The sequence below is a fragment of the Lepidochelys olivacea genome (genome assembly GCF_965140295.1).
Source record: "Lepidochelys olivacea isolate rLepOli2 genome assembly, chromosome: 5".
NCBI lineage: Eukaryota > Metazoa > Chordata > Testudines > Cheloniidae > Lepidochelys > Lepidochelys olivacea.
Window position 1 is genome coordinate 101,722,611 of NC_140415.1, and position 72,089 is coordinate 101,794,699.

Consider the following 72,089-nt stretch of genomic DNA (forward strand, 5'->3'; position numbering starts at 1 on the left):
ATGTGCAATGATGACATGTTGTATATTGTAGGTTCTGTCAGTGGATATGACTTTAAAAGTGGCTTGTTTTTTTTAATGATCACCGATAGCCTGTCTCTTTGAATCATGGTAGTTAGTCAGTTTTGCTAACAATCTGGTTTCATTCTTTAACATCTGAGGGCCTCACTCGGCTGGCACAAAAGAAACAAAAAGAAAGAAAGAAATTTCAAAGTAAAGGCTGACACTCTCTATAAAGTGTGGCTGTTGTCTGAATGTACCATATTGGGACTTCTTTGTCCCCAACAACCTGCACATCTGAGCCTTATTCAGATCAAAGGTAAAAGCGAGAATTTTCTAACTGCCAACCCTGTAAGCACAGTTTGGGGTGAAATATCAATATGGCATTTCTGCTTCATTCAGCATCACCAGCAACGTAGATTCTGCTTGACTTGATTGATGCATTGAGTAGAATAGAATACAGCTTCTTCCCCTGCAGCTATGTTGGCTCTGCCAAGCTGACAGCAGTAAAAACTTGGTTTTCTCTACAAATGATGCTAATATGACTCAGAAGATACATGTGGCCAAATTCTGCCCACAATTACACCTGTTTAACCCGAAATTGCTTCAATCAGATGATACAAGTGTAATTTAGGATAAAATTTGGCCCACAGAGTGCAAAGAACGTGTTAACAATCTGGAGTTGTTTTGACAGGTATTTTTTTTATCATAACCACTAATTTGAAGTCATATTTCTAAATTTTGTAACCTACTGTAGCAGAAGCTGAACTCAAGTTAATGTAGTTGTGTTGGTTTATAGAGAAGCCAGGTATTAATTATTATTAATAATAATAATATTTATTTTTCCCAGTGATTAATTTGGCGACATGAATTCAAACATATATCTAGGTGCCATAGCTTGATCTGAAAGCAAACGAAAGAATCAACAGCCAGGTGACAATATAGCCAATTCCTGGCTCTTGCAGGCCTGCTCCATTAGTTGTTTAACAATGTTACTTTGGATTTGAACAGTGCTAATACATGCAGGCAGTATTCTGTCAATGCACAGAATCAGTAGCATATATGAGGCTTTTTGAATTATCACTAATGGCTCCAGAGTTCTCAGTACATATTAAAAACTCTTCTGAAAACTAGGCCCAATGCCTATTACAGGGGCCACTTTCCGAATATGTTGGCTCTTTACCCTCGTACTATAAAGATGTCTTGCAAAATTTTACTCATTCATGGTGAGTAATGTAATTTGATGGGAAAGCGGAATGCCATCTCCCACCCCCTTGCCCTTTATCTTCATTATCATTGCAAAGGATAGATTTTGTGCCTGGGCTGACATCTTTTCATGCTAGTTTTTCCAGTCTGCCATAAAGACTACAGTAGCCACTAGTACCTGTAAAAGCATAGTTATTAAATACAGGGGGAATACTGTATAAGGAATGGAAGGGACAGAAAGGGGGTTTGGGCAAGGGGAAGGGAAAGGAGTAGGGGAGGGAGACAGTTGTATGGGGGGGGAGGGCAAGGCTCACAGATACAGAATGAGAATGACAGGTAAACTGAAGAAGGGAAAGGGATCTGGGATTGCCTGGCAGAGGTCTGATGTTTTGAGGAAGGGTCTCAATGGTGTGTGTATTGTCCGTTGGGCCTGGGGGAAGGGTGGCTTCAGTCAATACAGTTAGTGGGATAAGTGGAAGAGAGGAAGGGAAGAAAGACAAAACCTGAGAAGATTTTTATAAGGATTCACATTTCTATGACGTGGAGCTGACCTTTTCAAGGGATTTTGAACATGGGAGAATGCCTGGGCCCATGACCAGAGGGGGAAAAAGTGTATTTAACCTCTCTTGCTACTATTTGATCTCTGTGGCTTCTCCACATTTTTCATGGTGTTTCAGAAGTTTGGTTCCGGAATCTCATGCTTCAGCCAATTATGCTGATTGGCTGAAGTTCCCGTGCCACCCTTGGCAGCATTACCTTTCAAAATGAAGAGTTCTGGGGATAGTTCCTTGGCCTGGTGGCTGGCGTGATAGGAATGTTCTGGGGTCGTGGGGAGAGGGTACCTGTGGGTTGTAACAGAAAGCGAATAATTCAGTTCTAGACCCTTCACTTCCTCCCAGACTGAGATTCTGAAGAATTTCAGTTGGAGACATGCCCACACAAATGCTCTAGTCTGAACTCCTTGCTTCTATCCTCCTATGAAAGTGAGCACAGAAGTGATCTGAAAGGGCCCGCTTGTCTGCACTGGTGCTTCTTGGCCTAATCCCTCACTAGGGATCCACCAATGAGTGACTTAGGATGTAAGGTTCCAGTTCTGTGCCAGGCAGGGCTGAACGTATTCCATTCAATCCTGAATCCAGTTGCTCTCTGTCTGAGTGCTGCTCAGCACCAGTGACTGGTGTGTCCTTCTCTGTAGCCTGTATCAGGAATGAATCAGAATGTTTCATTCTTGTAAGTGATACTTTTTGAGTAAACATCCCCTGGGTTCCTGTGATGTGTAACTAATGGAGTGCTAAACTCTCAGGACTGGTTTAAGACTCAGAAAGTACACGTGTTGCCAATCCATCATGTTCCTAATACTAATTAACATAGCAGGGACACAATAAAGCCCCAGAACTTGCACACATTACCCAGCTCATATTTCCATTTTATAACAAACTCTCTATTGCCCTAACAAAAGCACATATTGGGAAAATGAGACGTGGTCTCTTGTACCATTCAGCAAAAGGAAAAGAGATGCTGAATATCATTTATTATTATTCGTTATTATTGTATATCATATAATGGAATTTTCAAGTCCTGTGCAGGCAGTTACATTTTTACAGACATCATATGTATTCCCCAATAGCATTCACGTATATCATTCCTTGCTGGGCTTGAGCCAGACCTAATGCACACACAAAACTCCCATTGACTTCACTTCCAGTAGGTTTGCCTGTTTTAAGACTCTGATTTTGCTCTCACTGAAATCAATGAGACTTTAGCTGTTGACTTCAATGGAGCACGATTAGGTCCTAAGAATGCAAGACTGGGCCTATTACATTATTCATGTATTATTACTAATATCATTGCCTCTGGCTACTCTTTAAGTTCTCTGTATAATCAGTTTTAAAATATCAGGCAGGTGGACAAACAAACAACACTATTTAGTGAATGGTTGAGTTTATGCTAGATTTAGCAGATCTAAGATGAATGGTCATTATTAGGTACTATAAAATATTCTGCTATTGGGCTTGACTCACTGCTGTGTCACTCCTGTTTTATGCCAGTGGAACTCCATTGATTTCAAGAGTTACACTGAAGTAAAGTGGTGGTGAATCAAGCCCATTCTACACATTTGCACATTTGTATTATGCCAATATATAAATATATTTGGTGAAATTCTGGCCCCATAGAAGTCAATATAAATGTTGCCATTGATTTCAATGAGGCTAGGAATTTACCTTTGAAATTCTACAGTAGCTCCTGCTGAAGTCAGTGGAATTCATAGACAAATATCTAAGTACAATTTATTCCCCAGTTATTGCTTATCGTTTTGTGTGTTGTACAAGATGCTACCTACTCCAGCCATTATTAAACAAGGTTTTCATCTGGGCAAATGGTGATGTATCCTAGAAGTTGTCATAATAGTCACCCAGTGGACCAGATCCTTGGGTCTTTACTCAGTCAGTCAGAACTTCTGCTGAAGTAAGGGGAGGTTTGCCTGAGAGAGAATCTCAGGATATGGTAGAGTGTTCTTAAACCTGTTTCAAAAATATTTTCGTACCATTGTTTAAAAACACAGGTACTTATATTTCACAGGAATATTGGCAGGTAACTTATATGGATACTTACCAATATAAATACCCAGCTAGTATACAGGTTTCAGGTATGGCCATCTAAATTATTTGGTATCACCTGGGCATTTTGCCTGAAGGACTGCAGCTGCATCTGCTTTGGCACGCCCTAATGGTGAAATGTGTACTGCACCCTCTGGGCACTGGATCAGCTGCCCTAATACAGAACCTTCAGGAAGAGAGCTCATTTATTAAACAAACAGCTAGGAATCAGACTGAAGAGACATTTACCCTATTAAGATTTGACTGATCTTGTAAATGTTCTAAACTGCACAGTACCTCAGGCAGCCCCTTGGAAGAAACACCACTCTAAACCTTTCCAGTGAAGTGAGCACTGGCTTAGGTATTTCAGAGGGTGTTAGGTGCCTAAATACCTTTGAATATCTGTGCCAACAGCAGCTGAAACTCTTTTTAGGTGACTCCTCTTTTAGGTGACTCCTGTGAACAATCCTGTTGGCAAATTGGGCGTCCTGGACATGGTGAAACTCTCTACAGGGCTTTGTCCTTTAAAAAGGAAAAAGCATTAAATATAGGCCTTATCCAATTCCAGCTGAAATCAATGGGAGTCTTTCCATTGATGTCAGCGGAGCTGGATTAAGCCCTGTAACCACAGAACGGGTAAACTTTATGCACTGTCTGAGTGACTGGACACGTTGCCTAGTTGATGGCCAAAGACTGCAATTTGCTGAAGTGTCAGATGTTAAATCACTGACAGTGTGCCCAGTATACCATATGATCTTAGAACAGTTTATGGACTATTCTTTTTGTATTATTACAAGTAAACCTAAGTGCTGAAAAACACTGCAAGTCAATAATGTTTTGGAGTACAGTGCCTCCAATGTTCTTAATATGTGTGCTCAATATATTGCAGATGTGTATAGAGTTACACCTATAATCTCAATAACCTCAATGAGGCTGTACAGGTGTAACCAAGGGCAGAGTTTGATCCCAGTGTATTCAGTGGCTGTACATTTCATGCAGGCCGTTTGCCCTAGATTTGTCTATTTACAAATGATTACATACTGCTGTAGTTTAAGTAAAGCATATCTAATAGATGAATGTATTTTTGGTTTCACGTATATTTTGCATTTTTTTTTAAATATCCTCACCACCAAAACAGGACAAAGGAAAACAAATGTGGCATGTGCTTAAGTGCTTGGCTGCGTTGGGATCAGACTGTTCAGCATCTTGCAAGATGGGGCCATAGGTTTAGAAATGACCAGGACACCCATTATGTGAGTCAAATTTTGGTTAGTCACTAAGCAGGTGCATGGGTGGAAGGGAGGGAGAAGATACAAAGAGCTTTCCTCCTGCTTTCTTCCCTGCACAGAGACCGGCAAGAATCACAGTGGGGAGCACAGCCCCTACTCCCTCTTAAGCACGAAAGGGGCAGAAGCAAACTGAGGGTGAGGCCATTGCTCTGCCCTACTTCCATTGGCGCATGAGGTGGGTAGTGTGCTGTGCATGCCTGGTGAGTGGTGCAGTGAACAGGCCAGTGTGCACTACCCCAAAGTCCCCAAGAGAAATCCTGACTGAGTCAGCCAGAATTCCCATTACAGCTTCTGCACCTCTGCTCCATGCTTTCTTTGATGCCTCTGATAGCTCTTTCAGCAGATGCTAGCCCTGTGTCTGTAAACAAGGCACACTGGAAGAGTCAGTGTGAAAGGCCCACAGGAGAGCTAATTATGGGTTAAAACATGACCAAATGTGGTCTGCAAAAGATGCAGCAGTAGAAATTCCCCCACAAACACTAGGTAAAATCTTCAGGCAAGAGGACCCATACAGGAAGGTACTTCAGAGCCAACTTTAAGCATGGGAGGCATCTCATTGACTTCAACAGGACTCTGTGTCCTCCCCCTCACCCCTGCCTCCCCATCTTCTGGCCTTCAAACAAGCCTCCAGCATCACCAAGCTCATCATCAGAAGCAAGTTCCCCACAGACCAACACACTCCAACTCAAAGCAGCACCGGGCCTTGACAGAACAACAGCTGCAAAACCTGCAGACATATCTCCAATGCTACAATGGTCAATACCAATCACCCAACAAAACTTTGAAGATCCAGGGGTCCCACACATGCCTATCACAACATGTGATGTACCTCATTCAGTGCATTATATGTCCCAACAACTGTGTGGGTGAAACCAGACAATCACTGTTTCTCAGATGAACTCACAGAGTAAAATGATAAAAGACACAAATAACCTATCATCTATGAGCAAACTCTTTTCAGAGTGATCGCTCCATATCTGACCTCTCAGTCCTCATCTTCAAAGGAAACCTGCACAACACCTTCAAAAGAAGAGTCTGGGAGCTTAAATTCATAACTTTGCTGGTCACTTAAAACCAGTTTCCCTGTTCAGATCATGGTTTTTATGGCACATTACAACAATTTCTAAACTACTAATCAGAAGTGCAAGTAGGGTGTTACACTCCAGTATGAAGTACCGGCAACAGATTTTTAGTGGGTATGGGGTACCAGAAAGACTTGGGGAAGCTAGCCCCTCCCCACCAGAGAGGGGTGGAGCTGCACTCTTATCCTTAAAGGAGCAGAATGTGGCTAAGGAGGGCATTCATTCTTTATATGGGTTTAATAGCATAATTCATATGCTAACAAACTTATACAAAGGCTTTGTTTAAGTTTGTTATCATATGTATTGTGCTGTTAAGTTGGTCAGGAGTCCTCAAGAGGGGATGGGTGGGTGGGACTGAAGGTGTATAAACAGTGTTTTTGATTCCTGCTCCAGCCTCTGGCTTATGAACATATGGCCAGAATGATGGGAGCATTCTAACCAAGGGACTGAGGACTTTAAGGTAATCTGGAGCCTTCATATTTCCTTGATCCTTTGTACCATATCCAACTCATAAATCCATCTGCAAAGACTGTTCTAGCCTCACTGATTGCTGATGTCCATTGCAAGAGAGAAAAAGATCAGATGGCTGCTGACTTTCTCACATGAGTCAGCAGCCTTTGATACCTGTGGTATAAGCAACATAGCCGTGCTTGAGTGGTTTTGTTCATTCTTCTCCAAATGTCAAAGCCTGTTCCCATTGAACTCAATAGCAAAACTCCTTTTGATTTCAGTGGGAACAGGATTTGGTCCCGAGAGATCAGAGAATGTGATTTTGATCAAGTGCTTATCTGTCCAGAGACAGTTCTCATGCACGTTCTGCCAGGCCGATTTTGATTGCCCCTCCTGTATGTCATGCTGAGGAAAATAATAAAACAATTTGGGCTGTAGTTCTATGACGCTGCACATGGCACACACCGTTCTGTGCCTCTTTTCCATCAAACCCTGATGGCGCAGCATCTTTGCTGTCCTAGTGCCTGGCAGAGAGCAATACTTAGGCCTTGTCTACACTGCCACTTTACAGCGCTGAAACTTTCTTGCTCGGGGTGTGAATCCCCCTCCCCCAAGCTATGCAAGTTTCAGCGCTGTAAAGTGGCAGTGTAGATGCTACTCCCCTCGTGGGGGGTGGGATTTTTTACAGCACTGGGAGAGCAGTAGTGAAGATGTACCCTTAGATAAAGGCAAGCTGGCAGAAGCTTAGTCTGGACATAAGGGAGGCACTGATAGGGTGTTAAGGGAAAGTGGGGTGAATGTCCTTCCTATCCTTCTTTCATTTAAGCAGTTTTCAATTTGGGGCGTTGCTGGATCCTCAATGACACCTGGAAGTACAGGTGGCACCAGGGGCCCAAAGCATCATTTTACAACTGCATCTGCTTAACAGAAGCAAAATGAGGGTGAGGCCATTCTAACAGATGCAGTTGTAAAATTTTAGACCGGTAAGGGGGTTGTCGGAGGGGACGGGGAGAGCATGGGGGCCCCGGGCTGGGGAGGAGTCACATGGAAGGTCATGTGGGCAGTACTGGCAAGAACCATTAGGTCCAGATTCTGATAACCCTATTCATGCTGAGTAGCACCTTGTCCATCAGTGGTTTCATTGACCTCAATAGGACTATTTGAAGAGTAAGGGTATAACAATGTGGCTTTTAGGGAGGGCTGAATTACTGTGGATAGATGTGGCCTGACTCTGCCTACCTTATTTTAACCATGTGCCAGACTGGGATGCCATTTTTCATGCTGACTAGTACCATACTCTCTAATAGTCCTGTTGATTTCACTTAACATATCAGAGTAGCAGAATCTGGCTAGCTATGTCTACGTGAATGGACTTAGTGAAGCGCACTGCTATACTAGTACTTACTTGATTTAGCAACCAGATTTCGTTTCCAGAATTGTAACCACCCCATCCCCAGCTCTTTCTGCATCTGTTTGACATTTGAATAAAGCTGCCAGACTGCAAACAAGTTTGGAGACAACTTCTCGAGCAAACTCTGCAGCGACACTAAAAATATTTTTGGCTGAGGTATTTTCTAATGCCATATATTAAAAAGTCACTAAAATTTATTGGAGTAGATACTTGCCAAGCTACTTAAGACAGTTGGGAAGATTGTAGTGAACTACATTAGTTGCTGACTTGACAATTTGCTACGCTCACCGCTTGTATATTGAATTCTTGATATTCACGCTGAGAACTGATCTTTCTAGTACCTTTTAACAAAAGACCTGCCAACGGTGCACTGACTTATTAAATGCTGGCAAATGAAAGCTCAGCCTTGTCTACGAGCCCCTGAAAAGCTGCCCACGGTGGCATTCGCCCCTCTAATTGTGACCTTTGTTTAAATTCAAAGTTCCAGCTCTTTTCATCTGACTCCTTCCCTGTGTACCGTGGCCATGAGTTTCAAGGCTTCAGAAGAGCAAGCACCATTTCAATGGAATCGGTTTGTTTCATTGACATTTCTAATTATTAACAGGTTTTGTATGATCGTGGTTGCTGATATTACTGCAGTACCAGTGAAGACGGGGCTAGAATGTACCCTTCCAGTACAGACCGGATTAGGAGTTCCGGGGGGAGTCAAACAACGGATCTTAGGAGCACCCTTACGGAAGGGAAGCTAGCCCTCTGTGCCATGGTGGGTCAGCTCTGTGGGGATCCATGGTCCGTCCTCCTCCAGGCTCCTTTTGGAAAGGCTTGCTCCGCAGGGATACTATCAGGAAGTAATTCCTGTAAATAGAAGAGGGTAGGGGGTGCACCCTGCCTAATTCAGGGCCACCCTGATCCAGAGCTCACAATCAGCTGCTCACTGATGTCGATGAGTCTTTCCATTGACTTCAGTGGGCTTCTGATCAAAGCACATCTTACAACATATACGGGGAATAAGGAGGCACTCCAATTTGCAGGTACACTGCTCCCCTTTTACAGCCAGTGACTTTAGTTCAGGTGAAGAGCAGAAACTAGCCCGCTATGTGAGTCCAAATGAGTATGAGGCTCAATTCTGGTCATTTTATTAATGCAAACAGTCCACTGGGACCACTCACGCAGCTAACAGAATTTGGCCATATAATGTGCAATGTGGGTGTGTCAAGTAACTATGAAAGTATCCGTGTTTGCATTTCCTGGGTGTGTATTGTGTCACTAGTCTGTGTTTAGTGTATACTCCTGCAAAGGAACAGTCGAGAACTGCTACTCTGACTCTGCCCCTACAAACGTGTGGCTTACAAATGAGACAAATCCATAGTTCAATTTTAAATTATTTAAAAAATGAAAAAGTCACAAATTCTCAGGAATGCATACAGGGCCCGGTTTAAAAGCCCCCCGACGTGAAATCAAAGACTTATTGCCCTCTAAACGGCGCTCATTGGGGGAAACTTCTGTTTGTTTACTGTTATTTTTAATCAAAGACAAAAAGTTGCCCACATTTTACTAGCTGGATAAGGCCACCGAATAGGACAATCAAATGTATTCTTACTGCTACTGAAGTCACTCGCAAAACTCATTGATTTTAATAAGCGACGGTTGGAACTGCTATATATATAGCAGGGAGAAATCCTTTGATATATATAATCCAGATCCTTAGCTCGTGTATAACAATTTAATACCTTTGGCGCCCCCACCCCCTAGGGTTCTGCTCTTTAATTGTAGAGAAATGGTATAAATGAATAAGGAAAGAATACAGGAGAACATAAAAGTAGAAAATCATCATCCTATTTATAAAAAGAAAAGGAGGACTTGTGGCACCTTAGCGACTAACCAATTTATTTGAGCATAAGCTTCCGTGAGCTACAGCTCACTTCATCGGATGCATTTCCACTGAATGAAGTGAGCTGTAGCTCACGAAAGCTCATGCTCAAATAAATTGGTTAGTCTCTAAGGTGCCACAAGTCCTCCTTTTCTTTTTGCGAATACAGACTAGCACGGCTGTTACTCTGCATCCTATTTATAGCAAACAAAACTGAAAGCAAGTCTCTAGTAGCGTTTCAATATCTGACGTTGTATGCCCCTTTTAGGGACTATATCCACACTGATCTTTCCATTCCTTTACTGCTACGATTCCTTAACGCTGGTAAAGGGCTCTGGAGATGTCTAAGTGACGTTTCTGATCCCACAACGATTTCACATTTTTCTCTCTCCTGTGCAAAATGCCCCCCCCCCCCCCGTTCCTAACGAGAGTAACTAACCGATGCGAGACACGGTTCTGCTTCGCATTCCCGATGGGCTGCGCTGATGCGTGGAGCGTGGTGAGCGCAGCCTGCCCGCCGGAAAGCATTCCGCGGTCCCGCTCGCCCTTTGGCAGCATGTACACAGACAGCAACGGGAAGCCCTGGCCAGAGTGCCAGCCCCAAAGGACTTCCCACAGAGAGAGAGAGAGAGATCATGGGGCCGCGAGATATGGACAATTTGTCTCAGATTCATTGGTAACGTCTCTGACAAAACAAGCTGCCGGGATCTCCAGCGTTTGGCAATGTAATCTGCTTCAGGCAGTGAGAAGAGAGGGCAGGATCAAAGCATTCTTCCAGTGGAAATTGCACCCGGGGTTGCCGTTTAGCTAGCCTGCCCTAACCTTGCTAATAAATTTTCCGGGAAAGAAAGGGGCGGGGGAGATGAAGGGGGCAGCAGCACCTGCAGCCCTGCCATCTCCCCCACATGTTAGATCAATGCAAAGAAACTCTGCCCTGCTCGCTACAACCCTGGGCAACAACGCGCCAGAGGCAAAGATTTCAAAGAAGCTTTCCCCCCTCGGAGTCCTTAACACTCTTGTAGCTCCCCCCTCCCCCCCTTGGAGGGCTCTAAACGCAGCCCTTTTACAGACAAGGACCACGGCTGTCAGTAGAAACGATATAAAGTCTAGTCACCTTCCACTGTCCCCCTAGCTAGTCTGCTGTAGCTTGGCTTCCTTTCCCCATCTACTATGCGGGCATTTAGGACTGCCCTGCTTCCCATTTGCTTCTCTCCGATAAAGGTTGCATTGCAGTGATTCTACTCCAGCAGGAAGAGTTGAAAACGCCCAACTCTCTGAGTTGGTTGCATTTTATTTGAAACCCCCCCCCGCCACACAGATCACATTCTACAAACTCCTGCAGACATATTAGGGATGCGACATGAATCGGTGCAAAACGCCACCGTTTACAAATGAAATAAAACATTGGAAGCCTCATGAGAATGTCTTTTATTTTAGAGGCATCCGTTAGATCACATTGTTTTAAACCCATTCAGATAAGGAGGGTTCTCGCCAGAGCAGGAAGGAAAGGTGTGGGAACTTGAGAACGTGTCGCATTAAAACTTATGATTTTATGAAAAGTCACCATCCTTTGTGAGCCTAAAATTCCACGCAGAATAGCGAAAACTGCACCAAAGGTGCCAAGCATCTTGTTTTCAACCTAGCCTTGTTTCTGAGAAACATACACCGTCCCAGCCACGTTGGCTCTGGCTCCAGCTGGGTTAGGAAAGGACTGGCCAGGTACGTTTCACTAGTTTTCCCATAGACAGGAGCAAAGAAGCACATGAAGATGAAAGGGTGGGGGAAGCGGTGAACAGCAGTGGTATCTCTCAGGAGCTCCCCCGCCAGCAGATGTCACCTTTCCTGCTCTGCCCACCCATCCCACCCTCCCTCCAACAAGAGGACTGTGTATTGTACAAAGCCACGACTTGCTGTTACAAGGAGCTCTCGTTGTAGAAAAGAAGTCCCCATCTATTCCCCAATAGGCTATTATCGATTACTGATGTTTTGGGGTTTAACCTCATCCGTGCCTTTAGCTGAGGGCATCATGGCCGTCCGGCCCGTGCAACAGAGAAGCAGAGGAGACTCTGGCTTGCCATTTCCCCCCTTTCACCAGAGAAAATGTGTGTGTGGTGGGGAGGGGGGTGTAAACGTGGAGAAGGAGGCAAAAGCTGACAGACCAGTACTCCAGGAAACTACTGATTTATAGGCTGCTGGCCTGCAGGTGTGTGTAGCTAGCCAGACTGATGACTTCTCTGGGGCTGTGACCGTGCTCGTGTTGAGAATCAGCTTAGGAGTCTCGGGTCGGGGTGCTGCATTAAAGACTTGTCCTCTGTATCCCCAGTGATTGAAGCCAGGCTTACTGAGAGAGTGGGATTTCTTCGGCTAGCTTTCTGGCTTTGGGAACGAGCCTAGGAATGACTCCGCGTTCAGCATCCTTTGTTGCTTCATCGCTTTCTTGCAACTTGTTTTTTGCCTAGAAAATTGCTCAGCGTGACCAACCTTCCTGTGTAAAACAATCTGATAAGCAGCCTGTCGTCTGCGTGTCTACCCGAAATAGGTATCAGATATGCTGTACAAATCCTAATAGGTGGCAACATAAATATTCGACTGATTAATTGACTCCGTTTGTCAGTGCAGACCAGGTAACCTATACAACTAGATATGCCTGGAAAATAATAATAAAAACAAAATATTTTTTCTTCTACATTTTTGTAATAGGACTTAATAGATTTTTTTTAAATTATATTCTTGCTGTTGCCTGTATGTTACACGTACGGGGTGTGCAATAGATGTGATTAAACATACTACAAATCCCAGGGAATCTATGGAAACCATTAAGCTAAAACATAATATACTGCTACATGACAGATTAACTGGGCAATTGGATGTTCCAGTGAATTAAATATTATCATATTTTAAGAAAACATTTGATTCTATTGCTTTGCTAAACGTCATGTAGAAAAGAATAAGGGACTGACCTTGCATTCCTTATTAGGCAAACTCTCACGGACATCAGTTGGAATAAAGCACATAGGGTCTGGGATACATTGTCACTGTGGACACTAATGTTAAATAGAGAAAGTGTTATACATAGGACCAAATGCGTCTGTGCTCTGTGGCGTTGTGGTGGGGATGCATTTAATCCAGCTGATGAAAAACGAGATGAAAGATCTATCATTCTGTTTTTGCTATTCAAGCTAGCACAAGAGTTCTTTGGCGGAGCTGAGGATGTTTCAATCTGCTTTACAATAAGCCACTTGAATGAAAGGCTGCATAGTTGTACCTCTGTTCACCAGAGTGATCTATGCTATGCTATTGCTGGGTCAGCCATCAGAGATCGGAAGTTGCTCCTTACTGGAGATCTTGTAGGATCATACTTGGGATGAGGAGGATACGCGTTTCAAAGTCTTCTTTTTAAAAGGACGGGGTAATGAGAGCGAGACACCCAGTTATTATGGTGATGAGGACCATATAAGGTCCATAAAATAGATTTGGAATGATGGTTCTGATCCACAAATAGCGTCAGAGAAGCCTGAACGGGTAGAAAGAAAGATAATATAGACAAAAAGGAAGAGATTCAGCAAAACTTGAGGTCATTTAGGCTCAGGCTGTGAATGTGTAAACAAGGGACTCTATTATTTACACTACTTCGTGTTTCCCATAGGTAAATCAAATTAGAAAGCAACAACTAAGGATCACGGTTACATTTGTAACGTATGGGGGCGGGCAAGGAGGGAAGCCCGTACATGTCCTGCAAAAACTGAACACAAACAAGAGTGAAGAAGAAGAAAGTTATACAAACATGCTTTAAAATCATGGCTGGGTTTCACAGTTCCCCGCGGATAAAGTAAACACTAGGCGAACTGTTTTGTAATTTACTATTGTGACAAAGAATTTTACTTCGTAATTTGGTATCGGTTTACAAGCAAAGGGGACTTCTGTTTCCTAACCTAACAGGTCCTTTGTCATGCCTGTCCCTTTTAAGAGGGACCCCAAGGGGGAAAGTGAAATTCCTTGGGTATTTGCCTTTTAGTCATGCTTATAAGTCAAACAGTAGCCCGCGTCTCTTTTGGGATGAATAATATCAGCCATCAGGAGATGCACTTTCCCCCCAGTCTCCCTCTTTACATAACACTCAAAGGTGCTGCGGGTCAAAGAGGACAAATGTTCTTGAAGCTCGGCGCGTTTGATGTTCTGGGGCGGTGGAAGAGCTCCTGACACCTCCTGCACTAGCCAAAGAGGTTGGGTGAGCTGGGAATGTTCCGCAAAGCTAATATTGACAGAACCGCCCAGGAGAGTTCATTGAATTGCACGGAAGGGAGCAGGGGTTCTGGCGACACAATCCGGGCCTAGGTTTTGGGAATCAGGCTCAGGGTGGCCCACAACATTTTGGCACCAGAGGTGGGGAGCTCAAATGACGTCCCCATGCCCCCTCGCTTGGGCCAAAACTTTGAAAGGTCTCAGTTCTGCCTTCTTCCTGTTCTACTCCTCTCCTGGTACTGCTCTGCTACCTACCCCAATAAAGGAGAACTAACAACTTAAAATGCCTTGTTCAAAAATTTTAAGTAACACTTAACTTCAAATGCCTGAACAGCAAATGTAACTTTTCTTGTCTGCATAGTAAACACTGGCATTTTTATCTGTTTGAATAATCAAAGTGGTGCTTTCCAAGTGCCTTCTTGGCTGCAAAGATTTGAACTGCTTCCTGAAGGTCCACAGTCTGGGCCACTACTGAGATGCTCTACTGAGATGGTTGCAAGGCTGACCAACCTCTCCTGTGTCATTGTTGAGCATAGATGTGTTTTTATTAAGGTGAGCTTGGAGAAGCTGCGTTCTCCACTGGCAACTGTTACAGGAAGTGTTAGAAGTATGTGAAGAGCAACAAAAGCATTCGGAAAGAGGGTGGTCATCTTATTTGTGCACATGTATTCCAGAACAGCCTTTGGAGTTGATCCTGCTGAAATGTATCTTGAAAGGGCTTTCAGTTCATCCCCTACATCACTCGCATCACTCAATATCGCTCAATATTGCACATGTGTCAGCACTGTCTCTAATGCCCGGCATTGCTGGTGTGGGTCTTCTTCAGGTATAGTGAGGAGTTTGGGAATATCACACAACATCCCAAATATACTGCTGCGTGAAACGTTCTTCAACTGACTGTGCTGCAGAGTCTAGCACCTGGTTAAAGAATCCGACTTTGAATTGTTGTTTGGGGTCTCTTATGGGATTATCCCATATCTCGTAATCAAAATGTCGTCTTCTTCAGTGACTCTTGTATTCTTGAATGGGTGGGAAAATAGCTTCAGTGTGAAGTTCCTCTGCTAACTTCTGTGCACTCTTCAGAACGTTTTGAAATCCCTCATCTGACTGGTAAGCCTGTAGGTATGACTTTGCTTTGTCCAGTTGTTCCATTGCTCCAGATATATCAAGGTCAACACCTTGGAGTCTCTTGCTTACAACATTTATTTCAAACAGTATGTCATGCCACAACACTAAGCCACACAGAAATGTGAAGTTATGTATGTTTCTGGTAATTCCATTTCCCTCTGCCACTGTTCTCCCATGAACAGTTCCTGTCATAGCATTATCCTCCATAATGGCAACTATGGCATCATCTATCTTCCCAATTTGATGTTTGATAGGCTTTATCACCTCCACTCGACTTTCCCATTGTGTGGCACTCAGTGGTTTGTTTCAGTGTCAGAGAGGATATTCTCAGATGTTGCTTCAAAATTTGCCATCGGTCAATTGATGCAGAGAAAAATACATAGATGCTTTGAGTTACATTAAAAAATCCAGCAGCCTCACTAGAAGTGGATGCTGCATCACTGACCACCAAGTTCAGTGAATGAGAACTGCATGGGACAAAAAAAGTTAGAGGGTTTAATTCTCGGATCCATGTCTGCACTCCTCTGTTCTTTCCTCTCATGTTGGCACCATTATCGTAGCCCTGACCTCTCATGTCAGCTATCGCAATTCCCTTATCTTCCAGCTTTTTAAGAAGCACCTTTGTCATACCAGCTCCTGTAGTATCATCAATGTCAATAAATTCTAGAAAATGCTCTCTGACAGTCACCATTGCAGGGACATTTTCACTAGGTTCTGTTGTTGTTACAAAACTCACCATTAAAGTAATTTGTTCCGTATGGCTGATGTCAGGTGTGCAGTCCAGAATAACAGAGTAATATCTTGCTGACTTCAGATCTGCCACTATCTTCTCTTTGACTTTTGTTGCCAGTAACCATATGATCTCATTTTGAATTGTTTTTCCAAGGTAGTGGTGCATGTACATTTCTTGGGTGATGACTCTTCTTAGACTCCTGGAGCACAGCATCAAACTCAGCCATCAGCTCCACAATTTTAAGGACATTTCCATTGTTTGGCACATACAGCTGATCTGAAGTGCCACGCAGTGCTAGGTTTTGGGTCAAGCATTCTCACAATGGCAATGAGCCTTTTCAGAACATTTTGCCAGTAAAGAGGCTCTGATGCAATCTTCTCTTGATGCTGATCATCTATGGTGGCCTTTAACCTTAGTCTCATCTCAAGCTCTTTCCACCTACGGAATGCTCTCTGGTGATTTGCTGCCTTCTCATGGCATGCCAGATTTCTAGCCAGATTTTTCCCGTCCTTTGTTCCTGTAGAACCCAATGTGGCTGGAACATTAGACTGGAAGAGTTTTCAACAAAAACAGTGTACAGCATTCTGGGTTTTTGAGTACATAAGCTATGGCCTCTCACCATTGGGGATTTCACATCAGTAATGTGTTGGATGGAAACTTCTGTTTTCATTGTCTATGGGGAACATGAAGTTTTTCACTTGCTGTGGCCCATGCAGTACAAGGAAGTCCCTCAGGCTACTGCTCAAGTGGGTCCGCAGTTCTGGATCATCTAGACTTAAGGAACTAAACTCTCCTGGAGATGCTAGAGAGGTACATAAGAGGATCCTCCTCCTCTCTCTCCCTGCAGCTCCTGCTGCTTTCTATTATTCCCTCTCACCTTTTCTCCTGCCTGCCTGTTACGTCTCTTGTGCCCTCCTTCCTCCAGCACAGCACTTCACCATCTCTGTGCATCTAGAGCAGAGAGAATACATATGCACCAGCAACAGACACAATTTTCTACACTCTGGGCCCTAGTGGTGCTCCCCCCCCCCCCCACTGTCTGGCACCTGAGGTGGCCACCTCAGTTCGCCTCATGGTAAGGTCAGCCCTGATTAGAGCAAGTCCAATTTAAAAGCCGGGCGATCAATCCTTCCAAACCTTGCAGTCCTTACTGAACAAAAATCACCACTGACACCAGCTTTGACACTAGGGGAATCCCGCCCCTGCATGTTTGCAAAGCTCTCAGAAGTGACTATCAATATAAATGAATTGACATACCAAACTCCAGTCGATAGCCAAGTAATTTCTCCAAACCTAAACACATGCAGGGAAGAAAATGTGTGTGTGTGTGTGTGTGTGTGTCTTATAAATAACTTGTGGGTTGGGAAAAGTGAGAGAGGCTCATTTCAGATGAATCACTTAAATCAACTACACAAACAAATCGCCCTCCCCCCCATCCATCCATAGCGTCAGAAGCTAACTGCCCAGGGGATTCATACGCTCTATTTAGGAAGGGTCTACATGGAACAAAGATCTTGGTGCCGAGAAATGCTGAGTTAGGGTGCTGGGTGGGAGAAGGATTTGGTTTGTATATAGAGAGAAATAGCAAAAGTCTGAAAGAACTTAGACCTCACGGGGGAAAGGGAAACCCTGGCCCCATCGAAATCAATGGGATTTTTGTTATTGACTTCAGTGGGGCCAGGCTTTCACTCATGGATTTTCCCTAAATGGAGGTAGAAACCTCAGGGGCTGGCTGATGAAAGTCAATGGCATTTATTTCCTTCCACCAGCAATCAGATGAGCAAAGGCAATGGTTCTTTCAATATAAGACACAGGAGAAAACTGCAGCATTCAGGCCAGTAACAGCTTGCCCCCTCTCACGACGTTCTGTTTCGCGGTCCAATAACCAGACACCGCAGCTACATCCCGGGAAACCAGAGCTACGCCCTGAGGAATAAGCTTTAGAAACGACTCCCCCATAGATACTGATGGGGCTTGTTCTGGAGACCGATCCATTCCCTCCGGGTTTGTTTTAACTCCAGATGAGAAAAGGGAGCAGCGGGCAGGGCCGACTCTAGGTTTTTTGTGACCCCAAGCAAAAAATTGCGCAACTGCGGGAGCAAAAAAAAAAAAAAAAAAAAGGGGGGGGGGTGGCCGGAAGGCCGCCCCTGGAATTGTGCCACCCCAAATACCTGCTTGCTTTGCCGGCGCCTGGAGCCGGTGCTGGCAGCGGGAATGTGAGGAAGAGGGTCTTTGCCTTTGATCTAAAAAGAAAAGGTGGGCCTGGTAGCCAAAGGGACTTTTGGTCACGGGGCAGGATCGGGTCCCTTGCGGGAAAACAGGCTTCCTGCCCAATGGTTTAAGGAGGCAGCAGTAGCCAGAGATGGCCCCGCTCAATTTGCGGCTCAGGTGTAACTGGAAAGGGGATTGACACGGCCATGCTGATTTCAGCAGCTGAGGCAGATTCCCTCGGGTGAGGAGTTTACAGTACACAGAGTCCTACCGCCGAGAACTGTTTTCACTGTAGATAACAATTATTTAAAGTCAATCCCATTCAGGGAACACTCACTTTTAATTTGTTTATTTTGCGTTTATAGAATAACCTCCTTCCCCCCTCCCTCCCCTCTCAAGTCCGCTGGCTTCTGCTGACAGATTTCTATGCTTTGCTCGCTGAAACGTATACAAAACTCACCGTGGGATCGCTTCTAAATATTTGAAAGGACCAACGATCGCCCTTTATAATCATCTGGTGCATGTGCCTCTAACCTGCACACAACTGTAACAAGACAATACAAACAGGTATTATTTTTTAAAAAAAGGCAACGTATAGAAAATGTAAGCGTTCAGACCCAAACAAAAGCCCTCATGAGATCACCCCGCGACATTTAAAGGGCCCCCCACTTGTTAAAATAAAAGCTTATTTAAAGCAATGCTTCATTGGTCCTGCTTTGAGCAGGGGGTTGGACTAGATGACCTCCTGAGGTCCCTTCCAACCCTGATATTCTATGACTCTATGACTTGTAGTTCGCGCCTCAGCTGTTGTTGATACTTCCCCCTTCAATATTTGTGTCCATCCCTTCCAAGATGGGAAGACATGAGCGTACGGAGAAGCAATGGTTTTTCTCCAGGCGCAGATGGACAGTTGCTCCCCTAAAGAGGGCTAAAGGTGATGAAGATGTTCTCTGTCCCTCCACGAGGCTAGAGCCCGGCGGACAGAGGAACCGCTACCCAGCTGAGTGTGAACGTTCCAGACACAGACTCTCCAAACACATTTCACAATCTAAACAATCACCCATACATCATAAGAAGAGATGCAAAAATCTAAGAAAAAACCGGATCGACATGACTCACTAAGGTTTGAAAGCCCGACTTAGTAAGGCCAAGTTTCTGATCTATCTAATGCAGATGTTGCCTATATACGCGCCGTTGGTACATATACTGATGACAGGATACGCCTGTATGTTTATATTAGATAAGAAAACATATTACCTACACACACCATGCAAAGGGGAATATTTATCAGAGTATTTATGTCACAAGCAGTTTCTCTGCGAATATTTTCATCTATATCATTCTTTTCGATCAGCGCATTGTTGGAGAGTTTGATTCCATACGATTGTTTTCCTGGTCACATGGTGGATAAAGTTAACTTCTGGATAAAATTGCTAGTTCTGAGGATAGCCTGACATCCAAGATAATCAATACTTCTATGTTTTTACCTTCCCTCAGCTCCAACTTTTATCTTGAGAAGCAAGGACACTTTAAAATATTTCTGGCACAACCGAAACTTTCAAATAATCATTTAATCATTAAGTTTTGAACGAAACAAAGCTGTCTGCCCTCTCCTCCTGAAAAGTAGCATCAGAAATGAAGCAACAATAGAAAATTACTCTGGACGATGATATTTGTCGGGGAATATTATTGTTGTGACAATTAAGTGAAGAAAACGTTCAAAATAAATGCACAGTATAACTACCCTTATTTCTAAATTGCACAGCATAATAAAACACGATTCTGTTTTATTTTCTGATTTTAAAGGCCATTACCAATCGTACTGAATGCAGCTAAAAAACCCTAACCCCATAAGGAAAATGTGATATTAGTTTGGATATTTTAAATTGGGTTTGATCTTGATGACCGCACTGCCTATAACGAGACAATCTCACTTCCCGGCGCCTTTTATTTATTATTTGTAATCATAATGCTGGCTATGATTTTCCTCTCTTTTGACCTCATGAAAAATTCCCCTTTACCCATGTGTTTACAATACAGGGGGTACGCCTAGTGTTTGCAGGTCTGAAGGATAAACAGCGGCTTTCACACACCTCCCGGCTTGCGGAGGCTGGACACGTTATAATCACACAGGCGGACAGACACAGCCAGGGGCGGAGATTGGAGAGAAGAGGGAGGGAATCGACGGCCCGTAGTGCCAATCAGAACTCTCTCCGCCCTACAACCCACCAATCAGCTGTCCGGGCGCCCCAGAGCTGGAGCGGATAATACAGTGGGGCGAGTCGGGCTGGGCACCGCACGGAGGGGAGCAGAGAGGCGGGTGCTGGCGCTGTGCTGTTAAGGCCTGGGGTGCTGAAGACAAATGCACCCCAAGCCTCCCTTGCATAGCTCTCTCCCTCGAGCCTGATAAACCACCACAGCATCTCAGCCCCGCCAGCCCCTGGCTTCGGCCCCCGCAGCTCGCCCATCGCTGGCAGGCGCTGCCGTGTCCCTCCCTGGCCCGTCCCAGCCTGCAGAAGTGACTGCCCCGCACAGAGCCGCGATGTGTCGGGGCTGCTGAGGAGCTGCGGTCCCCGCCACCCCCGGGCTCTGTGCTGCCCCGGGTCCGGTCTGCGCCCAGCCACTCCCGCGGGGCTGGATGCGGGCTGCGTCTGCGGCCGGCCTCGGGCTCTGAACTTCGGTAAGTGCAAAACCCGGGGGTTGGAGATGTGCGGGCTGGGCTGGGCAGAGGCGAAGGAACCTGCCTACAGTGCAATCTCTGCCGCGATGAAACTAACCCGCCCCCGCCCGCGGATGGCCCCTAGCACTCTGTGAAGGGGCTGGGGCGTCTGCGTTCCCTGGCGGAGCGTGTGCTTTCCACATTAAGAAGTCATTTAACCGCCAGGTTTCCCCATAGATTTGTTCTAACCCTCATACACCAGAGGGAGGAAACCAGGAAAACTCTTCCGACCTTGCAACCCGCTGGCTGCTGCCAGCCCGACCGCCCGTGCTGCGCTTGGCCCACCGGAATGAGGAGTCTTGGAAACGAGCCCCTAGACCCCTTCCTTCTGCCCTTCCACGCCGATCCTGCGTTCGTTGGGCGAGCAAAATTCCCAGGGAGGTTATCGGGAGTTTCGGGTGTTCAAGGAATGCAGGTTCGGGCTCTGAACCTACAGCTTCGCCAAACATAAGGGTACAGGCCCAAACCCATAGATAGCGAAAGGGGAAAGCCGGGAAGTAATGCGCGTCGCGCTGAGACTTCCAAACCTGCAGCTCGCAATAGACAATAATGCCGTGAGGCGGGCCTGTTTGCAGCGGGACTGAAGTGACATCCCTATGACCCCAGGCGGTGGTGTGTGTGGGTAACCCCGGCAAGGCAGCGCTGGGCGGTGTGCGTGACCCGGGAGAAATCTGACATAAGGACTTGGTGCCGAGTGTGTAGCGATGTGTGATCGATTAGACACGCGTGCAGAAAGGCCGTGCGTGTGGCTCTCGGGCAGCGATGTGACCTGCGTGCAGGAAGGCCTGCTGTCGGCACAGACCCTTGCACGACCCCGTCCCAGGGCCAGCCCCACACACGATGCGCGTGTCGGGTGGGTGTGCGGGGCCAGCCCTGGGACCGGGTGCAGGGCGGGACCCCCGGGCGTGGGGCAGGGCCTGTGCCGGACTCCGTGCGGGGGATGTAATCAGCGGGCCGTGCCCGCCGGGCCCTGCTTGCGGCGGACCCGGAGCCTGCTAAGGGCAGCGCGTGGCGGGGTTTGTGTTTTGCAGCGCGGAGCGGCAGATCCGGGCGGTGCCATGGCCGAGGGGCAGGCCGCCTCCGGGGCCGACTGGGAGATCGACGTGGAGAGCCTGGAGCTGGACGAGGGCGAGGAGCGGCTCAGGGCCTGCCTGCTGCAGGGCGGCGGCCCGGGGGAGCAGGAGGACGAGGACGAGGAGGAGGAGGAGGAGGAGGAGGACGGGGAAGAGGAAGGGGCGGCCCCGCCGGCCCCTAGCCAGCCCAAGCAGCAGCAGGCGGAGCGGGGCAGCGGAGGGGAGCAGAGGAAGCTGAGCCGGACCCCCAAGTGCGCCCGCTGCCGCAACCACGGCGTGGTGTCCTGCCTGAAGGGCCACAAGCGCTTCTGCCGCTGGCGGGACTGTCAGTGCGCGAACTGCCTGCTGGTGGTGGAGAGGCAGCGGGTCATGGCCGCCCAGGTGGCGCTCCGGAGGCAGCAGGCCACTGAGGTGAGGAGGGGGGCGAGGGGGCAGCGCCCACCACCCCTGCGCGAACAGGCGACCCCGCCTGCAGGGGCGCCGCGGTGTGGGGGCCGCCCCCCCCTTCCTAGCAGCGCTCCGGGGGAGCAGGCCATGTGGAGAGGTCTCCAAAAAATCGCAGCCGTTTCCAATGATTAATACAGATTTGCTCTGCCATCTGTGCAATTGACTAGTCAACACCAAAGAAGGTAGATGGTGGCATCTGTTTTATCCTGACTGGGACGCAGGCATCATCTTGACTCCGCTGAAAAGGAGCAGGGAGATTTTTTCCCCCCAGAGCCTACATGGGGAGGTAGTTGGTCATTTCCCCAGGCAGTTAAGTGCAGTGAGATTTACAGATGTGGTACTTAGTGAACCTGGGTAAAGAAGTGAATGGGATGAGAGATCCCAGGCGGTGGAGGCTGTCCGCCGCGGGAGAGGGGCTCACTCCTTTCAAAAGGAAGAAATTAATCACTTGTAGCAGAAAAAAACCCCTAGATTCGAGGCGGTACTCCAATAGGTATTCACGCAGGATGGCAGAGATCCTAGCAGAGTCTCCTCTCCTGGGAAGTGACAGCTATCCACAAACTATAGCAAAGGGCTCCCTAGTTTTGGAAAGAGACAGCGTGTTATTTGCCCCAGCCCTGTACTTCTGTAACGAAGCACGGAGAGTAACTCTGGGATTTGAATCATTCATGAAGATGTGACTAACCTTTGGATGTGACGAACCACCGCGCATCGAGATTTTCAGAAACTAGCTTGCAAGATGCTTTGCTAGAGGCTGAGTGCTTAGACGTGGCTGGGGGAAACTAGCAAAACTGTCAAGAAAAAAAAACAACCCTGTTCGGTAGTTCGCAGCGTCACTGAAGGAATGATTTGTATGTTATTATTAATAGTTATTTTAAGGGGTGGTGCCAGTGAGCAATTATTAAAATTTGATCTAGCACATTGTCACTACCATGTTTCAAGATGCAAATTCCAGGGACTCGTTTTGTAATATATGGCGTAGTTTTAAGGGGCAGTGTAATTCAGCATCTTCACCGCGTTGCCGAGGAGAAGCTGGAAGTAAATGTGCTCTCTCAATAAATTCGTTACATTTATGGGCTCGTTGCTAATCAAGACCTCCTATAAGAAAATCAATGTGCGCAAATATTCCAGAATTGCTATTCCCCATCTTTACCACGCTCTCTGATCTACACCTTCCTTTCCCTCCAGAGTATTTCCTCAGGGTTTTGGAACGGTTGGTTTTCAGTAATCATTTTTCATTTAAAACGAGGCGTTTTGTTTCTTAGTATTAAGCGATCGGCTGGTCTGACAGTGATGCAGAGCTGTGAGCCGTTCCGATTTTCACTCGGATCTAACCTTCTCTTTTGAGTGCCGGTGCTCTGTTATGTCTACTCAAACTCCCGGGCTCTGATCACAGAAATAGGTTTAGATGCTGCTTAAAAAATATCACCCTTGCTTCTCTTTCCTATTGACATTCGCTCACCCCGGCCGTTTTGCATCACTTTCTGTTTTGTTTATCCGCACTTAAGGCAGATTCTGTATAACAATAAAATCCGATCCCTCCTTTTGCAAGCCGGAGAGTGACATTTTGATTCTTTTGAATCCGTTCTTTTAAAACGAGCAGAGCGGAAAATAAAATTTCCTTAAGGAAGGAAACGCCCATTGTCCTGTTTATTGACCGTTTTCTTCTCTTTTCTCTTGCTAGGATAAGAAGGGGCTAACAGGGAAACAGGCTAATTTTGAGCGCAAAACAGTCTACCAGAGGCCTGTCAGGACGCCCAGCTTGCTGGCCAAAAGCATTTTGGAAGGTAAAAACTCCCATGCATTCTGACCTTTATGAGCAACAGACATCTGAACTGTAGGAGCTGCTGAAACACCTACTCAGATTTCCATGTGCTATTTTGGAAAACAAACAAACAAACAAACAAACAGAAAACAAAGTGTCTTGCATAATGCTAAAAAATCTAAAGTAAAACAAAAAAATACAAAAGTATTTGATGGCTCCCTACTACAGAAGATCTCAGGATTTACACTGTCTGTGCAAATTAAAAGCTTAAGGAATTCTCTCTGTTTTAGAAAAGTTTCTCATTACAGAATTAAGAAAAAAGGCTAAATATCATGCAACAGATTAGAAAAATAAACACTAATTCTACTAATTATTTACTAATATTATTTTAAGGGAACATGATTATATTGAAGACATTTTTCTTACTCTGCAGTACATGTGGAGTGCATATACACCAGTAAGCATGATGTACTGTTGCCTCAAATCTCTGCACATCAAGAATATATTTTAAAATTTTAGACTCTAGCAAATAATTGTTTTAGAACATAAAATAGTTCCCCTCCCTTTCAAATGAGATCTCCCAGTACATTTTCTTGTATGTTTGTTTATTTGTATTTTTGGTTAGGATGGAGATGCAGGAAATATGATCAGGCTGCTTGTTATGAAACAAAATTGCACCAAAGTATTCTAGAAACAACAAATTGAAATGTAGGATAATTTTTAGTGTAAAAATGAATGTACGTAAATAACTACCTGGCAATGATTGACAGTGCAGAAGATTTTATTGTTTCATTTTATTTGTAAATGAATGCAATGAACTTGACCTTTTGTAAATATAAAACGTAATGGATTTTTCAAACAAATTTGATATACATTATTTTGTGCTGCCAGAAAAATATTATTTATAGTACAATACCATTTTAAGGTAAATATTTATTAAATAAATAAATGTTTTAAAGGGCTAATTCTTGCTTTTTTCAGTATCCTATAACTTATACCCAAAATTGTTTATATGGCCATTTTGGTTACTTTTCAAGTGATTAGAAATTAGAAAAAAGACATGAAAATGATGAAGTCCAGTTCTTTTAAGCGATATCTTCTCTTTACCTGCATAAGTTAGAAAGAAAGTTTGGCCAGATACTTAAGTGATTTTGGCCAGATAAGAAAACTCTTTCCAGGTTACTTTCTTCTGCAATTCATTCTTTAAAAAAGAATCTCTTCCACATTCTTTTCCCTAAGCTATCTTAACTTTCTTTTTCTTTTCTCCTAGCTCTCCTTGGATTTTTCTACCATCTGTAACAATGTGTTACAGATAATGATTCATCTTTAGAAAATAGAAATGGCATCAGCTATAGGTATAGATATCTTCTTTGGCAATGGGGAAACCAGTGTGAGATGAATGGGAGTGAAAAGGGGCTAAATCTTGTTCTCCTTACTCATGTAAGTAGTTCCATTAACTTCAATGGGATTACTTGTCTGGGTACAGCAAACAGGATTGGGCCCGGTATATTATATTAAGTGAATCTAATTCGTGTGGTCTCCTAATTGAAAATATTGCAATTTTAAGTAATTTGTATTCTTTTCTTAGTTTCGAGAAAGTAAAATAATCTAAATAATTTAAATTTTCACTTTTTAAAAAGCAATTTTAAATGGATGAATGAAATTCCAGCAGAACAAGTAACATAGAGGAGTAAATCCCTGCTCACTTTGAGCCCAATCTGACTGCTGTTGAGTTCAGTAGGAGTTGGATCGGGCCCTTTGTGTAAGTAATCCTGTTGTCTTCACCAGAACTACTTACCTGAGTAAGATGAGCTGGATTTGGCCCTATATATGCTGGAAGCATCTATATAATACACGGGCTTGGCTGTGCAACGTGCTGAGCACTTCCAGCAAGGTGACTTACTTGGGAGTTGAGGGCATTCAGGATTTTCCAGGAAGTGCTTAGGTCCTTGCAGGATTGAGCGCCACATTAGCATTCCTGTCCTTTTACAAACACTGCAGGTAGGTGATCCTATTTTAGTTACTTTAATTTATTCATATCCATACCTTGTTGTTTTAGGTTATCGCCCCATGCCAGCAGATCCTTACCTGGGAGGGAATTCACCTTTACCACCCCCTGTAAGTGACAGGATGAGGAAAAGACGGGCCTTTGCTGATAAAGAGCTGGAGAACATTATGTTAGAGAGAGAGTATAAAGAAAGGGAGATGATGGAAGCCACTCAAGCTGCTGCCCTTTTCCTGCCTAACCATATGGTGCATGGAACTGAATACAATTCCTACAAAACTGCCTTTAACCCTACCCAGGTTGAAGCTCCTAGCAAGGAGTTTTGCAACTTCTTACCAACCTGCCTTGACCTAACCATGCAGTATTCAGGATCTGGGAATATGGAACTGATTTCTTCAAATGTCAGTGTAGCCACTACCTACAGGCAATATCCCTTGTCCTCCAGATTATTGGTATGGCCAAAGCGTGGCCCCATTAGTGATGCTTTTCTCTACCAGCAATGCCTACTGAATGCTACTGCAGTCCAAGCTCTCAAACCTGGGGCAGCCTGGGACTCCAAGACTTCACAAAGCCAGGATTGTGTAAATTCAGAGCAGGAGATGATGTCACCAAAAACTGAAAATTCACTTGTGCTTTCTCATGCTCGAGAAATTCAGCATGTCCCTCAGGAGGCCCGTGAGAGGTCTGCTTTCTCTCCTCCTAAAAGGACTTTTCCACAGATTTCTGAGAAGGATTCTCTGGCTTCTCAAGAACACATCTTAAGCAAGATCAGCAAAGAAAATACCAAGCATCCTCACACACTCAAGTATAATCCGTTCCACTCATTTTTACAGCAAACATTTCATGACAAATCGGGGCCTGAGTTAAAAACATCGTTTGTAAAAGAGAGCTTTGAAGAGACATCTAAGAAGTACAGAGAGTGCTCCATCAAAGAGAACCAAAAGTACAAATTTACAATAGACAGATACTCAAAAGACTTTTTTGGGGCCAAACAAGCTGCAACAAAACTCTCAGCAAATGAGCCTCTATCATTCTCTGTTGAATCAATCCTTAAACGACCCTCTTCTGCAGTCACTAATGTCTCGCAGTAACTGCATCTTCAATGTCAAGTTTAAATGTTTGCCATCTGCAAAGTTGCTGCCACCTGCCTTTTCTCTCCAAAGATTTGTACAAAGGAATTTGTTATGTAAATGGTGATTTTAAAAAAAAACTGTGTACATAAATATGCATGTTTTCTCTCATGAAAATAAATATTTAAATTTTAAAAATGAAAACGGTGCATGTGCAGACTGTAAAGTGTAGGCTTTATACAGCACTTCAAACGTTACAATAAAATGAGATGACTTATGAACATCCCTGTTCTTTGTCATGCCAAGAGGACATTATCACTTCTGCCTTATGTCTCTCTCCCTCCACAGAATGGGTATCCACCCACTTGCAGAACATGCGTATGCTATTGTTCGCTATTATAGAAAGGGTAATTATTTGCTATGCTGCAGTAACTCATCTCTGATTTGTATCCATACTAGCTCGCAGAACAGGCAACAGCAGTGCAAGTTTACCTGCTAAGATGCATCGAAGGCATCTTTCCACTGATTTCAATGGGCTTTGGATCAGGCTCCAACTGTCAGTGCAGTCCTGATAGGATAAACCTCCTAGGATGAGAGAGTTGTTTATTCTGGGCCTCTCTATTGAGACTGGCATCATTCAAGCAAGTTTTGAAGTGTGGCGATAGGGACAATGGGAAGAAAGATGGAAGAATAGGAACATTCAGTGACTCTTTTAAGTGTTCTCAGCTAAAGGTCTGCTCTTGTGTCAAATGGGCATTAAAATCTCCCTCAGGCTCTTCACGGAGTTGGAATATCTAATTTCCTAAAACTTTTCATTTCTGACAATCACAAGCTAGACTAGATATTTGTGCCACCTTCAATGAAATGAACTTTGGGGTAAAAAAAAAAGTTTCATAGAATAATAGCTACAAAATGAAAATTAAGGTATAAAATTAAGAGGAGATATATCTTTCAGTCCTTTTGTAGGCAATGAAAAGAAAGTTAGGCTGGTAGATAGAGTTCACCTCAGCCTGAAGCCTCCTTCAGGTTGTGGAAAACTTTACCTATTAACTTTGATTTAACTTAACAGACTTTTTAAATTTTTTTCCTTATTTTGCTATTTTTTCCCCTATTTTACCATCAGCTAAGCAGAATTAGCTTTTGTTTTCCTGCTTTCTATACACACTAATTTTAATCCTATCAATGTGCTTACATAGTCCTAGGTGATACTAGTTTGTTTTATCATCTAAAGGTCTAGTAGCTGGGTGAACAAATGGAAGTGGACAGATTAGGTCACAAATTCTGAGTAACGAGCGATTTTTGTGAATTTTGTTCACTATTCAGAAGTGTTTGGTGATTATTTTTTCCTGAACAAATCTCAGCCCATAGATTGTAAATGAACTGACTACTGTGAGTATTTCTTCAGGTATTTGATATTTGAGTTGTGTGAGTAGTGTCACTTAGATCATCCAACCATGGAACAGAAAGACTCTGATGTGACTTAACCTTCATAAATTACTTCTGTGTGGCTATCTTCAGGTTTTATACTGTTGCCCATCACGGGAATATCTGAGCTCTTTGTATGTAAAATCAATAGTAACAGCAAAGTCTGTCTTTGCCTGACACTAATTTCATTGAGTAATAAAACCAAATGTTTTGTGATTTAACAAATCTTGGCCACTGGTTCAAAATTCACTTTCCATGAACATTCATAGAAATAATACTTTGCTTGTGTGAATGTTAAATAAAAAGGGGTGTGAACACAATGAAAGCAAAATTGTATTTGAAGGTGCTTGAAATATTCATAACGACTGTCCCTGATCCAACTCCCATTTAGGTCAATGGAAAGACTACCACTATCTTAAATAGGAATTGGATCAGACCTTATTTGCCCAGATCTAGTCCCTAGCTATCTGTGAATCCACATCCACTCTGAATCATACCAATCTTACAGTTTTGCCTATGTATAAGGCTCCTCGCTTTTTATGTTTCATGGTTTTATTACCATGGCTTCATTCTTTGGTGGTGGAGGTTACGGAGCATAAAATGCTAATGAAGACTTTAAATTTACTATACATTTAATATATTTCCTTTGTTACTAAAATTCTGTTTGATTTATTTCTCAAGCTGCTGGCATGAACTGTGATGATAGATGTGGGAAAACCAGAAGTCCAACTAGTAGACCAGTTCTGGACTCTGGGAATTTGTCCTGAATAAATGTCTTGTTGCTTAACAATGCATGTATCTAACTTTGTTCAGCTTAATATCGGTAATCTTTTTCCAGGAAATTAAGCACCTTAATTTATCTTTGGAAAAAAATATAAGACCTCGTGACCCCTTTAAAGAGCCAATTGAGTTGAATAATTCCATGTCCAAATTCTGGGACAATTCCAAATTCTAAAATCTATATTCCAGATAATTTTTTTCAGAGCACAGTAATTGGGAGGGGAATGGCATTTTTATTACTTCTAACCAGAAATGTGACCCTTGAGACAAAACTGGGCTAAATCATGTTTGCTCGGCTGCAGAAGTAGTCCCACTAAAGTCAAGATTTGGCCCTCTGTCTGATCATTGTCCTTTTCATTTAGTTCTTTAGGCTTTATTAATTAGCTTGTCTGGTACTCACATTTTCTTTTCTTTTTCTTTTGTAATCCCTAGGTTTTCATGAAACGATGAAAATCTTTCATGCAGCTTAAAAGTTCATCACTCCCAGCTCTGTTTTCCTTTCTTTAAAACCTTTGCGAGTCTATTTATTGCTCATGGAAAGAAAGGCTTAATAGCGTGAGGTGTGTGTGTAATGCATATGGTGCCATGTAAGCTTCCACACACAGCTCTGCTTGACCAACAGCATTCCTGCTCTTTGAGCCCTGGACCTCTCTTGAGCAGAGACTGCCAATGGTGTTCACTTGTGTGATGGTCTGGTGATGTGAACTGATGGAGAGCAGGTCAGGACCATCACTGTTGCTTTCAGTTGTGACCAAAACTGGAATTTGAACCCTGGCCCCCAGATGAAAATGTCTGTTGCATTGACTAATGGCATTACCGGCTCTCATCCTGCATCCATTTTTCTATTCAACCTTGTGATATGTCAGCTTTTAAAATAATACACACTGCTATTTTGGATATAATTTCTGTATTATTTTCTTAGGTGTCAGCAGTCACAATCCTATGTATGTGAACACCTGAACCCAGAGCCAGTCCTTCAGTAGGAATCCACTGCTTTTTCTGCAGTTTCAACCATACATTATTTGTACTTTACTCAGCTTCTTCTGAGCGGGCCTCTGGTTTACTCCCCTCTAACCTGAATTCTTTTCGTGCAGCTGTGGAACATGGTTGCAGGGGAGCTCAGTTTAAGAACTGAGGCCAGGGGTTAATAACCTACATTTGTGTTTGTTTTTAAACATAAAAATGTTGTTTGCCATGGAAAAGAACAAAGTACAGTCATGCACGGCCCCTGCAAAAGTAGCAAGAAGATCCTTGCAGATCCGATTGCCAGAAAGCACAAAACCACCTGCTACTAGTGTGGGACTCTGCACTCATAGCTCGCAAGAAGAGTGGACTCATTTGTAATAAGAGGTGGAGGATCTAGAGAGACTACGAAGCTATAGTACCCCCAAAAGAGCTCTGTGCATGTATTCCTTGCTCAACACTTCTAGCTTGCTGGTCTGGTGTCAAGGCATAGGCATCTGTGATACTGGCTCAGCACCTCTGCGTTACTGCACTTACGTCAAGGTGCAGACCTCTGAGTTTGCTGGATCAGTATTTCTAGCTTACCATAAAGTACAAGCTTTTGTGAATGCTCAGATTTCTACATGGTCTCTGGCTCAGCACATCAAGCTTCCTGTGCTGGCCCAGACATTTGTATGGTGCCTGGCTAATCAGCTGTAACTTACTCATCTGATATTGAGACTCAGGCCCCTGTGAAGTCAGTAGCTCAACTGCGTTAGCAGGCTGGGCTGATGTCCAGGCACAGGCCCCAGTGAGGCTAGTGACTCACTACTTCTTTGCTGCAGGGCTTATGCTAAGGCACAGACCTCTTTGAGGTCTCTGGTTCAGGCCCTCTGGCTTTCTGGGACGATGATACTAAGGCTATGGCTACACTAGAGAACTTACAGCTGCGCTGCCGAAGCACTGACGGGCGAGAGCTCTCTGGTCAACGTAATTAAAACACAGCCAACGAGTGACCATAGCTATGCAGCTCTCCCAACAACACAGTGCTGTCCACACCAGTGCTTAGGTCGGTGTAACTTACGTCGCGTGGGGGTGGCTTATTCACAGCGCTGAGCGACATACGTTATATCGACTTAATTTGTAATGTAGCTGGCCCCTAAGACTCTGACCTGGGTGAGTTTAGTGGCTCAGGAGCCCTAACTTGGGCTGCTGCGAAAGCACGGGTGCCTGTGAAGTTACTGTCTCACCGGAGCTCACGCTCATTAGTACTTTGTCGAACTCGCTAATTAACTCAGAGCTAACAGCAACTATCATTCCATTTCTTTATTCTAACCACAGTGCAGCTTACCTTCCCATCTTCCCATTTGGATTTGTCAGCTTGTTTTAACAAATCAGTTCTTACACGAATGCTTTCCACTCATCTGACCTTGATGTGATAAATAACTACTGGGAATCCTTGCTTTCTGCTGGCTGTATCATCAGCTTCTTTTCCCACTGAATTTTTGTCAGCAGAACAGCATACAGTGAACATAAATATCTCCTTTCAAATCAGGTACCTGTCGGCCACTTTCCATTTGATTGTACTGATACTAGGACAAACACGACTTAAGCAAGAATGGCCAATAGGGAGAGCCTGTTTTGGTGAGTAGTAATCAATGGATAGAATAGTGTAACTGGGGGGCCCAAAACTCAGCTAGTCATTCACTGGTAGGAAATGTCCTTCCTGGAGATAGTAATTGCTATTATAAATGGAGAAAAATGTGTCCCTTTTATGGAAATTTTACCCCCCCCCCACACACTCTTCGGGAGCAAAGCTGGTATGGTTCTACTGTATGGGGGTGTCAGACAGGATACAGAAATATGGTGCATGGAGTTCAATCCACATCCCCATGTGCGAGGTTTTGAGTAGGTGTGTGCTGTGGGAGTGGTAAGGGACTGTCCAACAGGTCTGTAACTACTTGGATCTGCCGACTCAACCCTCCCTGCGTACTGCGGAGAGAGGGCACAGCAGCTGCAGGTATTACTACAACCAACCGGCTGCAGTCGTGGCTGTGGAGCTCCGGTGTGATCTCAGTCCGTGGGCGTGATTCTGTTCCTTGACCCCTACTGAATTCCCTGTGCAAAGGCTGTTTGCTTGGGCTTTGCCTCCAGGTGAGAGGATTCAGATCTATGTAATGAAAAGTTACAAGTTAACTTGTTGCCACGAATACAGTTTTGTGCTAACCGTACTAGCATCTTGCTACCAATTAAAGGCTTATACAGTAACCAATAGAAAAGCAGGAATTAATTCTCTATATTGTTAGTTTAAAACACTAAGTCTTCTCTAATAATTTTAAAAGCTCATTAAGGCTGAAACTCACACAGAAGTAAGTTCTTACACAGAGCCCTCATTAAGGCAGGCACAGAAATATACACCCACAAGCTGGTCAGTTAGTGCTAGAACCTGGTGAAGTATGGACCTCCTAGAGACAAGGCAGGGGCATCCAGGGGTCGCCAAATCACTTATCTTCTTCAAAGGGGTACAAGAGTCTTAGGGCTTAGTTCTACAGTGACTCCTCCTAACCATCTAGCTGAGAGCTGCTATCTGAAAGGCACTCTCTATCCCCCATTGTACTTGGCCAAACCTGGACCAGAAATGGTGGAAACAGTCACTACTTACCTACACTGGCAGGTAGCAGTCATCTGGGAGGCAAATCAGTTTATCCCAGGAGGGGGCTCTTAGCTTGAACATCTTGGTAAGCTCAACTGTCCTAGTGTCACATCAGGAGAGAGCCAGGATCAAAACAACTTAGAGCTTTTAGGTCCAAACCAACATCTTAAACTACACCCAGGAATCAACTGGCAGCCAGTACAGCCTATTGCGTGTTGGTGCTCCCTGTGTACAAAATTACTTAGCAATCAGGCTGCTGCATTCTAAGAATAAAGTGTGGAGGTAGCTGCAAGGACACGTGAGTTGTCTGGGGAAGGTTCTTGGTGAAGCCGAGCGACAAAGTGGTTTTAGAGATGCTGTTCTTTTCTTTACTCTAGTAAAGTTCCTTGTTAAGTGTTAGAAGAAAGTGACTCACTTTTGGTAATTCCTTATCATTGTCACATGACAGTAACCCCATGTAGAGTATATTGCCAAATATTTCATCTCACGGTAACTAAGGTGTGTGTAATTGTGGTAAGGTCTGCATCCAAAAGAAAAGACTATATGATTAGGAGGTTACCTCTAGCTCATGGTCATCCGTAGTGTATGATATATATTGAGTAACGTTAGGGTTTACATAAAGGAAAGGGGGGCATGGATCAACATTCATGTCGCACTCCCTGTAAGTACGCGGCCCGGGGAAACTAATGATCCAACCAGTGGACCAAATTCGGTGTTGAATCCTGGTCATGTGCCACCTGAGGCATGTTGTGCATATGCTAAGAAGAAAGAAAGGAAACAGGAGCAGGAAAGAATTAATATGTGTTAATAAGCAGGTTCCCTGTTGCTATTTCCCTATTCAGCATATGCATGGTTTGAGGGCATTGCGGCCCCCCACCCCCAGCTGCAGGGTATGTGTTGAGAAGTGGTCTGCATGTTTGTGGCAGGATTGGGGGAGGCGGAAGGGACAACACAGAGAGGAAAGGAGAACTTCTGATTTGCTGCAGCCTGTGTTGTGACAAACAGGGTGACATATTGCTGCCTCACCACATGGTCCCAGTTCATTGTGCAGCAGCTCATGCTCCATATCACTGCAAAAAAACCCAAAACCAGTCCCCTCCACCCCCACTGTATGTACACCTCAACTAAGCAACCATGCATTGGATATTGTATATTCTTCCAAGCCTCTCACTTTTCTGGTGTATGTTATCCTTACCTGCCTGTCAAGTCCATCATTTAGGCCCCTATCCTGCAACCACTTACAGTTATGCTTACCCTTCCCCATGGGAGTGGTAAAATTGACTTCACTGGAACTAGTCATGTGCTGAAAGTTAAGCATATATATCAGCATCTGTGACTGCAAACATCCTCAATCTACATCTGTCTTTTACAGGTTTTCTGTAAAGAACCCAAATTAGCAAGTTTATGTGGTGGTGGTGGGCAGGAGGAGGCTACTAAATAAATAATAATAATATATCTCTCACAGATGGGGAACAGCCACATATGGATGAGCATAATCCATTCATTAGTTTATGAACACAAAGTCCCACTAGAGAGTATCATAAATCCATGTGATGTTCCTGAGTGCTGGATTTTGCATTTGGATTTGTGAATTAGCTGAAAGTTGTGTAAAATGAAAATCACATGTATTCAGAAACAGCACCATAGCAGTGGAAGCTGGTAACATCTGAAAGTGGGTAGGCAAAACTGACACATAGAGACATGCTCAGAGCCAATTTACAGCAAAGGGTAAAGATCATACTATATCTGACTTCTCCCTGGTGACTATCCATCCAAAGATTCTCTTGTGTGCTGATTATACTAGCAAGCGTATGGAATATATTACAATCACCAATAGGCTTTTGCCACGCTAATTTCAGAAAGAAGCATATGAATAACATGGGGTGTAGGCTTTAACCTTCTACTTGTGATAAAAATGAGCTCCATTTTCATTGTTATCAAGCAAAGATGCAAGTCTTAACTAGCCCACTTGTTGGAAGAGAGCGGTACCATGAGGGAACCACAGTTTTGTGCAAAAAGTGATGCAAGCCTTTCTAATGCTTCCACTTTTAGATACTGGATCTGAGATAAGAGTTCAGTCCTAAAGGCCAGATATTCAAAAGCTGGGCATAATAGGTGAGTCATACAAAATGCAGATGTTGCAACTCCTGCACTTGTGTGCAAAAGCTAGGCCACTGAACATGCATCTAACTCCTGCACTGTTTACCAGAAGCTGGGAATGGGCGACAGGGGATGGATCATTTGCTGATTACCTGTTCTGTTCATTCCCGCTGAAGCACCTGGCATTGGTTACTGTCAGAAGCCAGGATACTGGGCTAGATGGACCTTTGGTCTGACCCAGTATGGCCATTCTTATGTTCAGTGATATCAGCCATTTCACATGCACAAATGGAGGGATTTGCCTGCCAAATTGCTGTATGTGACTTTTGCTCAGGGCTTCACAAATTTAGCTTATATTTTTAAACATAAAAATAATTTTAAATTTATTCCTGGTTATCATGGGTTGATACTTTATTATGCATATGACATAATTAAATTTCCCTTTCAGTTGCTCTCTAATATTTATCATTATTTAAATTCAGGAAATTGATACTTGTGTTAGGCAAATATATTGAAGGGTCAGAAAACTGCACTCGTCAGGCACAAAAGTGAGGTGTACATGGAGCATTGGACTCTAGCAACAGGGACATTGGAAAACTTCAGTTTTCCATCAGTAGCACCTTTAAAGATTATTAAGTATTTAGTGAGCGAATATGACTAAATAGTTGTAGTGAAGCTTGGACCAAAAGGAATGCTGGAAATGATTATTAGTACATCCCAGGTGATGGTCTTACTGTGTAAGCAAATGAAAATCAAATGACTTGAGCCACAGCTGCAAGGATCCTCATAAACCATCTTTAGAACAGGTTGACACTACAAATCCTTTATCTGGTTAATTTGCTATTCGACTTTTTGGAAGCCTATATGAAATGTGTTGATGGTCTAAATACTACCACCACTTCCAGCACTGCTTGGCAGTCTGCTTTCTCAGCACACATGCTAAGGACTGAATAGCTATAGAACTGAATATGGGCTGCCTGATCTCAAGAACAGGTAAATAGATATTGGTGGTGGTCTCTCTTCCCCTCAGCCAATCTAAAGGAATCCAGAGTGGTGGAGATGAGTGATGCAAAACATCCAGTATGGCAATCCAGCTAATCCCAGATAATACAATGGGACACCGTGGAGAGTTCTCTTTTCTTTTTGAAGAGCTGGGTACCCCAAGAGGGGGGACTGAATCTTGGAAAGCAATGCAGTTCCAGCAGTATTTGGTAAGCTCTTGCTGCTCTTTCTAAATCTAGGCTAGATTGTGAATCTAATGCGGGGCCAGCAAAGAGATGGTTTATGAGTTGTCTTGGCAGAATCCAATTTTTTTTTAATCATTTGAAACGTTCACAGTTGTGGGAAATTATGGGGGAGGAGTCAGACAACAATTATTTAATGACAATAGATGCTGAGATTCAAAAAGTTCAAGCTTTATAACTGTTAAAATATACAGAGTAAATATCCTTAAATCAAACACTAAGTTCTCAAGCAGCATTTTTCTTACTGTGCCTCTTGTAACTTTCCATGATCATCCATGGAAATATTTTTTCGTTGGTTCGTCTGTGTACAGTGAAATCAGCATTTACTGACATTTGCTGATGAAAAGCTAATCCTTCAAGCCTACATATGTGGTTCAGTACAGTTTCAGAACAGAGTGGAAGGCAACATGTGAAGACCCCGCACTGAGGGTTTTCATCCCTACACATCAGTGGTAGGCAATCTGTGGCCCATGGGCCGCATGCGGCCCATCAGGGTAAGCTGATTGCGGGTCATGAGACATTTTGTGGACACTGACTATGTGCAGGCACACCCCCCGCGGCCGCGGTTCACTGTTCCCAGACAATAGGAGCTGCAGGAAGTGGCGGCCAGCATGTCCCTGCAGCCTGCCGCTTCCCGCAGCACCCATTGGCTGGGAACGGCGAACCGCAGCCACTGGGAGCTGCGGCGGGCCATGCCTGTGGATGGTCAACGTCCGCAAAATGTCTCCCGGCCCGCAATCAGCTTACCCTGATGGGCTGCATGAGGCCCACAGGCTGCAGGTTGCCCACCACTGTTCTTACAATGATTCAAACAATATTAAATAATAACAACAGTGCACTGAAAACAAGGTTTAGTCCTAAAAGCAAGTTTCCTAGATGCGTAAATTCCAAGGACAGAAAGGACCATTGTGATCATCTAGCCTGACCTCCTGTGTAACACAGGCCATAGAACTTCCCCAAAATAACACATAGACTAATGGTGGAACAATTATCATCACAATATTTTAGTCTTATATATTGCTTTGAAAATAAAAGCTGAATAATTTATTGGCCAATACTTGATAAAAAGAGAATGTAATTATTACCCAGGTGTAATTATTGCACAGTACAGGTCAGCTGATCATCAGAATTTGACTGGTGTATGTTTCAGTTTACACTGGCATGAAAACTGCCATTCAGGGCTCAGACTGGGAGGGAAGCAAGGTAAACATTATTTCCTGTTAAACTAGTCATCACTTTAATAAATATTGTGAGAAGGCAGGAAGGAAGTGGAGTTCTCATTTATAAATTCAGCCCCTGTTCCAGGCTCACTCCATTTTACAGCCACGAGGATTTAATAATAGTGATATTTTGCACTTAGCAAATTTCATTTGTGGATCTCAAAGCACTTTTCAATGATGTACTGATCATCACAATATCCTCATATAGTGCTGGTAACTATTATTATACCCATTTCACAGGTGGGTAAAGTGAGGCATGGTGAAGTTAAGGATCACAGAGTAAGCCTGTTAACACTTGTGAGCAGTTACTTGTGTGAATAACTTCTTGAAATCAGGTGGACTAGAATAGATCACAAGTGGAGGGAGAGCTCACCAGTTTTGTTGGGCGTTGTCATGGATCTCAATGTCACGTGATGATTATAATTGACTTTAATAGGACTACTCATGCAGGTAACTACTCACCTGCAGGAGAAGAGATTTGCCCAAGGTCACGCAGTAAACTAGAAGCAAAAGCAGAAATCGAACACAGAAGCTTTGACTATCATCTCCAACCACCAACCCATATTTTCTTTATCTGTGGTAACATAGCTTTAATCAAATGTAGTAAAAACCAATCTCCAAATACTCTAATCACTAGACATACTCTCTTTGCAAATGAGAGGTATATACAAGAGAGTGAAGGACAAGTCCAGGGTAAGAAAGGAGCCAGACAAAGTCATTTTAGCATGTGGACACTACCACCAGAATCATTAACTGCACAATGTTTGGTCATGGAGTTTGGACATCAAGTTGTTTGCAGAGGCAAAAAGAGGACAAAGCAGGCCCCCTGCATGAAGTTGGTATGATAGCCAGCCCAAGCCAATTGAAACATGGTGCAAAACTTGAATAGTTCACATCAAGATCTTCAGTGTTCTGCATTAAAAAATTGTGTTGACCTGTGAACCTCGATTGAACTTTTATGAGTGTTTACTTCAGTGTAATCAAGTGACTGGAATAAAAATATCTGTCACAGGATCATTGCAACAAAAGCTTGATAGATGCTCTCAAGAGTTGTTGGGAAGGGATTCTTTATAATTTACATGCTTCATTTGAAATATAGATTCTGAAGTACTAGTACATACATCTGTTCCCCTGACTTTTTAACCATGGAGTGCTAGTTTATTGCTGAGCTTAAGGATAAAAGAAGCAAGAAATGAAAGTTTCAAAAAAAGTTTCCTTTGCACTAAGTACATTCAGATGTCTTCCTCCATGCGTCCCACACAATGCTTTACATCCAGCTTATTTTACCTTTTGTTTACTAGGTTATTTCATTAAGAAACGAGTTAATCTTGAAAGGTGGTGAAGATGGGGTTGGGAAAAAAGTTGTTTACAAATATTTTCATTAAAAGTGATTAAAAATACACTTTTCATAAAAAGTTATTACAATTTTTTTTAAAAGTTGATGCTGCATCATTAAACTGATGTAAGAACAGGTTTATGGGAAACTGTCTCTCTTTGTAGTGAAAACCATGGTCATTTCACTTTTGGTTGTGTCAGCCCTGTCTGACCTGAGGTTTTAAATGATGAGATGGGGGCCAGGGGATGGGAGGTCCTATGTAAATCCCCACTCAAAAATTATTCACATTATACATACCAAACATCCACACCTAAGTAGCACTGTACTGTCAGCTGTCATTTGGAAGGACCTGAGGAATGAGCTAACCTTGAATGACTTTTATGGCCCAAGTACTTTTATGATCCCTGGGTTTCCTAGCCAAATGGAAAATCTGCAAGCAGCAGGGGAGCATGGCGTTTGGTTTCTTTTTCTGATACCTTGAATGTCTCAAAAAAAGCCTTATAAGATGCCCAGAAAGCATGCTGATGGGCATAAAATAAATGCCTACAATAACAACAGTAAGTATAACATAGGTTACCGTTAAAGCAGTGTTGCTTTGCATGCAGCCTACATGATTGCTTAGCATTTAGATAGCATCCTCCATTCTTTACAAATATTAAGTCTCCCAGTACCCCTGTGAGTTAGGCAGAGGAACTACTTGTAAGCTGGTGGAGTGGGCCATCTGGCCCAGGCAGAGACCAAGTCTCACACCAAGCACATTTTGTACTCTACAGTTTATTCTTGAGATTTGGAACAGCACACAGGTTACAATGAAAGGATTTTGCACAAACAAAAGGCACAACTCAGGCTACAAAATAACTAACTTCCCTCACCCTCCCTACCAAAATAAACCCCAATCCCTCCTCATAACCAATCTCTTTTTCCTTCTGATTCCCAGAAAGTTGCTCCTCTATAGTTTCCTAGCTGTCCTGAATATCTGGCTGGGCCTTCAGTGTCCAGTCTTGCTTTGTTACTTCATTGTTTACACCTGTGGTAGATCTAACAGGGAGTTAACTCCCTGCCGGTTGGAGTTCAGGTGGGAACTCTGCATCCTGTCACTTTAACACTATACAGAATCCAACTCAGAAAGGGGTGAACTGAAACACAGAGTGGATAAATAATTTGTCTAACGTCACACAGCAAGTTAGTGGCCAACTTGGGACTAGAATCAAGAATTTTGCTAGTACATCTAGTAAGCACTAGACACAAAACCGCACCCACCCTGGAAACCCTAAACAACTGGGTTGTCTATTCATAATCCAGTATTGGCCCACCTACTCCTTCCCATGACTCGTCCTATACCTTTCCAGCCTAGTCTCCTCACTAGGCCTCCCATTCTTAATGGTGCACTTACTCCTAGATCTAGTATCCCTGAATACCATCAACTCTTGAAAGCACTCAAACGCTCATCTCTGCCCTCCTTTGTTGAGCCTGCTCTTATCTCCCAGCAGGCCTGGTTTAGTCACATGGCTAACCTTAATTCCCTTCATCTGGGGAGGCAAGCTATGCTTATCAGAGGTATGGCTGAGCCTTAAACCTCATTAAAAGGCCAGTTTGCCATGTGACACCCACTCTACATTATTGTGCATTTTTTTCCATTTGTGTAGCAAAGAAGTGTGGTTTCCTTCAGAGATTGACAGTGAGGTAGGGCCAGACACCCCCTGGTGGGTGGAATAAGGAAAGTCACGCCCACTATGCTGGAAGCAGAGGAGCGGGACAGTAACAGTAAGTATAAAAGGCAGACCCTGAAGCTCAGTTGGGCTGAAGTAGGTGACCAGATGTCCTGATTTTATAGGGACAGTCCGGATATTTGGGGTTTTGTCTTATATAGGCGTCTATTACTCCCCAACTCCTGTCCTGATTATTCACACTTGCTATCTGGTCACCCTAGGCTGAAGCCACTGAGGGAGACAGATGCTTCCACCCTGCTGAGGCTGTCTGCTGTCCTGAGGACTTGTCTGAACTGCCTGAGCTACCAGACACACCCGATGCAGAGGAGCAGCTGGGATTACAGCTTGCAGTGTACACAGGGGAGATAAAGGACAGCCCTGAGATCCAGGTACACCCTGAGGAGAGGGTAGGAAGTGGCCCAGAGTCAGTTGACCATGGTCTGGCTGGGTTGCTGCCTGAGTCTGGTTCAGTCAGTGTGTTGCGGCTGGATCCCTAGTGACCCAGTGGCAGACCACTCTGCCACTGTTAGGGCCCTAGGCTGGGATGCGGTGGAGTTAGGTGTTACCCCCCACCCCCAGGGTTGTCAGGTGTCTGGTTTTTGACCAGAATGCCCAGTTGAAAAGGGACCCTGGTGGCTCCGGTCAGCACTGCCGACTGGACCGTTCCAAGGCCGGTTGGTGGTGCTGCGGACCTAAGGCAGGCTAGTTCCTACCTGTCCTGGCTCCGCGCTGTGCCCTGGAAGCAGCCAGCAGGTCTGGCTCCTAGGCGGGGGAACCAGGGGGCTCAACGCACTGTCCCCGCCCTGAGCACTGGCTCTGCACTCCCATTGGCCGGGAATCACGGCTAATGGGAGCTGTGGGGGCGGTGCCTGCTGGTGAGAGCAGTGAGGAGAGCCTCCTGCCACCCCCCCACACCTAGGAGCCAGACCTGCTGGCTACTTCTGGGGCACAGCACAGAGCCAGGATATGCAGGGACGAGCCTGCTTGAGCCCTGTTGCGCTACTGACCAGGAGCTGCCTGAGGTAAGCCTGTGCCCAACCCCCGCCCCAGTCCTGAGCCCCCTCCTGCACCCCAAACCCCTCATCTCCAGCCTCAACGCAGAGCCTGCACCCCCAGTCCAGAGCCCATACACCCTCCCACACCCCAGCCACCTGCCTTAACCCACTGTCCCCTCCTGCATGCAGAATCCCTAGGCCCCACCCCAAGCATGGAGCCCCATCCTGCACCCTGAACCCCCTCATCCCTGGCCCCACCCCAGAGCCTGCACCCCCAGTTGGAGCCCACACCCATTCTTGCACCCCAATCCCCTGTCCCAGCCCGAAGCCCTCTCTTGCACTGTAAACCACACATTTCTGGCCCCACCCTGGAGCCTACACCCCCAGTTAGAGCCCTCACCCCCTCCTCCACCCCAAGTCCCTGTCCCAGCCTAGTGAAAGTGAGTGAGGGTGGGGGAATGTAGTGAGCGAGAGCATGGCCTCATAAAGGGGGCGGGGCTAGGGTGTGTGAGTAGAAAGTTGGCAACCCTAAACCCCGCCCCACTCCTGGTGTGGCAGCCTTCCCACCATTCGCCAGGAGGCCTGTGGGAGTCTACAGTCTGCTGAGCGAGCCCCCTAGACTGTTTGGTGTCCCACACTGCCTGAGCCCCTAAGCTTTAGACCATTTGGTACCCCGCCCTCCCTGAGGGCTTGGGCCCTTGAACCACGCACTGCTCTACCCCGCTGGAGGTATCGAGCCCTGAGACTGCTAACTTCCCCCTTGTCTTAGACTGTTGTTCCAGGGGCATGATAGCAAAGAGGCGTGGCCTTCCTCAGTGATAGACAGCAAGAGAGGGCCACACATGCCTACAATTTGGTAATATGGCTCAGGTTTAATCACACAAGTCTCTCTCATGTAATAGCGCTAAAATGATTATATGAGATCATATAACTTTTCTTCATAATCAAAATAGGAGGGTAAGATTTTAATCCCAGTCGTGTGGTTGGCATCAATGTGCATCACAAACAACACAACCCTCTTCTTTCAAGCACTGCAAATGTTTGTATTAATGCTATGGTCCCCTTTGTCAGTGCTAGAGTGAATATCAGATCTGTGTATCTGTAAAGACAGCAGGTTCCCTTTGTAGGCAAAGCCAGTACAGCTATCTTAAATTCACAGAGTGGAGAGATGGGTTTTTTGAGCCAAAGGTTGTTAGATTATTAAGATTGTTTGCATAGCACCTAGGAGTCCAAGTCACTATGGCCCCGTTGTGCCAGGCACTATACAACCACAGAACAAAAAGATGCTCCCTGCACCAATGCATTTACAATCTAAATTTTGCAATGCTGCACTCAACATAGCTGATCTCAGTATCTATATGATGCAGTCATATTCAGGGATAATTACTGTGCACCTGAGATTAGAATCTAGCCTTAATCACACAGCAGAAATGTAATCTGTGTCATGTATTGCTGCTTTCGGTGGGATTTGCTGGGCCTATAGGTAGAACTCCAATTAACAATAATTCACAATACAGTAATGTTGAATTAACAATGAGATTTGAAAGTGTAGCTCCTGGGGCCTTATGATTAAGGTTACCATTTATGTAAAGAGTTATGCTGCTATTCTCACCCATCCTATAAAACCATGTCACAGCTTTGAAAAGCACTACCAAAACGGTGAATGTGCCCTAATTAAGCAACATTGGAAGTACAATATTCAGTGATCTAAAAGATTAATAATTTGTGAATTGCAAACTAATTCATCCTTTTTTGCAAAAAATGAACACTGAAAAACTATTTTTCAAAAGGAGACATAGCTTCATTATATGTAGTTTCCCCAATGATTTTATTCACAGCATTGTCTTCTCTGTATTCATTTGCTATTTATAGGCTAATAATAACTGCTACTGAATAGTGAATCTGTTATAATTAAATGGAGATAGAATAGTATCATCCTAGTCAGAATAGACAACTGAGTATTGGTAATTTGGGCCTGTTTGTGCATCCATTCAAGTCAATGCTAATTTTGCCAATGATTTCAGTGGAAGCAGGATTGGGCTTTTGAGGTAAAAGCATATTTTAAAATCGTACCATAGGTTTAGAGACAATGGATGCTGGGGAATATTTACACTGTCAATAGCACATGTCAGTGAGCTCTGCAGCTCGGGACAAGCACAACCCAATGAGTGAAGAGATATGCTGAAGTTCTTCTTAGTGTTAGAAACAGGAAAATGTACTATTGGAAGTGTATTTAAGACCATTTTTCAAGAATCTATACATTAAGAAACTTAATTTGCTAGGTTTATTGAGCCAAATCCTGCTCCCTTTGAAGTCAATGGGATCTTAGCCATTTACTTCCAGGAGTACTGGACTGGGCCAATTGTAAGCAACACAGTACATGTTTAGTACTTATGAATGACTGGCTTAGCCATTCCCATGAGTTTGATGTAATCCAAAGGGAATGCTGTCTAAAATAGCAGTATATAAATTTCTTATAAGAAGCCGGTTCCTCTGAGAGGAAGGATGTTCTTGTAGGTAAAGATCTAGACCAGCACTCAGGAGATCAGCATCCCATTCCTGTGATATCCTGGGCTTTCCATTGACTTTAGTGGGTTTTGGGTCAGGCCCTTAATCATTCTGAGCCTCTTTTTCACCTGTAAAGTGGGGATAATAATACTTCCTTTCCCCAACCCTTTATCTGATTTGTTGATTTAGGCCCTGGTTCAGCAAAGCATGTAAACATGTACTTAACTTGAAGCTCCTACTAAAGTTCAATTTACTTTAATGGGACATAAGCATGTGCTTAACTGCTTAGCTCAATTGCAGCCTTAAGCTGTAAGCTCTTTATGGCAGGGAGCATCTCTCACAATGTGAGTGTACTGTGCCTCGCACAATAGGTCCCCACAAATGTTTGCCTGACAAGAAGCAGAAAACAAATCCCTGCTGGCAGTCTGCAAGAGACTGAGATTTGGGTAATGAGTTCCTATGCTCACTTTGATAGCCTGAAGACAGCTCATGGAGGAAGATTAACCACAGGAGACATGGAGATGAGAAACAAATTAGAGGAAGAAGCAGAGAGTTGAATGGAGTTGAGCTGGAGCTTGTTGAATGAGACTAACCCATAGTTAAAAAATCAGAAATGCTACAAGTCTGGCTTTCACCCAACTGTGATTGAAAATTTGAGGTAAACAGAAAACACAAGCAACAGCCCTCAAAAACTAATTCCCGGGTCTGGGAGATATTTTGCCCACTTGCTACTGTATTCTTTACTTTTTAGGGAGTCAATAATAAAGTACCATCAGAAATAAAATTATTATCATTATTATTATTATTCTATTACAGTAGTGCCTACAAGCCACAGTCATAGACCAGGACCCCCTTGTGCTAGGTGTTGTACAAACCCAGAACAAAAAGCCCCAAAGAGCTTCCACTCCAAGAATAGGACAAGAGACAACAGTAAAAATGAAGTAAAACCAGAAGAAGAAAATGGAAAAGGTGATGCACTGGACACAACAGCTGAAGTAAAATGCTACTTTGAGTTAGGTCTGTGCAACTCCATGGACTTCACCAGCAGTGCACTGGAGTAGCTGAGAGCAAAGTGTGGTCCGTTTGTGTGGAAAGTAGGTGAGCACAAGTACTGTATGGGATATTTCTGTTGCTTTGGTTCTCTGTGAACTTATTTCAGGGCATACTACCCTTCTTCAGGTAGTATCTGATCCAGCAAACCCTCCCGACTAGGGATGTAAATACCATTTAAAAAGTTAACCGTTTAAATGATAAAAAATATTTTGTTTAAACGGTTAACTGATTAAAGGGCTGGCGGGACTGTGGCCAATCCAGCTGGGGCTGCTCCGGCCGGTACGGCTCTGGCCACTGGTGGGATCAGTGGGCTGGCCAACTGGCGAGCGTGGGGCCGCTGGGGTCAGCAGGTCGGCCGGCTGGCCAGCCCAGGAGTTAACAGTTAAGGTGGATTAACCAGTAAGACTAATACTTACCAGTTAACCATTTAACATTTTACATCCCTACTCCCTACACAGATCTCACTTGCAGGGCAATGGGAGTTCTGCACACAAAGGGCTTGTAGGATCTGGGCCATAATAATATCCATACAATGGGGCTAATTCAAGGTTTGGGCTTTAAGACCAAAATTAACAAAATAAAGCTATACCGTATGTTTTTAAACATGGCATTTTTTTTACCAAAGCTAAAATATTCTCGGTTTTAGAGCAAGCACTGGATAAAACTGCCTTGGTCTGATCCGCGCGGATTAAATTAGAAAAAATGTAACACCAGTTTGGCTAAAACTTCCAGCATGTCTTTGTGGAATGTGCTTGAGCTGCAGTACAGCTGTGAGACTGGCTTGTACTCTCTGCTCTCCTCAGTTTGTTGCAAAGTGGAATTGTTTGCATCTGTGTCAAGAGCTCTTGCTTAGCTCTTGTCAGACTTTCAGCAATGTGGATGTTGTTCCATATTTCACCCAGTGCCCACTAGGTGACGCCTGTGATTTCAACAGGATCTTATTCTCATTAAACTTGAAGATTTCAGAGGTTCATTCTTAATTTCTAAGTTTATATGTATGTGTACACATATGGATAAATGTGTAGTTGAAAGAGTGACTGAAATATTGCTATAACCAACTGTATCTATAATGTTGATAAGAATAAAGCAAAATCTCCTGTACTTGCATGCTCTATCTTATATAACTATATGAATGCCAGTTTGTTGAGCTATATAAATAATTATCTCTGTTTCTTCTGCATAAGAAAACATTTTGACACAACAAATACAAATGCATTTGGATGTGATTGTTGACACACATAATTCTAAGATCAGTACCATGACCTCAGGGGAAAGTTAGGTAGGATGAGGAGCATTAAACAGAACAAATATTATTGAAAAGCAGCTACATTACTAATAACCCAAGTTTTAATGGTTACATGTCTTACATATGCACCCCTCAATAATTGGACAAGTGAAGTTTTCTTTCAGTAGAACCTTCTAGCTGACGATCTGCCCCATGGTATGTACAAACCAGAGCTTAGAAGATGTCCCAGGTATAGAATAACAACAGACACTTCATTTCTCTTATCCACTTTTATTTAGATGGCATATTTGGGTATATAAAATTAGGGCATGTTTTTATTTTAGAAGTACACAGTACTAGGCAAGACTAATGGTAAATAAAGACCATAAATCTCAGTTACATAGCCATTTGTGCCAAGATACATAAAGTTCATTTATTTAAATTATCGTCATTGTTTTGTAAAAGGCAAGTAAATTTCCTCTGTATACAGCAGGTGTTCCTGCTTTATTTGGTTGCTTAAATATTTAAAGCCACACTTCCAATGTTGGTCAGGTGAAAGTTAAATATGATGCGTATCCCGATGACAAATTATTATTAGTTTTAATTAATCAAAAACTGAAGCTGCAAACCCCATTCAGTTGAAAAACAAAATGTGTGCTGGTTGCAATGCATTGCTGCAATAGCAAATCAGGCACCATTTACTACTGTGAACACACACAGAGCTCAGCTCAGTGCTGGGCTTATCCTCTCTGTTCTATTATTTCAAATAATGTATTGAAATTTACAATGACCCTTGGCCTGGAGTCCTGTGGTAAAATGGTCAATTGCAGTATACTGCCTCATAAGGGAGGAGCAGATAGGTATACAAGGTGGGGTTTAGATTTAGAAAGCATTAAGGATTTTGGCTGGAATCCATGATCCTAAACAGCTGGAAAGTTTGGCCAATCATCTAGATGATATCTTTTTAAAGATCATCTGTACAATTAAGAAAATGAAACCCTCTTTTGCCCCTTCTGGTTTATTAAGAAGGCCTGAAAGGGTTTTTTAAATTAAATTTCTGCTTGCAGTTTTACACTGGAAATATTTGGATTGTCAAGTCTGGCCTTCTTTGGTTTTACTAGAGATCTTTCTTGGATAATTTAAAGATGCGGATAGAGAGCTTTCCCAACCGTTTATTGAAGGGGTGGGTATATTCATTCTTTAACAAAAACATCTTTTCTCCCAGGAGTATGTAAACCACACAAAATCCAAAGACTTTTAACTAGTCTCAATTAATCAGGTTTTCACCTTCTTTATTATCTGTGATACCATGATCCAACTAGTTCTCCAGTTGTTCATAGAATCTTCTAAAGCATGCAAAACCTGACCTCTTTAAAAGACAAAAGTACTCAGGCCTTCTTTGTGTGTCAGCAAAAAGCGAAGATCGGTACAATGCCAACTGTTCCAGTTCACCTTTAAGTAATGTATCCAAGATGCTCAGGTCACCACATCTCTCCATGTATTATGAGAACCTTAAATTAGTCATGACCCCACTATTAGTACTCTGGAGAAGATCCTACATACAAGCCTCCTCTGTTCTGTTTAAAGTGCAACCAGCAATGCCCTTGGCACATTTCTGTCCCTGTCTCAGACCCTGCAGACAGTCCTCTCTGGGATCAGGGATCTGTGATGGGGCAGGAAGGATCATGCAGGAGCAGGCCCAGACCTGAATCCCTGACTCTGCAGAGGATTTTCTGTAGGATCTGAGATAGGAATGGCAATGGGCCGTGCAGACTCCTGACCCCTCTCCGCACAGACTGCCCTTGTGAATGCCAAAGGCAAACTAATGGTTAACATTAGAAAATGTATTAGCAAGCACTTTTTAACATGGTGCATTTCCCCATGCTAGACAAGGCCTCTAAGCAAGTTTACTACTACTTCTCTATCTCAAAATTGTATTAATATACATTGTGCAGGTAATGATATATTTCCCCCTCTGTCCTGTGCTGTACCTGTTCTATGGATAAATAGAGCTTCAGTTTCTAAGGCTCTAAAGCTGGCACTAAAATTCAGTCCAATTAAGAACATGCTTATTTTAAAAGCCAAGTTCAGAGCCACAGCAACACAGGAAACAAGATGGATTTTCTTGCTGTGCTTGTGCTTCCTATATATGGCCTATACAGGAAGCAAGTGTATGGCCTATAGGGAGCAAGTGACAATATGTAGACACCATCTTCCTGCTGCAGTGCTATGATGAATTTGAAGGGTTTGTGGCGTGGGGACTATAGCAGGGAAGCAACAGCTGAGTATGAGCCCTCTATTGAGTTGTTAGCTTGTCTTTCCCATTCAAAAGTAAGAGCATGCATGGGTCACAAACTCAGTTCATCGAGCATGCACAGGAAAATAAAATGTGTACTGGCCAGAGCTGGTGTGTAAATAATAGTCAAGGTTTTATTGGGCTTTGGCATGAATCAGGAGTAACACCACTGAAGTCAATGGACTTTCATGGTGTGAATCCAGTGTGAGCTGAGAATTAGGACCCACATGAAATGGTGATGAATTCTCCTGTGTGATGAACGGTTAGGGAGAAAATGTCCTGTGACCATGGCATGGAAGTTACCTCTTCCTTGTCTCATTCCAGCTCTGAGATTTTTTCCACATTTTTTGCTGTTGCTCTTGAGAGCTTGGCTTCCATAAAAAACATGCTCTTCCTCTTAGCTCAACCTGTTCATAACTCATAAGCCTTCTAAATCCCAAATTCATTTCACCACTTGGTGTGCTTGAGAGGCTATATTGGAAACACTGATTGTGTGTCCATTATTATGGACATTTTACATCCCCTCTTTTAGATAATGCCCATAAAATCTCATCCGCAAGAACTTTGATGTTGCATTCTGTTTCCAATTTCAGGACAATAACTTTCTAGCTTATCACCAAACTGAAAAAGAAAATTAAGAACCAGATTTGCCAGCCTTGCTCATGCTGAGTAGTACTTTCTTACAGGAGTCATCCTATTGAAATCAGTGGGAGTAATTGTATGGGTATGTGCTATTCAACATGTGTTAGGATTACGGAATCTGGCCCTTGGTAAATAACACGAAGGATGACATTGGTTGCATATCATCTCCATTTTGATGTACAAAATCTCCAACTTTCAGCCACAAATTACTTAAAGATGTTTTCTAAAAGTTAATTTTGCTGGAAACCGGAGCTGTACCTTATTAGGATAGCTCAACGATGTTCAAAACTGATACTATTCCTGAGAAGGAGGTTAAGAAAATGATATTGGCACATCCTATTTTGTACAGTAACTGCTGCCCTGCCAGGACTTGACAGATCTCTTCCACTTCCAGGGTTGTAGTACAGTGTTTCTTCCTCCTTATGCACAAAGCAAACTGCAAGAATCTACCTGTGTTTCACAAAGAAAGATGTTCTGTGGTGTTTACACAGGTGGGTTAGGTGGGGAGGGGAGTGAGAAGAATGTAGACAGCTGTGCAAAATACAGACATGAGACTAGGGCAGCAATCCTGTTTTTAGGGCTGAACTATTCAGTATGCACATTTTTTAATGTAGGGAATTGAATGGAGCATTAGTGAAAGGTAAATATAATGCTGGAATGACGGCCTGGGAGACTGAAAGCCTCCGCACGTAGAGCAGGTACACTACAGACAGTGGCAGTTCAAACCTCCCCACTCCGGCTCCAGTCAACACGCTTTAGTTCTGACCTGGAGGGTGACAGGTTACTTCACTTTTCTTGACCAAGAGGCTGAGACTGCTGGTTATGAGGTGGGCTAAACAGCTGTTGGACAGTAATAATATTCTGGAGGAATTCAGATCAGTGACTTAGATAAGAAGGGTTCCCACCTCCTGTTAGGAACTAATACTTGTGGGAGAAGCTGCCTCTTTCTGGAACCCCTTTGCAGTGTATGTCCAAGTAGAGCAGCCATAGGTGACAAAAGAAGAACTGTCAAATTATGGATTAATCACATCCTGGATCCTGCAAATCCTGACCCCGGACACAGTAGGGAGAACTAAGTCACCCTGGCTGTAGTGTGAGTGGAGGCTACAAGCAAGGTTATGCACTATGGCCTTGATCCCACCAATCTTTGTTCAGTACACAGATGGGAGCACGTGGTTGCTGCACCCCAGCTCAAGCGTGATCAGAGGTTTCATGTAGGCACAAGTAAGATTCCTCAGCAGTCCTCAGCACAGAGCAGAAGTCAGTCTCAAGGCTTTGTTGGCCTACTGCTTTATTCATAACAGCACAGGCTAGACAGGGTTGTGGTTAGAGAACGGACATGTCCCAGGAGACATGGGTTGAATGGGATGTGCACTGTGGAAATGCAGCACTTAGCTACATGCTCCCCATTTAGGCCTTAATCCTGCTATTGGGTAGGGGGAGCTTGGTGTGCAGTAGCACGTTCATTAATACAGAATTGGCTTCCCCTGTGTTCACTCTCCTGCTCATCACTTTTTAACATGAGCTTTGTGTGCCCAGCTCCACTCCTGCACTGGGCAGGATCAGCCCTGATAACAGCACATTCAACTACACATGCTTTTGTCTGTAATCCCTCCTCAGACTTAACACAAGAGCTGAGCACTTATAATGAAACATCAATCATTGCCATGTGTGGATTAAGGCTCAACTGGCTCAGATCCACCAAAACTTGGATGGGATCCGGAGATATATGCGTTTCCTTTCTGCCCTCTTTATAGACATGTATTTTTTTGTTCCTGAATCCTTGATCTTCCTCCCAAGTGCAGCAGCCCAGCCCATGCCAGCAGCGATCAACCATGCACCGAGTCACCAGCTGCTGCTTTGCCTTGGATTTAATATTTATTACAAATTGTTACACATCTCTAATGAACTATTATCCCCATTGTACAGATGGGCAAACTGAGACCAGGAGGTCAGGTGTTTTGCCCAAAGCCACAGAGGTAATCAGAGTCAGGATTAGAATGTAGAATGCTCTCCGTCCTGTGCTCTGAACGCCACCACGCAACCTTCACTCTCTGTCTATTTTCCTTGCTTTGATTCATTCAAGTCACTTCTAATATTTTTTAAAAGAAAGCTAATTTACACTGTGCACAAGCTAAGGCCCAGATTCACAACAGGGGGTGCAGAGGGTGCAAACAGCAACACCCTGCATTTGTGGGGTCAGTTGCACTGGAGGAGACATTCATACCTAAGGGAGGGCATGGTGGGACTATGCCAAGGGGTTTCGCCAAGGGAAGCAGCTTTGAGTTCCAGCCGGGGCTCTCAGAAAATAATGCTGCTCCTAGCCAGCTTGCCCTGGCACCCTCCTGAGCCAGTACAGCATTGGGGCTGTATTGTCTGGCTCCTGCCCCCTGGTGAAGGGGGGTTACAGTTGCTTGCATCATTGTATGTCTTCCAGGTGGACCTTCCACGACTGGATACCTGCAAGTCAAGCTCCGCCAGTGTAATGGGTGGATTTGGCTGATTAACAATCTGATTTCCTCTCTTGTGCGAGTGGGAGGCGAGGTGAGGCAAACACTGCGATCCAAGGTTGTCAGCTGAATAAACAGGAACATTCTGAGTTGCAAGCTCGCTGAGGAATTCTTTTAACATTTTCCTTTGTGGCGTTTGCAACATACACCAGCTATTTGTTTTTAAGCTAGCTAGAATTGCGAGCTTCATCGTGCCAACTCTGATAACTAAGCAGCTGTGCCCATAAAGGTAACAAAGTCTGGGAAGGAATAGGATATGAAACACATGAATAAAAGTATCAAATATCCTTAAAACGTGTGTGGATTAAGCTGGTGAAAAGGTGAAATTTCTCTTCCTCATGAGTTAGTCATATTTTTATTGGAAGCTATAATTTGAGTTTTTTCTTTCTGCTTAAGTGATAAAAGACATGTTGTCTTATCTGAATGAACTGACATCTTAAAAGGTTCTCTTTGTTGTAGCTAAACTTGCTTGTCAACAGTTATACTCTTTATACAATTTTCTCCATATTTGCTTAATATTACCCTACAGTGTGTTGATATAAAACTAGACAGCATACTTTTAACTTCTAACTACTTTTGTTGGACAAGAATCTTTACACTGCCAGACTAATCTGTTTTGACTGATGGTGTATTGGCATGGCATGACAATTTAAAACCGTGTTGGAATATGTTAATCCATCACCTGGCATTATGATACATATTTTACTTTTAGTTTACAGAAGATGAAATTTGAGGCTCTGTTTCAAACTGAGTGTTCTTAGGTACTGGGTGTAACAGCTTGTAACTATTCTCTGTAAGTGTGTACAAAAATAGTTGATTTCTAGACATGGGAAAACTATTCCCCATGAAATGCAGAACTCTTTGGGCCTGATTTATTACTCTTCAGCACAGTGAATATTTTCTTAGTCTGTGAGTAGCCCCAACAAAATAAGTGGTTTACTCAATGTAAGTAACAGTGGCAGAATCGGGCCTCTTGAAAATAAAAAAAATCTCATTTTGTTACAAACTCAAAAAATGGGCTCATTTTTTAGAAAATGCTATTTTAAAGCAAAACTGTGTAGAAATTTGCATCTTTCAGAGTGCTCCAGTGTGATAATTGCAATTCAGATAGAACAAAAACATTGTTTGGGGGGAGGTGCAAAAAATGGAAAATTTCATTTGAAATTCTGTAAAAGCAACCTTTGAATTTTCACATAGCTGTCATTGGTTTCTAATTTGTTAGATGATAACCTGCCTCAGCTCCCTTCTATTTGCTTTATCACTGACTTGTCTGAATGTCTCCCAGAGCTGCTGGGTGTGCAGAAGGAATATACATGCTAGTACACCACTTTATTGGGTGCAGCTTACTCCCCTGCTGGGCCAGTCCCACGCTGCAGGCCAGTGCAGAAGGAGAGCTCTTGACTTTACCCTGTCATGAACTCCTGTGGCATAGGGCATAAGCAGTGCCCACACTCCCTATAGCACAGGGACTGCAATTTACATGAAACATGCAAGGAGAGGGAAGGCTCTTTGTGCCTTCCCCGCACTGTGCAAACAAATAGCAGCTGGCTACAGGATGGCCCTAGATTTGAAGAATCAGAAAGTCAGCTAAAGATCATGATTGCAAAAGCTGTTTTTCCAGAAATGGCACATTCAGAGTCACATGGTTAGGAAGGAATTAGTCTCTAATATACATACCGAGTTGGATGGAGTCAGTGATATAGCTAACATATGGCTAGCTCCAGAGGCAAACAAGGGAAAATGTTCAGGGGAAAAATATAAGGAAAGGGGGCTAAAAAAGAGATATATAGTTAAAACATGTCTATTCAGGTAGGTTTCTGTATTATAGACTACCTACAGGTGTAGTCAGAGGAGTTTCATCAGGTTCTGAGTCAAATACAATATGACCTTTACTCATTGATGTAAATCTTCTCTGAGAATAATTTTACATGTCACTTGTGCCTATCCACTTTCAGATGCTACCAGCTGCAAATGGGATAGTCTGTGCTATGGGGGCTAGTACCAAAACAAACCAACCAATCCCTGTTCATGCTAGGAGTCAAAACCATGTTCAACCATGGCAGGCACAATCATATTGGAAAACGGTTGTGAAGAGTAGCTATACACCATTGCTGTGGACAGGGCCATAGACATGAAGTAATATCTAACTATAAACCACACTGGGTGAGTGTGGGTCTTTGTCCCCCTCTAGTAGTTGGTCCACATCAGAGGTTGAGTTGGGTCCTGCTAGAGGACTTATACCTTCCACTCAAGGCATAGCGACACTTGCTTTTAGTTAAAGAGGCTCCTCGATTCAAAGGCTGCTGCTGACCCAAGCAGGGTCAGTTACACCAGTGAACATGAACTATAATAACTGGGTTGGTATTTCAGAAGGAAATAAAGCCCAGGTAGGGTGGAAAAAAAAAGGATGTTGAAGTATCACAGAAAATGTATCAAAAGAAAGCAGGAAGTGTTGTGTGTAATCAAACAGAAGAAAAAGGCACAAAGGGGAAGTACAAAGAGAGCAGAGATTAATTAATGTGGATCAAGCATCTAAATCCTATGGAATAGAACAGGGCAAGCAGTGACATGCCAGAATCATCCTTAGTGATCAAAAAGACCTCTTTGAACACTGAGACCATTCCCTTGCAAATTCAGTGCTGTAATAGAGGACATATCAGACATTCATTTGGCTCAGCATAAGTTTAATTAGCTGGTGAACGGCTCTCTGCAGCTGTATTTAAAACCCTCTGTGGTCAATTCCTATTGACCTTAGCGATGCTCATTGGTGCAAGGCTGGCTTGAACAGCCTCGGCTTTCCTTGCTCTTCAGGCCTTGAAGGTGATTAACAGGCCATTCATTACAGCAGCGGATTAGCTTGAGATGAAAAATGTATCATTCTTATTCTTCTCTTCCAGCAGTAAACTCTCATTGCCATGGCTTGTTAAACATGTTTATTCAAGCACACTTTATTCTTTTGATCTCTGCTGAGTAAGTACAAGTTCACCTTCACAATAGATAAATGTTGCCAGCATACTGAACGCTTACAAAATAATGCGTATAGTCAACAGCATTTTGAATGACTGTTTAGTTTCTGTGGATAGTGCAAACAATGGCAGTGAAAGCACACTTAGCTGTGGCAAGGGTCTTTTAGGTAACTAGCCTTGGTAGCCATTCTAGAGTTTCCATTCCCTTTTTACAACTGTTTGTGCTGCACTGGCCTTCAAATTAACAGCAATCGAAGAGGCCACCCAGCTAAAACCCTGTGCAGCAGGGAATCTTGAAGTGTTTCCAGCAGCATGGCTGCCATTTCAATGGGAGCTTTGACTTGTTATGAAATGTTTCTCATTCCTTGTTTCAAAAGGGATGAAAAGATTGTTTTGAGTGAAGGCGATTACATGACTCCAGTGGATATTGCAGAAGAGCCTGCTGGTGGCGGGTTTGTTCAAGATGAAAACTAGAAACAAATTCACCAGATCAGCGGGACACCGTGAAATACAAACTGTTCCAATGTCTTGCACATGAAAGACTTCATTGCTTGTCCTCGCTATTCTCAGATGGTGCAGGAAATTTTGCATCTGCTCCTCCAATGCCTTAGCTGCATGTGTTTCAGGCTTCTCTAGTGCTTTTTCTGAGCTAAGACAACATTTGGTGATACCCAAGACCAAAATCTCTTAAGACAGTTAAGGTGGAAAATATATTACCCTTTAAACAATGTTAATAGACGGTGATAGGTTTTTTAAACTCCCTACACATCAAGTGCTGTGGACCTTGAACCCAGGCCTGCAGGGTTGCTGAGCAAAAGCCTTACCTGCTGCAACACTATGTTGCAAAGTCAGTTAAACTAACTGCCACTGCAAACAGGGGCTATACCTGTTGACTCAGCAGGATCAGCTGACTAGCAGCATACTGATAATTGGTCAATTCTTAGTATAATACTTCCTGCCACACCACTCGTTCGAGCAACTAGTTTCTCAGGCCTGTTGCCATCCAGACTTCTTGCCCCATGACCAAATTCCTGCTCACCCAAGCCAGTCTTCTGACCTGCCCAGACCCCCTGTCCTCCCAGGCTTGTCCCTGTGTCTCCCTGCTTCATACATTGACCAGCCTGTTATAGAAGTGTAGGGCTGGAAGGGGCCTCAATAGGTCATCTAGTCCAGTCCCCTGTGCTCAAGGCAGGACTAAATAAACGTAGACTACCCCTGTCCCTGCGCCTTGCCTATTCATCTACTGCCTTCCCCCCAGACTGACACTGGGCTACACCCTAGCCCATACAACCTGCTTTGCCCTTCAGCCAACAGCCTCTCACCCATCTCTCAGCAAGACTTGGTTGCTCCACAACTACCAGGCACCTGGTCTCAGCCCAGCTCTCAACCTGGTGGCCTGGCTGACTTCTAGTGCAAGGCACTCAGGCACTTTGCAGTTAATGATCTAATACCAGCTTTATTTGCTCTTGTATCCCCAGCCCACTCCCCCTCTGTTAGCCAGAGGTTGGCCTTGTCCTCCTGCCCACCTTGCTGCACCTACATTTCCAGTGTATTTTGCAGGCCGCTACCTAGCCCGCCCACGTGCTTTATACTGACAGGTGAACCACCCACCCACCCACCACATACAGGTCAGTGGTGTTCATGAGAATTGCAATCTCTGTGTACTGTGTGCCTGTTGAGTGTATAACTTCCATGTGGATCTCCTAATGTTTCAGTGTTCTAATGCACCAGCTAGACAAAGGGAAACGAGAATGTGTATGAAGTCACTTACTCCACATTCCCCATATTAGATGTCAGGATGATCAAGTCAATTGATATCATTTTTATTTGAGGTTTGCTAATGCAAACTACAGCAATTCCATTTGTGTTGCAGAAAAAACCCTCACAGTTTCAAGGATGTATGCAATTAATCATTTAATTATTCTAAATGTCCTTAATGTTACTTGGGAAAGAACAAGGAACCAGAATCCCAAACTGAAGCAAAAAGGTAAACTAAACACAGTATTCAAGGCAGCTACTATGATGACATTATTATCATTCTACATCAGCTAATGCTTCCGCTATAGAATGGACAACTGAGAATGAAAATGGTGTTCTTTGTGGGCAGCTAATCTCCAGCACAATGGAATTATTTCTCCTTTTGTTCATAATACTAGAAAACCATCAGATCCAAAGAATTCTGGATACACTTGCTTGTCAAGTACTGCAGGATCTTCTCATGCAATTGGATGCAGACATTCCCATGAAGTATTAAAAAACAGACAGAAGTGGTTGCCTGAACTACCAATCTGTATCTGGCATGAACGGAAGCATATTTGAGGCATCACAGAAGTCATAAGCTTCACAGGCATAATGAAGAAGGCTTGTATTAAATGTGACCAGCGCTTTTTAGGCCTCCCTTAAGTAATGAGCTCCACCTGCATGTCTTCTGGGGTTCTTAGTTTTAACATGCTTTGCTGGATTGGTGTTCACAGGATGTATAGCTTTCTCTCAGAATATGCAACCTATAGCCCCATGCACTATCATTTGTCCCATATGCATGGAAAGAGGCCAGCTGCTGGAATAGAAATTCTTCTGGTAGAAGTTCTGGAGGCTAACAGTTGGGGTAGGTGTGCATATCTCCTTTTACCTCCATCTGTCCTTGGCAGATTGCAGGGCTTACTACTTTGGTTCTCCTCTGCTGTAAGGTGGTTAATATCACAATTCATCACTTTTATTACCTCTATCAGTTCTCAGAGGTCTAAATTCAATGTTCTTCCTTACCCCCAGCCTGGTCTCATGCACCTGTGCCCATAAGGCTGGGCCCGCATTTTCTGTAACCTCTCTGGCTAATTTCAGCTCTACAGCAATCCTGATGACTTCTTGCAGCCTTTTACATTTCTCCTTTTTAAGGGCTATCCTGATCTCCCTGCCAGATATGTATAAACAGATAACAATATATTAGCGCACAAAAAGACAGCATGAGGCATTGAAGGGTGGGAAAGAGAGCTTGGTTCCTGGAAGTACCAGAGAAGGGAGCCTGGAGATTGGGAGAAGAGAAAAGAAGCTTGGATATATGGGAAACAGAAGGTGAGAAGAGTGAAAGTTTGTAGAGAGGGAGACCTGGGGAAGAAAAAGTGGGAGAGGATGATAGGGCTGAACTGGACTGAGGAGAGGAAGATGTTGAGGTGAAACTGATTGGGAAGAGATGGGACCTAGCATGGGAGGGAGGGGAGGAGAAACGGTGAGTGTGTAATACTGTAATACATAAATGTGACTCCCTCCACCTGACTCAATTTTGAATTCTCCCATCCTCTCCAAAAATAGTACTGAGGCAGAATCTGCCCTCAAGAAATTAAATGAAAGCCTGAGATGTAGAGTAGCTCCGATCAGGCGACACAGCTCTCCCTGAACCGTTTGCCAGAGGTGTTTGCAGGTTGCAGTAGCAGTGTCAGAAAGGCACTCACAACTTGAGACCCCTTCTATCCAACCCCCACCCCCAAACAACCCTCAACCAACAATAAAAACGAAGGGGGGGGGGGGTAAATTTAAGAAAATCTAAAAAATGAAACCCAAAAACCTGACCCCAGAAAGAGTTTTTATTCCAAAAATGGAGAATTGCCAGTGATTCCAGAAGTCCAGTAAGGATTGTGCTATTGTTCTTGATTGCATGTGGAAGGTGCTCAGAGACTCTGGAGTTGGGCAGCAGTATAAGACCCTAGACAGATAGATAATACTTCAGTCACCTTTAAGCTATTTTCTTATAGCTCATCTTTACTTGAAGCCTCCTGAATTGCTGTACTTAGTACTTGGCTACATTTTTTTCTGCCCAAAGATCTTTTTCCTCAATAGAGAACTCAGTTGAGCCAGCCTCCCCTAGGGCTGGCTCAGCTCTCTTGGGCTCTTTCCAGGCCAGCAGAGAGCCTGGTCACCACTTACACCTCTAACAGAGGAGCTGCCATTGTGGGCAATGTGCACAGAGCAACAGTGATCCCTGGGAGCAGCCTCCCTGTTTAAGGAAGCCTGGTGTGGTGAAACTGACGCCTTTTTGAACAGATAATTATATGAAGAATTTGTTTAGTAATAAATGACAGTGGAACTTGTTTTTTGTTGTTGTTGAAAGATTTGTATTGCTAATGTGCTTCTGATGTGTGTGTACTGGACATCTTAGCAAAACAGAGCAATAAGGCGCAGAATCAAAACATTCTCAAATCTTTGCTGTTATGACAATAAAACACAAACCATCCACACTCTTCTGAACTTTTCCCAATATTTTAAACTTTTGATGTGTAGGGACCATACCTGATGTGCTTTAGAACAAAATATTTCTGATTTGGAAGAAAAACCTATCCCTGGTTCCATGTGATGGCTTGATGACGTAAGGTGATGCATTGTGGGAGTGGGGAAAGATTTCATATATGTACTTTGTGTGCGTGTTTTTTTCTCAAACAATTGTCCCTTTCAGGCTATATATCCTAATGGCTGAGATTATGGCATTAAAAAAATCCATAGGTCAAACTTCATTAATACTTTGTCTTGTCCCCTAAAGAAATGGCCAGAAGGAGACAGCGATGCTATTTAAACAGTTTTCCTAAATTATTTGCAGGTTAATAAACAAATGTGTTGCACCATACAGTCTCTGTGGAAGAAAAGAAGATGATGATTAAAGCCCATGTAAAGCAAAACTTTTCTGCTGATGAATGATTAAAACATTCCATCAACATCAATAAGATTTCGTGGTCTTGGCTTTGGATACGATACCATAAAAAGCTATTCACCTTATATTGAGATTTTTTCCTTCAGATTCGCACTGAAGCAGAACCTTGTCAGCAAATGAGTTTACATCATTAGCACTGGTGTTCAGTTTCCAGAAACACAAGAAAGGACTGTTATATTGGGAAGGGGGTGGGTGGGTTACACGCTTTGTTGAAATAGGAATGCAAACAAAAAGAGAGTTGGCAAATTCTTCACTGCAGAAACTACGTGTTTATTTTCATACACAATCGGCTGGTTGGCGATTGTGTCTAACATTTTTCCATTCAAGTCAAAATGTACTCAGAATGTGATGGTGCAGTGTATATGGATGCAGCTGCTACTTGACAGTATGAGATTTGCACTTGTCCAACTTGCCTTTGAGGACATTTGTGGGAAAAACAAATAGGCAATTTTGGTAAAAGGCAATGAATGACCTTTCCACTATTAGTACTATATCCTTCAGTACAAAGTAATCTTACTTTCATAACAAGACAGTTTGGGGGCTCCGTATTCTTCACTCTGACATTCAGTCCCACTCAAAAGGCTGGGTCCTCAGCTTGTGCAAATCCACTTCGCTCAGTTGAAGAGATGTCAATTTCTACCCGCGGAGGATATGATCCAGAAGCCTTGGTTCTTCTCAGCCATGAATATTAGTACTCAGTCATGCCGGCAGCCGATCCTTAAGCAGTGCCCTTGTTTTTGCTCTGTCTGTACTTACTAGTCCATGGCATGTTGACATGCCTGTACATCATCCAGCCTAGATCCTTTGAGCTGATAACCTAGTCTGGGATAGTGGAACAACACAGCCAGTATTTTCTGGGCAAGCTGCAAGCAAGATGGTTAGCACTGACAATTCTCTTTGTTTTGTTTCTTTTCCCCATTAGGGACAAATGGCTAAATTTTCAAACATCAGCTCCTAAGATGAACCTGTGAAACAGGCATTGTGCAAGCATAAGCAAGTATTGCACATGGAGATTGGTAACTATGTGCAATCAGGTGTTACATTGTGGAATTCTGTGTTTCTTTTCATTGTAGCTGGGCAATTAATAAAAATAGGTAGGTGAGTAAATAAATAACCCTTCCACAATGATGAGCTAAAGTAAAAATGACTTGGCCTTCACCATGCTTGTCCCTTTGTGTTTCCCAAGAACATTCCTTTGTTATTGAATTTTTTAGGGTGTGTCTACACAGCAGCTGGGAGGATGCTTCACAGCACTGGTAGACAGATAAACGCTGCTTGAGCTAGTACTGTTGCTGTATGAGCAGCAGCTTGGGCTAGCCACCTGATATGCACCCAGAGGGTCCATTGAGTTCAAATGCAGGTGGCTAGCCTGAGCTGCTGCCTAGGCTGCGATGGCCATGTTGCTAGTTTGAGCACCCTCGCTAAAACAGAGCTAGCAGAGTGCACATCTGTCTCCCAGCCGCAGTGTAGAACTACTGGCGCCAACGTTTGTGTAAAGCAAGCTGCATATATGAGTATTTGGAGAAACTGAAGTTTCACTGTACAGGTATATTTGGAGTGGACAGGGCCGGATTAAGACCTTTAAAGGCCTTAAGCACTGAAAAGATTATGGTGCCCTCCCATATGTAATTCAAAATAAAAACAATACTATACCGTAAAATAAAATTTTATTTTTCGAAATGACACAAAACTTACATGTATGCTGAAATTAAAATAGCTTCTTTCTAGATTTTCTGGTTGCAAAATTCTGGATAAGTTCATCGAAGCTGACTCGACGAAGCATGTCTGCTTCCATACACCACAGGGAAAGTGAATCAAGTCTGTCTGCCACGTGGTTCTCTGAGTGTTTTTTATTCTTTTCAGCTGAGATACAGAGCATTCTGAGGAGCAGTTAGTAATCATCAATGTTAGAAAATACATAGTGCGAGCTCTACAGTTGGAAATACACATTGCATTCCGTCTTTCAATATTGTGTCATGAAGATCAATGTGACTGAATCTCATTTTTCCTGTTTCATTAAACTTTGCATGCATATAACAGTGGAACTGCCATACTTCTCCACAGAGATTCACGTTCAAGTCAACAGGGTATGAGTCAACTAGCTTTTGGAAACCTTGTGAATATTGTTTGTCAGAGAAGTCCATATCATTTAGAAAAGAAAATCTACTTGATACTTCTTTGTACAGTTCACCTCTCCTCTTCATATGAGCTTCAAGTGTATCAATTATAGTGTAGTAAGTCGATACGCAAAATTTGTCTCTAGGATTCAATTCTGTTTCTGTTGCACTGCTATCATTTGCTTGTTTTTTCCTGATTCGCTTGCGGGACTGGGCTTCTTTGTAGTATCAGGCAAGATATCTTTTGATATGTCTTCAAATCTTTTGAAATCATTCCGCAAAGTGTGTAAGTTGTCTGCTTATGATTGACAGAGGTCTGCACGTGTTTTCAAATCCAATTCTTTTTCATGGAGAGTTTGACTTGTGTGGTCAAAGTGTTGTAAAATTTCATTCCACATGGTCAACATCAATACAAACTCTAGTTCTTGCATCTTGTTTGCAATGTTTTCTGCCTCTCATATAGTTTCTCCCTTTTGTGATTGGTCTTCAGCTGTACTTTCTAATGCATCCACAATCTTTGAGTAGGACTCCAGAATTGCATTTGTTGCCACTGCATGTGTCTCCCAGCGAGTATTAGAAAGGGATTTCAACACACGATCATTGCTCAAATATGTTTTAAGAACTGCCCATTGGTGTGTTGAGGCAGAGAAAAATATATAAAGTAACTGGGCTATCGAGAAAAAACGTACTGCCACTGGACAACAATCAACAGCACTGCGGCCAACAAGATTGAGAGAGTGTGCAGCACATGGTAAGAACATAGCATATTTGTTCTGTTCTAAAAGCTTCTTCTGCATTCCTTGATAACGCCCTGACATGTTGGCAGTGTTGTCATAAGATTGACTTCTGCATTTTGAGAAATCTATTTTGCAAACTTGGCACAGATAATGCAGTACTTGATTTGCCATTTCTTCACCAGTGTGGCTTTTCAAATTGAGGAATATTATAAATCGTTCAACTGGTTTTCCAGCTGTGGGAGACGCATGCAGTGGCACCAAGTGCAATTCTGGAGTCCTACTCAAAGATTGTGGATGCATTAGAAAGTATAGCTGAAGACCAATCACAAAAGGGAGAAACTATACGAGAAGCAGAAAACATTGCAAACAAGATGCAAGAACTAGAGTTTGTATTGATGTTGACCATGTGGAATGAAATTTTACAACACTTTGACCACACAAGTCAAGCTCTCCAAGAAAAAACTCAATTGATCAAGATGTGAAAGATCAGGTGTAGAGTTGACAGATAAACTGAAGTACCCAGCAGTACTTATTTCATCCACAATAGCTGAACGAACTTTGTCACTCATTAGATCAATAAGTTAATCACATATTGTCTTGGATAAGTACGATGCGTTACCTTTGCCAGCATTCCCATATTTTGAGATATGGCCTGCTAAAAAAAAATCTCATTTTTTTTGGTGCCCCCTGCTTTGCTGGTGCCCTAAGCATGTGCTTAGTCTGCCTATTGGGTAATCCAGCCCTGGGGGTGGAGGAGCTTGATCCCTCATCCAGCAAGGGAAGCAAACAGAAACAATGGGCCAGATCTCTAGAACTGGCTGTTTGGCATGCAGTACAGTTCTAGAGAAGCAGAAGCTTGAAAAGGTGGCTTATAGCCAGTGTTGTGGCTCCTTGATACTCAAGCCACTGAGTGCCTGTATGGTTCTGAGGAACAACAAGGAGCATCACATCATTGCACAGTGGAGTTACCCTGTCCATGAAGTCCTTAATGTCATTTCTGATCCAATCAAACAAATGGAGATGTCACAAGTTCAGGGAGCTTTTCTATTCATTTTCATAGTCAAAGGCCTTCACTGGAAACAGTTCAATGTGTTGTGTACACTTTGTTCATTGTAAACTAGTCAAATGGGAGAATATGATCTTCATTTTCCATGGATAAATATTTTGGATGGTAGAAATTAAACAAACCCTCTCCCTTACTTTCCCAGACATTTATATGATCAAGAGTTTTCCTAAGCCATGTTTGGATTGGGTAAGCTAATATTTTGTCAATTAGTCTAAAATAGTAAAGATGCTGGAGGCCGGTGATTCTTTTTTAAAAAATTCCAAAAACGAAAACCCTGCAGAATTATTAAAGTATAATGTAATGCAAGGATGTATTTTGTCTCATTTGAAAGATGTATTGCACTTAGTTATTCTGAAACCACATCATATTCCTCTGCTTGTCATGACCCATTTTTTTGGTTACAAAAAGCTACCATAGTTTTTCATGCGCAAAAAGTTACTGATACTGTAACTAACATTTAGGGTATTGACTTAGGCTTGCTTAGCAATAATTGAAATTTACTGCCTTGGGTGAAAAACCCACATGGAGCAACATCTGAGGATAAGTATGACCAATTTCACCTGTACTCAAAAAGCAAACACCACTAAAATCTCAGCTCAGCATAATTCTACTCTCGGTTGTATTTGAAAAGAATAAATCACAGAACTACTCCAAGGAAAGAATTTTATTTTTTAAGAGAATCAATATTTTTCATACTCTCCTCCACAGTTTATGGGAGCCAAGAAACTAGAGAGCCCTTGTGTGGCAGTGGATTTGGGCTATACTGCTTAATTTGTCTCACTATGGTCACTCCCCAGTTGCTCAGAGGAGTGCTTGGAAGTGTAACAGAACTAGTTCTTAGAGTGCAAAATCTATGGTGTTGAAATAGTGAAGACATATTAAGAGGTAATTTTGTCCTCTGACCTATTTTTTTTACTTAAAGTTTTGAGTTTCAAATTGACTCATACTATTTCTCAGTCTGAGACTTCTCTTCCAGTACATTTTTGGATCACATGATGGTATAATAACTGCAGTTCTAGAGTTAAAGAAACATTTGGTAGGCTCAAATGTCATCTAGTTTTCCTTGTTTATAACTGAAAAATCCACGTGTATTCTTTAAAAAAAAGTCAGTGCTTTTTTTCTGAATAAATAAATGAAAACAACCAATCAATTCCAGCAACCCAATACTCATGAAAAGAGCTGCTTGAAAAATGTCCATCAAAACATTTTTCAGTGGAAAAGGTCTTTCTGACTAAATCTTGAAAATATTTCTGTTTTCGGTGAGAACCCCAAACCATTTTTTCCTTTCCTTTTAGTTTTTTGGATTAAAACACTTTTGACAAAAAAGAAAAAAGAATTCATTCTCATTGAAATTTTTCATGGGGCGGGAGGGGGAAAATGGTCTATCCTGCAGTATTAATTAACTATGCTCCTAATTTAAAACTTCCAAGGGATTATTATAAGCAGAAGTGAGGGAAAATATGTACCAAAATGTATTAAAATACCTGTGGGTATGTCAGCAGGTACACAGCCCACAGAGGCAAGCTTCCCAGCCCGGGGCTGACAGATTTGGGTTGCTGGGGCTCGTGCTAAGGCTCTAAAAATAGCTGCATCAATAGTACTTTGAGGTTGCGGCTTTGGCTGGAGTTTGGGCTCTGAAGCCCACCCCTCTACCCCCAGGCTTGAGAACCCGAGCTCATGCCCAAGCCACAACTTCAAAGCACTGTTTATGCAGTTAGTTTTAGAGCTCTGGTGTGAGCCACTCTATCCCAAGTCTGTTGATCTGATCTGGGAGGCTCACTTCCGTGGGCTGTGTAGACGTACCGTTAGTGTCTTTAACAGAAAGGTAAACTCAGAACCTTCCTTTTACAGATTTTTTGTTGTTGTTTCAATCAGAGCCATGGGAAACACACAAAAGTGCTTTTTACACACTTCTGGTTGGACCTTCTGTATTCCAACCAGGAAGTATCCTACCATCCTGAGCAACAAGTACCCCTCAACAACTCAGCATAATGTTTTCCCCTAAATCATCCCCGTCAGAGATGTAATAGCAAATTGTCATCCTTACTAAGCAAACCCTTGTAGAGCCTAATAGGGAGGGGCATCCTGAACTGCTCAGGAGAAATACGCTACAGTGATGATTTCCCACAAACTCTAGGTGAACCTTTTAAAGTATTGGCCACTCTACATGCTGCAGTAGATGAATGTGACCACCATTTATCTTTCATATTATAAATATTTTCAGTGATTTAAGGCATTCATTGCTTCCTTTTGCTGTCAAGGAAGTGAAGGAAATACATTTCAGTAGCACTTTACAGAATGTACTTATCTTCACTCACTGCTGTAAATATGCAGTGATCATATTCTCACTGTGCAAAATAAATCAAAATGTGTTGCCAGTTAGTTCACTTATGGCTAAACTTAAGTTACAACTAGTGTCATTTTTCCCTTGGTTATAAAATTCATAGTTACATCATCTTTTTTTAGCCATTTCAGTATTATGCAGCTTTATTTAGTGGAGACATGTTATAATAACATTGCAGTCCTCTGAGTCTTAATTTAACTAAACTTTAATTTAGTTTTGTATTGATTATATAATAGAATAAGGGAATAAATAATAATCAGTAATTAATTGTATTTTTTATCCTTATCCCACCATTGTGCTTAGAGTTCTGTACAACAGAAGAAATACATTATTATAAAATACCACTCTCTTAAAATAGAAAAATATACAATAAATGAGATGGGGGAGAAGAAGGACAATTTAAAAGAGAAAAGAAAAGGAATATATATACATTTTGATCCTATAAAAGAGAAAAGGAAAGGAATATATAGAGAGAGATATATATAGGATCAAAATTGGTCACTTTGAAAACAGCTTGAGAAAAATAATAGCCTTAAGGAGTTTTTCAGAAGTGGGGAGGGATGAAATGAGATGGATGAAATGGGATGGAGCAAGTTCCACACCGCAGAGGCCACTACAGAAAGATATTTGGTCCACTATACAACATAGGGTGAGGGTGTGTACATATATTTATTTCTGACAAGCAAATCTAGCTTACTGGGGTGATATCAAGAGATAGGCCACTGTGATGTCACTGTCTTAGAACCCCTAGTTTGCTTGTCTGCTATCAAGGAACAGGCCTTTTAGAGATTATTAGCTCAATACTTCTAGTTAACTGGGTTTATTTGAAGGCCTGGACTTCTGTGAGTCTCTGGCTTGGGGCCTTTGCCTTACTGGCATGATGCCAAAGCATAGACCTTGCTGAGGTTACTGGCTCAGCAGCTCTAACGTACTGGGTTGATATAAAAGTATAGGGTAGGTCTCTGTGAGGTTGCTGGCTCAGCTCTAGTGGTTAAAATAGATCAAAGTAGGAAGCAGAGCTCACTAGCTCGGGTGGTTTGTGTGGTTGTGGGTGTTGATGCCATGTGCTGAAGTGACATTGTGGTTGGACATGGTATGGGGCAAAGAAGAGGGAAAAATGGAATGAATGTTATTTGAAAATTCATGTCCCCAAAGCAGGTGTGGATGTGTATGAGAAAGAGAGAGAAGAATTTGAAGCAGTGATGAGGAATAACCCTTGGACTCTCCACTACTTTCTCCATCCCTGCACTGTCCACGCACTGCACTGTGGAGAGAGCCTGAAGGGTAGAGGGAACCGATAGGCCCCTTTTTGCTTCCTCTGAATTCTAGCTAGGGAAAGGGGAGCTTGTGGCAGGGTTAAGAGTGTTGGAGGAAACAGGCTCCCCCTCTTTCCCTCTCTGCCCTCAAGAGGGGAGGGGGAACCAGCAGAGGGGCAGATCTTTTTAGAAAGTAAATAGGGTACTCCCTGAATTGATGATTCCTTTTCTCCCATCAGGCACCAGTGCAGCTTCACCTACTGACAGGAAGGCTTGAAGTCCCCAAAAAACGCCCCAGCTTCTTACTTTTGCTGCACCCACATCAAAGTCTCCCAGAGTTGTCAACTCTCAAGATTTCATCAGGAATCTACAATTTTTAGAGCTATTCTTAAAGCCACAGCTGCTGAAATCATGATGTTGCATGACAAGCTCAGCTTTCATTTCAAATTGCACTTATGTTCTTAGCCCTCACAGTTGCAGGGAAAAGCTTGACAATGTGAAGTGAGTGCACTGTAAAGGCTGAAAACTCAGAAGCCAAATAAAGAGAACCTACCATTTAATATGCTAACCCAGTCTCAATATTTTGGGGGGACATACTCATGATTTTTGAATGGTTGAAGTTGGTAATATTTTGTCTGCCTGAGGAGTGCACCAGCCAGTGAGGAGACAGGGGCAGGGGGAGGGGTCTGTGGGAGCTGGCGAAGGAGAGCAGGGGGAACTCTCCTATCTCTATTTAGCTGGGAAGGAAGCGATACCTTCCTCCACACCCTCTAATTTTAACAACCTCTCTATCTCCACCCTTTCTCTCTCTTCTTTAATTCTCCTCTCTTCATTTGATTCCATTTAGCGCGCTCTCTCTCTCTCATTTATTCTCCTTCTTGCTTTCTTTCCATTTTTAATCCACCACCTCTCTCTCCTCCTTCATTTCCTCCCTCTCTCTTCTTCCCTTGACTGTGTGGTTGCTGTCCTTCCTTCTCCCCAACTTTCAAACCCCCAACCAGCAAAAAGGTGGATTGGCCAAAACCTCATCTTTATGACTGTCTAAAGATTTCATCTTCCACCTTACTGCCCACTAGGTGGAGTGCCAAAGCTAGTATCCTGGAGCCCCTCAGCTTCCCTCCTCTGATCACCAGGGTTGAGTGGGCCTAAGATTGTGCTCTGCCTCATGCAGCAAGTATCATTGTTGCTGTGCTGAACCCAACACAGGAAGCTTGGTCTGTTGGCTGCACTGCTACATGGACAGACTGGTGTGTATAAGCAGAGCACATGTGCTGATTGTTAATAATGAGGCGATGTCTAGTATGGGAGCTTAGCCCTTCTCCCTCATGACATGTTTGCCATGAAACCTTAACCCAGAAAATTTGAGTTAAGTTGACTGATTTGAATATAGCTGGTTTAAGTGGGTTAAGATTTCAACACAAAATACTCACCCAACTCTACTCACAATCCCTCAGATAGTGTCTGTTGAGTTTATAGAAACAGATTTAATTGCGTGGGTGTTCCCAGTATTTCTCAAGTATTTAATTTTCAATAGTACATGAGGAAGTGTGTGTACAGTTGGATGTGGCTTTCTTTTACATCCTCTGTTTATAGTACACAAATGTTATTTTCATTAAAAGTACTTCCTGGTCACCACTCTAACTGGCAGATATCACTCAAACTAAGCATCACTACGGGAAAGGCTTCAGAAAAGGCCTACAAATGAGATAAAGGGGGCGGGATGGCAATCCGTAAATGAATACAGAGGTTTGCCCCTCTGCAAGAACTACGCTATCTGGTCAGAGTTGAGGCCGTTTGTCAGGGTAATTTGAGGAAACTCACTCTGCTGCTGGCAACATACCACTTCTGTGGAGAAAGAGAGGACTTAATTGTCCATCTGACACCTTTCACCAGCAGTAAATTCTCACATGTTCAAGAAATGAAAGCATAAGGAACACCAGAAACAGGGAGGGAATCAATTGCTAGTAAATTTTGGATGCTTGTTGGACAGCTAGATTTAGGCCGAGTGACCCTCTGAGACTCACTCTTCCAGCTCACCTCATTAAGCTAACTAACTAAAACTGCCCTTTTTCACAATATAGTGTTCTTCATTTTAAGACATTACTATGCTAAAGATGAAGTCGCCGTTTGGAAGTGAATGGAATTCATATGAATTTCTGCATCAGTAACCCGCTATCCCTCCCTCTCCAAACGTCTCCTCCCAAAAAAACCCAAAGCCTTGGAGGGAGGCAAAAACTGGGAGAGATGTGTTATCTGCAGCTGAGAAGGACAGAATGGGGAAAAAGGATTAAGTGTGGAGAAGTTGGGAAGCAAGTTGTCAGGGGAAGGGAAGTCCAGTGGCAATTGGGAGGCTGGATGGAGGTGGTAACTTGACCCTTATCGTCAGGATCTGTGGAGATACCAATGGGCTGAGCAGCCCAGGACAAATTCACTGTGCTTTGGGGATCTTGGGGGAAGATTATAGCCCTGTGGTCAATTCACTCACTGCAGGCTGGTCTCCAGCCAGAGAGTCTGATACCCTTAGACAGGGGGACTGGGGTAGGAAGGGAGGGCAAGTGCCAGCAACACTCGGATTGCCAGCTCCTGGGTAGTGAATATATGACAGGAGCACCTAGTATAACTGAAGATTAGGACTTGTGTCTCCACTCCAGTAAGTGAGACTTATCTTAGATAGCAGTAGGAACATGGATATCAAGAATGACCCAGGGCCTTTTAATGTACATTGGTCCTGCTCACACTCCCTTGTTTTCCTTATTCAGATGAAAAGATCTTGAAAAAAGAAAAACTCTAGATTAAAAATGATACTAACAAAGCACTGCAAGTAACTTTCTCCTCTTCCTTTTGGTTTGCTGAGCCTTCCAAAAAGATCACAGAGATCACTTTATTTTTATTAGGGTAGCTCCTAGAGCCTCCCATGTGCGAAGCACTGTACCAACATACACTAAGAGACAGTCCCTGCCCTGAAGAGCTCACATCTAAATGGAGGAGACAGAGAAAAGATATTTTATTCCCATTTCAAAGAGCAGAATTGAAGCACAGAGAGATTAGGTGACTCTCCCAAGACTATACAGAAAGTTTGTGGCAGAGGAAGGAATTGCATCTCCTGAGTCTCAGTCCGGTGCCTTAACACAAGCCCTCCCTTCATCTCATCACTCTGTACAGGATCTTCCTTATACCCTGGCTTAACATAAACTTAATTTTCACTGTAAAAAGTGAAAAGAAAAGGAGTACTTGTGGCACCTTAGAGACTAACCAATTTATTTGAGCATGAGCTTTCGTGAGCTACAGCTCACTTCAGCTCACGAAAGCTCATGCTCAAATAAATTGGTTAGTCTCTAAGGTGCCACAAGTACTCCTTTTCTTTTTGCGAATACAGACTAACACGGCTGTTACTCTGAAACCTGTAAAAAGTGAGCAATTAGTAATAAGAAATAGCTGACTTCCCTAGAAAACAAAAAGATAGGTGTGCACTTGGCTGTGGCATTAAGCTATGGACAGAGGGAGCTCTTTTATATGTGTAGGGGTACTATGTAGGGAAACTGTAAAATAATGGTGCCAATTAAATCCTTTATATAGTGTTTAGCAACAAAGAAGCAGTATAGTTAGAGTATCTTGGCATTATTATGGACTATTAATAAAGAGGGCACTGTAAATAGCTGATTCATAATAAAGTCTGCTCATGTTAATGCTCAAAATTCAGAAAGATCTAGTACCTAAAGAGCTACTAGTTACCTTCATTGCTTTACAATTTTTGTCACTGCACAATCCCAGGAGACAAGGTAAGGGAACAGAGTGGATTTTTACATTTCAAGAGGAAAAATAATCAATTTCAATACATTAAAGACAGAACTACTGGTGCAGAAAGGCACTAAATCAACTGATCAATGGCAGTAGAGGCTTGACAGAAAATCTAACAAAAAAAGACAAAGTAACTGAAGACATGTATTCTGCATTCCATTAATACCCAGGACTCCTAGAGAAGAGATTGGAGAAAACTCAGAGTTTAGAGAGAACGTAGAACTTTCCACAGTAAACATTTTTGTTGAATAAAAAGCAGAGTTGAAATATGAACACTTAGACATTGGTTTGTACTTGAGGCTAAAGGAAAGCATGTTTGTGCCTGATGTGTTGAAGAAACTGTTCAAGGACAGTTCATCCTTATGTACATATTGCCCCACTGATGCTGGCAAAATCAGTTTCAGTTTAGTTTTTCAGCCATGGAATATTAAAGTGGCTGAGAAACATCTGTTTTTTTTTGTAGGCTTGAGATTTTGTGTTTAAAACTGAATTGTGAATCAGACCCTTTTGTTGTTGTGGTAATGGTGGTGGTGGTGGTTTTGCCATTTACTGCTCCTTTCAGCTGAGAAAGAAAAGACTAGAAGTTATTTTCTTTTAAAACAGGAGTGGGGACAGGTGGTTTGGCTTTTATAGTTGAAATGTCAAGAATATCTGCTCTTCCTCTCTTTGGAAGCCCTGAACAGGGATGTCACTCAAAGGTATAACCCAGCATGCAGCTCTCCCCACTAAGGAGGAAGGGGATGTTGATTTTTAAGAATCCTAATTTATTCTGGAACAAGATGGTGAGTAGTGCTTAAGAACCAGCACCCTCTCCCCTGTCAGATGCAGGGAGGAAGAGTAGCAGCTCAATTTGGAGCCTTCAGTCACAATTCAAGTCTATTAAAAACCTTGAAGAAGGACCTTCAGCAGGGAGAAGGAACTAAGGCCTTGATATTGCTAATATAAAAAACAAGCAGAACCACCCTTTTTTTGAAGTAGGATGGGTAGAAAATAAATATTTGAGACATCTCTCTCTCTCTCTCTCTCTCTCTCTATGTATATATATATATAGATGATGGAAAATCAGGAGGAGAATAGATATCTGTGTTGTATCTAGAGATGGATCTTGATTCAAACACCCTACTTACACCATTGTCTGCAGGTACTTCCTAATACCTGACGTGCCCAATGGATACC

The 72,089-nt window shown here is 43.2% G+C and overlaps 1 protein-coding gene and 1 long non-coding RNA gene across 5 annotated transcripts; both read left to right on the forward strand.

Annotated features, from left to right (window-relative positions):
• Positions 1-20,347: 20,347 nt before the first annotated feature.
• DMRT2 (doublesex and mab-3 related transcription factor 2) lies at positions 20,348-29,326 on the forward strand. Of its 4 annotated transcripts, none has more exons than XM_084628740.1 (4): positions 20,348-20,896; positions 21,967-22,419; positions 24,140-24,242; positions 26,280-29,326. In XM_084628740.1, the coding sequence occupies exons 2-4, from the start codon at positions 21,994-21,996 to the stop codon at positions 27,314-27,316; spliced, it is 1,566 nt and encodes a 521-aa protein (XP_084484866.1). In that variant the 5' UTR covers positions 20,348-20,896; positions 21,967-21,993; the 3' UTR covers positions 27,317-29,326. The 4 variants fall into 4 exon arrangements, with proteins under 4 accessions (XP_084484866.1, XP_084484865.1, XP_084484864.1 ...); XM_084628739.1 differs by lacking the exon at positions 20,348-20,896 and adding an exon at positions 20,916-21,350; XM_084628738.1 differs by lacking the exon at positions 20,348-20,896 and having other exon boundaries at positions 21,364-22,419.
• Positions 29,327-36,187: 6,861 nt separating this feature from the next.
• On the forward strand, positions 36,188-45,854 carry LOC311520318. The gene is made up of 3 exons (XR_014711554.1): positions 36,188-36,406; positions 40,926-41,093; positions 45,024-45,854. It is a non-coding gene; the product is annotated as an uncharacterized lncRNA (long non-coding RNA).
• Positions 45,855-72,089: the final 26,235 nt, after the last annotated feature.

Excerpts from the sequence above, each read along its gene's own strand:
- DMRT2 (XM_084628738.1), top strand. The coding sequence starts at position 21,640 with ATGTGTGATCGATTAGACACGCGTGCAGAAAGGCCGTGCGTGTGGCTC. Across the intron at positions 22,420-24,139 it reads GGAGGCAGCAGGCCACTGAG|GATAAGAAGGGGCTAACAGG; the intron begins GTGAGGAGGGGG and ends TTCTCTTGCTAG. Across the intron at positions 24,243-26,279 it reads GGCCAAAAGCATTTTGGAAG|GTTATCGCCCCATGCCAGCA; the intron begins GTAAAAACTCCC and ends TTGTTGTTTTAG.